We start from the raw sequence: 72,089 nt of genomic DNA, 5'->3' as shown, positions 1-72,089 counted from the left end.
TACTGTATGGTCCACCAGATCGTAGGCAGCCAAGAGGTCAAAGAGGAGTAGCAAGGCTGTTTTCCCTTTGTCCTTAAGTTCATTGATCTGGGTTTTAAGATCTATCAATGCCGCTTCAGTGCCGTGTTTTTGATCTTGAAACCAGCTTGTCTGATTCCCAAGAGCTGATTAGAATCTAAGTATTCCTGTATCTGCAGGTAGGCCACTATGTCTAATATTTAAGTAAGAATGGCACTGTTGTGATAGGCCTGTAATTAGTGGGTATAGAGGAGTCTAGGGATTGTTTTTTGAGAAGCAGAAGGACCCAGGATTATTTTAAGTTGCTGGGGATAGAACCTGATAGAAAAGAGGCATTCATTAGTTTGGTTATGAATGGTGAGAGGTCTCTTGCCACATCTTTGATGATTTGGGCTGGGTATTTGTCTCTCTGACAGTTTGAAGGTTTTAGTGAAAGGATTATTTTTTCAACCTCAAGGATTTAAACTCTTGAGAAACTAAAGCGTTGAGACGCTTTAGTGGTATGCGCAGGGGTACTGGTGGGTATGTCTGAGTTAGGAATATTTGCTTTTTTTACAGCAATCTTATTCTGAAGGAGGGTAATTTTATTTGTTAATGCGTTCTGTATGTTGGAACACCAGAGTTTCTCCTTCGTGTAGTTATTTGTGGGTGGGGATGGGGGCTTACATCTCTTTTAAGATTACAAAAAGTGCCTTAGTACTTGAGTTTGCTTGGAGAATCCCATTGTTATAGGTTTCCTGTTTGGGATGTATTATTTCTTTCTTATATAAGTCTGAGATGTTAATGAGGTTAGTTTTGCTTTCCTCGTTGGGCAGGTGTCTCCAGGTGACTACACATTTTATTTTTTCAGCTCTTAGAGTTTTGAGGTGTGGAGAAAACCAAGAGTTCAAGTGAGCTCTAGGTTTACTTTTCCTCATTTTTAAAGGGGCGATCATGTCTAAAGCTTTGGTCTTAGTAGTATTGTATTCATCTACTAATGTTGCAGGCTCATTAGTGTCTGGAAGAGAGTTAAGGATGGGTATTATGAGTGGTATGAGTTTATCTGCCATAATGTTCTTTTTATTCCTGGTGAGGGTTGGGGGAGCTACTAAGTTGTTCTTAGGGGTGAGAATTTTAACTACAAGAGTGAAGGATAGGAGGTAATGGTCTGTCCAAGGTTAGGGAGTTATGGAGGTGATTGAGGCATTACAATTAAGTTCTGCCACCCAATCTAGCATTCTGCCATTGTTGTGAGTGGGCAGGGTTACTCTTTGGATGAAGCCAAGTTCAGTGAGCATGGTATGATATGATATGGCATTTGTAACGCGCCTATACACAAGTGTTTCAAGGCACGACGAGGCAGGGAGGGGGGAACAGGGGAGACAGAACAGACAAATGATCCTACTAGGCCAGGTGTCATTCAGATCGCGCAAGTGCAGGGGTAAGGGGACGGGAAAAGTGCAGGGGGGAAAGGGAGAGGGGAAGTGCAATACAAAGTGATTAGTAAAATACAAGATAAATAATGAGGGCCAGCTGGTGGCAAGTGCAGGATAAGTGCAGACAAGTGCTGGGAAAGGGGGCTGTAGGGATACAGAGACAGTCCTGCAGTGCAGGGGTTGCCAGGGAGGCAGTGTAGGGGAGAGTGGCTGGGCCAAGGACCGAAATTGGTGAGTGGCCCAGTTACTGATTCAGTACAGTTACAGTGATTTAGCAGGGGAGAGGGGGAGAGAAAGCAGAAGCAAAGAGGAAGGTTTTGAGGTGCTTCCGGAACCGTAGATGGTTCTCCTCAAGTTTCAGGGAGGCAGGAAGGCTGTTCCAGAGGGAGGCCCCTGCTGCGGAGAGAGATCTCCCCCCAACTCGTTGCTTGGAGAAGCGGCTGACCCTAAGGGAGTTGGAGGAGGAAGAGCGAAGGGCTCGAGAAGGAAGATATTTAGGAAGAGAGAGTTGAAGGTATTTCGGCCCAAGGCCCCAGAAGGCCTTGTGGACAATTCAGAGGGTTTTGAACTTAATCCTCGCAGCCACAGGGAGCCAGTGTAGCGATTTCAGTCCAGGAGAGATACGGTCCATGGGCTTGAGGCCAAGGACAAGTCTCGCAGTCCTGTTCTGGATGAGTTGCAGAGGGCGGAGAGTAGAGGCAGGCAGATTTAGATAAAGGCTGTTACAGTAGTCCAGCTTCGAGAGAACCAGGGCTCTGGAGACAGTGAGCTTCTGGGGGAAGGAGAGGAAAGGAAGGATACCTCTGAGGAGGTGCAGCTGGTAGTGTGACTTCTTAGAAACGTCAGAAATGTGAGAAGAGAAGGAGAGTGTGGAGTCGAAGATGACTTCGAGGTTTTTCGCCTTGCAGGTAGGAGCAGGAAGAGGGCCAAGAGAGGCCGGCCAGAGAGCCGCAGGGAAGGAGGGAGTGGGTCTGCCGATGAGTAGAATCTCAGTCTTACTGGCATTAAGGCAGAGGTCGTTGGCGGCACACCATTCCGGGATAGCAGAAAGACAGAGGGAAGGAGAAGAGAAGGCCGAGGGTAGCCTGAAAATGAGCTCGGTATCGTCTGCATAGCACTGAAAGTTGGGGCAGAGAGCAGCGATGCGGTGGGCTAGAAGTGCCAGATACTGGTTGAACAGCCAGGGAGAGAGGTTAGAACCCTGGGGGACACCACATGTAGAGAAAAAGATGTCAGAGAGGAAATACCCCAGTTGGACCTGGGAGGGTCGATTTGAGAGGAAAGAGGTCAGCCAAGCCAGAGCCTGACCAGTGATACCCAGGTTATCACGGAGACGGTTGAGCAGGAGGGTATGGTTGACAGTGTCAAAAGCAGAAGAGAGATCAAGCAAAATGAGAACACATGGAATGTTAGAGTCAAGGTTCGAGAGTAGATCCTCACGGATGTTCAGGAGAGCAGTTTCCGTGCTTCTGGCGGCTCTGAAGCCAGACTGATGGTCATGAAGGCTACCAACAGATTCAGCATGGAGATTAAGCTGGGAGATGGCCAGTTTCTCCAGGAGCTTGCCCAGGAAGGGAGTGATAGAGATTGGACGATAGTTAGCTGGGCAGGAAGGGTCGGAAGAGGGTTTCTTAAGAAGAGGTGCACAAGGGAGTGCTTGAGAGGGGATGGGAAGACTCCAGAGGCGAAGGAGTGGTTGCAGAAGTCAGCAAGGGCAGGAGCCAAGGAGTTGATGTGGTCCTTGACAGTTTTGGAGGAACAGGGGTGGACCTGTTTTGACGAGACTTTCATAGATCGGACTTGTCTTGAAACCTCATCAGCAGAAAAAAGGGGAAAGGCAGAGAAGGAGAGAGGAGGGGTGGCTGCAGAAGGGCCAGAGGATGGGCAGGGAATAGAGGGGGGGAGGTGATAGGAGGAGAGTGAGGATAGGATGTCCTGAGTTTTTTAAATGAAGTGGCAGGCCAGAGCCGTACAGAGGGCCTGTGAGGGGACAGGAGAGGTAGATACTGCAGCAGGATTGGCCAGCTCCTTGCAGATTTTAAAGAGTTCGGCTGAATTGTTAGATGCCGCAGTGATGCAGGCTTGGATAAGGGCTCTCTTCTTGGTGAGAACGGAGAGCCGGTATTGCCTTTGGAGCAGGCGACAGGCCAGTTTGTCAGAGGATGAACATGAAGCACGCCATTTCCTCTCTGCCACCCTGTACTTGCGTTTCAGGGTGACGAGATCCGAGTCATACCAGGAGTTGCATTTGGCTTTGGGCTTCAGGCGGATTCTCATGACAGGGGCAAGGATATCCAGAGTAACAGATATAGCAGAGTGGAGAGAGGAGAGGGCTGTGTCAGGATGGGAGTCAGCTGAGGGGGGTAGAGGGGGCGAGAAGGTGGCAGCGAAAGCCTCAACTGACACACGCTTCATGGGTCGGATGACCGAGAAGGAAGGTGGCAGTGATGAGGGTGGCTTTGCCTGTGGGGTAGGGAGGGTGAGGTGGGAAGAAAGGAGAAAGTGATCACTCCAGGAGAGAGGAGTGGAGAGAGGGACAGAGAGGGGAAGGTCAGAAGAGATCAAGGCATCTAGAGTGTGCCCTGCAGAATGGGTCGGCCCAGACGGGAGAATAGAGAGTGAGAGAGAGTCGCAGAGTTCGCGAAAGAGTCCAGAGGGGGACAGGAGTCATCCAGGTGGATGTTGAAGTCTCCAAGAATGAGGAGTTGAGTGGTTGAGGACAGGAGTGAGGAGGAGAGGTCCGCCCACTCGGAGAGGAAGGGGGAAATTTGACCAGGTGGCCGATAGATAGTAGCCACGGTGAGGGAATGGCTAGGAGAGAGAGAGAGAGTCGGCAGACCAGACATTCAAAAGAGGAGTAGGTCTGCGAGGGAATAGCCGTGGCAGGAATCCACTCAGGAAAGATAAGGGCCACACCCCCCAGCACGGGTGGGCCTGGGCACGGAGAGGATCTTGTAGCCGTCAGGTAGGAGTGTGTCAAAGCTGGTGACAGAGCTGGCCGTGAACCATGTCTCAGTGAGACCGAGTACGTCAAGGTCCAGTTCCTCAAGAAGGTGTCAGATATCAGAGGAATGTTTGATGGCAGAGCGAGAGTTAAGAGTGGCAATGTGGAGAAGATTGCCATCTTTAAAGGACTTCCGGGGAGGGGTACAGATCAGAGGTACGCCCTGTGGAGGTGAAGAAGGCACAAGGGAGGGGGCAGGGAGGGAGGGTAGAGGCAAGGTAGCCGAGGACATAGGAGGAGGGACAGCAGGGGAGGAAAGGAAGTTGATGAGGCGCAGGAAGCGTCTATCAAAGAGGTGAAGGTTGGCCTGAGGGCCTTGGACCAAGACTGTCCCATTAGCGTAGACATTAATGATGGCTTAGAGGAGTGGAAGGAGGCCAAGAGGACATCCCAACGGGTGCCACCATTAATGGGACAAGAGGAGAAAGGAGAGAGCACAGACACCATATGAAGGGTCCATAGGTCAGGTGAAGGCACGAATAAGAGGATGTCAGTGAGAGTTTCCTTAGATGAGGCACTGGTGTAGGTGTCAGCGATAGGGAGGCCTGGGTTGGAGACCAAGATGTCCTTTTTAAACAGATTTAATGAGGAGAGCAGGATAGTCAATGGAGAAGCAGTTAGAGAAGATAGGAGAGATAGAGAGCACCATGAGATAGGAGGGGGGGAGGACAGGACAAGAGCAAGCAGACAGGAAGAGAGTGACAAGCCCTAGTTTACCACAAATTCAGGACACAGTGAACACAGTAATGCATAACAGGTACCAGTGGAGAGGCCACCTAAGTTTGAGAATCCTGCGAGGGGAGAGAACGACCCTGGTTTACCACAAATTCAGGACACAGTGAACACAGTAATGCATAACAGGTACCAGTGGAGAGGCCACCTAAGTTTGAGAATCCTGCGAGGAGAGAGAAAGACCCTGGTTTACCACAAATTCAGGACACAGTGAACACAGTAATGCATAACAGGTACCAGTGGAGAGGCCACCTAAGTTTGAGAATCCTGCGAGGGAGAGAAAGACCCTGGTTTACCACAAATTCAGGACACAGTGAACACAGTAATGCAAAACAGGTACCCAGTGGAGAGGCACCATGTGAATGAGGTGAACAGATGTAGGTGCGGCGTGCCGAGGGAGCAGGTGGTGCTAACAAGGTGGACCAGCGCCAAGCGTCCCCTGCGGACACCTGCAGACACAGTGGGAGCCGCAGATGTAGGAGCCGCCCTTTGCCTGAGGGGCCCTTAGCCGTGGGGGCTGCCGGGCAGTGGGGCTGCCCAGGAGGGTCAGTAGATAAGGGGGGGTGGGCGGACAGGGCGGCGGGCTGGTGGAGGGCACCAGGAAGAGGCTGCAAGGGGAGGCGGGAGGGAGAGAAACACAAACCACGCGCTCGGAGCGCAAACAAAAGTAAAACAAATTTAACACTCAATTTCTCACTTGTGGCCCAGATGGAAACGGCAGGAATTCAATCCTGCAGCTGGGCTGCCCGGCGAGCTGCTCTCGACCCCAGGAGCTACGCAAAGAGGCGAGCGGGGGAGAGCAGCCGTCGGGTAGTCCAGAGGGACACTCGTAGGAGCCAATCAGAGGGGGGGGGGCGGGCAGGGAGGCGGGCTGGAGGAGGGCACCAGGAAGAGGCTGCAAGGGGAGGGGGGAGAGAGAGAAACACAAACCACGCGCTCGGAGCGCGAACAAAAGTAAAACAAATTTAACACTCAATTTCTCACTTGTGGCACAGATGGAACCGGCAGGAATTCAATCCTGTAGCTGGGCTGCCCGTCGAGCTGCTCTCGACCCCAGGAGCTACGCAAAGGAGCTATGGTGGAAATAGCTGTGGCTTGCTGGTCATTAGGGTCAATGAAGCCCAGGTTAAGATCTCCCAATAATAGTATTTAAGATGTAATTTTCATGTTATCCGATAATATTATGGAAATGTCCTTCTCAAATGTGCGGATGGGGCCGGGAGGTCTATAGATCAGATGGATAGTGAGCGTTTGGGAATCTGAGATGGGAATTTTAGCAGTAAGTGATTTACATGATTTTATGTCTAATGCATGGGCTAATCTTATTGCTAGGTTGGATTTTGCTATAATAGCTATTCCTCCACCTCTGGAGTTGATCCTAACTGCTCTGAGTATAGTGTAATTGTCTGGGACTGCCATCATTAGGGTGGGGCCAGCAGCTGCATGGAGCCAAGACTCTGTTATGGTTAGAAAGTCATCATTTCCGGCCCCTATTAGGTTGGCTATCTCAATAGCATGTGCTACAAGGATATAGCATTAATTAATGCGCCTTTGATATCTGGGATGACAGGGGGTTCAAGGGTTTGCATTGGCTTGCTACTTTGGCAGGTAACGCAGTAGGGGGTACGCTCCTAGGTTGTTTTTTATGGGGTAACCATCAGTCTGTGGCGATGGTGAGGTGGTAGAGTTATTAATTATTGCCTTGGTGTTTTGTCTATTAGATAGGCATTCTCTCAAGGGACGTAGGTTGGTGGTGGGTCTGGTCGGGGGATCGTGGAGTCTGGCCAGTCTTGAGCGGAGCCTGATGTTAGTAGGTGAGTGAGGTATGGGAGATGGGTTTTGCTTGAGTCAGAGTTTAGATTGTGGTATGTATGTTGGCGTTAGTCTGGACGGCAAAGTAGTGTTGGACAGGTTTAATGTCTATCGTTGTCCCTATAGGGTGTCTAATACGTGTGCTGTGTTGAGCATTGATGTTCCTCTGGGTGGGAAGGTAGTGGGTATGGTTCCCATTGTGGGTATACTAGAGCTACCCACAGTTGAGAGGTGGAGTGGGGTCCTTGTGTCCTACCACACTGGTCAATTGTCCTAGTGCCAGTAGGGCAGACAGTAAGAGTAGGAGTAGACAAGTGGTGTCGTACGTAGTGCTATTAGACGTATTTGCAGTGCAACTAGGCCGGTGAGCATAATAGTAGGCTGTTTCAAATGTAGAAAGTTGTCTGAGTACACCAGTAGGCTATAGTACGCAAGCAGGTGGGTAGGGCAGTAGGCTAGACAGTGTACAATTAGGCCAGGCAAAAACAGGATATAATTAGGATGATGAATGCAACAATAGGCTAGTTCAGGTCAACCGTAGGCTAGTAGGTTCAGCAATAGGCTACCAATAGGATGCAAATGGTGATAGGCAGGGTATAATTAAGCTGCTAAATGCAACAGTGAGCTAGTTCAGGTACAAACAGTAGGCTAGTAGGTGCAGAAATGGGCTACCAATAGGATGCAACTAGACTAATGAGCGTCACAGTAGGCAAGTTCAGATACAAATAGTAGGCTAGTGAATACAACATTAGGAGCATGCGCGCATCACAGTAAAGTCAGGTACAAACAGTAGGCTAATAGGTGCAGCAATGGGCTACCAATAGGATGCAACTGGACTGATGAGCGCCACAGTAGGTTGGTTCAGATACAAATAGTAGGCTAGTGAATACAACATTAGGAGCGGGGGCGCATCACAGTAAAGTCGTTTGGCATTACACAATGGGTTATGGTATAGAGGCGTACCACAGCTACCACATCACCAAATGAGCATGAGGACAATGGGCAATGTTTGCATGGGCAATGTTATATAGAATGCATAACAGTACGTACATATAGGGCGGAGTGACATAGCATAGAACAATAAATGTGCTGGGCGGAATGAATTTAGGAAGCTGGCGTCGGGCATTAATGTCACAGCGTCCCGGTGAGCACAGTAACCCTGTGTACAGGTGTGTGGACACAGGATGCTAGTTTAGCTGAGTACCCTGTGGCAGGAGCTCACGGGCTCCTGGGGGGTATAGGTAGTCGCACAAGGGTCTTAAGGGTGCTCCTCCAGTCTGCCAGGGTGCCGTTTATGAGGCTTTACCAGAAATCACTGTGGCGGCTGGAGGGGAAAGTCCTTACCTATTCCACGAAAAAGCTATGTGAGCGCAAAACGAAAAAGAAGAGGACAGCTGTCATGATTCCATGAGAACAGATCACTTGAGAGACTGCCCAGTTCACCATATTTAGGAGAGGACTACCAGACAAAATCAAGGAGGAGCTGGCCCACATCCCTCTGGTCCTTCAAATAGAATTCCATCAACATGAACGACGCAAAGAAAGGAGAAGTCAAAGTGCCTCATAATGAGTTGGGCAGTATCCCAGCAGTATTATTGCAGGGATACCGCCTGGGCAAATAGCGTTACTGCCACACGGTCCGGCACTATTAGCGCTGGATGAAGGGTTGGGCGGTAATAGGTTTTCCCCATTCCCCATCGGTCCCATTGAACCCAATGGGGTATTTTTGCGCAATTAGCGCACGCTAATAGAGCTGCACTAATTGCACCCAAAAATGGGTGTTAAGTTGGCACCTTTACCCCCAGTTCATAGCTGGGGGTAAATGCTGCCAGACTCATGATTGGGTGGTAATAGCATTACCACTGCATTTGAGGGCTACCGGCCAACTTGTGATGAGGCCCAAAGAGGGGGATCTTCTACCCCGAAACCAGTAACACACCCAATTCCCAAGGACATTCCTTCGGCTGAAGAACCAATTCTGGTAGGTTCAGCCATAGGCTCGCTAACCACAGTCGAAAGACAGCATAAGAGGGACATGGGTTTGTGTATGTACTTTGGTTCCCATGGGCATCTGCATCGAGACTGTACAGTCCTTCCTAGGAAGCCGGGAAACTCAAAACCCGGTCATATAAAGGATACTTGATTGGGGTGGTGCTAAAGATTCCCAAATGACTGACTCACAAGACCCAGGAGAGGCAGAAGATCAGTTGATGGTTTTGAAGGGACAACTACAAGGTGAATCCGGTTTCTCCATTGAGACATTGGCTCTCATCGACGGCATAGCCGGTGGAATTTCCATGTATGTGCAATGGGCAGAAAAGCATTGCATCAAACTAGAAGACCGATCCATAAACCAACTGGTGGAAGGTGCAGATGGCTGACCTTTAAGTTCCAGACGCATAACCAAGAGAACCATGAAGGTCCATATGCACATCATGAATCACAGAGAAGGAATCACCTTTGACATCATTCGTTCTGAGCATTTTCCGCTCATCCTGGTTATCCCCTGGTTGCACCGACATAATCCTGAGATCAATTGGAAGGAAAACCTGGTAACATTCTCATCAGGGTTCTGTAAGGACCACTGTTATCTTGATAACACTCCCTCGTTGGCCAGATTGGTGCAGACAAAGGGTCCACCTGACCCCCCCTTCAGCTATCTAGGAAGTGTCACTTGTTCCTACCAGGTACCAAAAATGATTTCAGGGTTTCCAAGATGACCTACCCAAAGAGTTGCCCTCACATCCACCAGAAGACTGCTTCATCGACATTCTTCCCAGTGCCATTATCCCTTTCGGTTGGATGTGTACTGTCACAAGTTTCTCCCCTTCTCACCTGTTTTTCCTTTCTTGTGACGCTCTTGGACCTAGGTTCCTTTTTCCTTACTTACCGGGACTTGTATAAACCTGGACGTGGTTCTTCGGAGTCCAGCGTGAGGTTGCAGCCTTCCAAACGGAAGCGTTCAGTATCAGGGCGAAGAACCATGGTGCCGACGAGTCGGCACGAAGGAGTCGGGCTCCGAGTCCGAGCACGAAGAATTTCCAGGAGTAGTCCATGAAAAAAGTTAAGGGAAAGGGTAAAAATGAATACCAGGAAGGAAGGAAGAAAATAGGGTAACAAGGAGAGCGCGAATCGAACTTCGCAACGCACATCTAGCTACACCAAGCAGTAGCATTGAGACACGCGGCCCCTCAGAGGCGTGGCCTTTTTCTAGGAAGCTGAACGTAGTAAGAGAAGGCTGGCGTGCAGCGCCGGCCATGTTGGTAGAACCGCGGAGTTAACACTGCGGTGCATCATGGACCAAAAAGGGCGGGCTTGGCGGATCATGACATGACATGTACTCCCTCTCTATCCCTGAAATGAAGGCTTTGCAACAGTTTCTTGATAACAACCTTACCAACGGTCTCAAAAGGAAATCCAGGTCGTCCGCAGATGCTTCTTTATTTTTTATTCCTAAAAAAGATACTAGTGAATCAAGACCTTGGGCCTCATTACACGGTAGGCGGTGAGCCATGGCGCTATTAGCGCCATGGCTCATGCCGGTAAAATACCGACACCGCCTTGGCGGAAAGGGGATTTACCGTCCCATTCCAAGGTTGGAGGGGCGGTAAATCCCCCTTCTGCCATTGCCCTTCCCCATTCCCATTTCTGCCCCATAGGGCTCTATGGGAATGGGGAAGGCGCTAATTACGGCACCACAATTTTGCGGTGCCGTAATTAGCTCCGAGGTCCCTTAGCGGGTTGGATTTTAACGCCTGCAAAAAGCAGGCGTTAAATCCCCCAACCCGCAAAGGGACCGCGTAGTAAGGCGGTAGGGATTTACCGGTACCGGTATTTTACCGGTACCGGTAAATCCCTACCACCATCCATGTAATGAGGCCCCTTGTATTGATTATTGACGCCTAAACGGAGTGAACATAAAAGACTGGTATCCCATGCCATTGATAAAAGACATCTTGCAAACAGTCTAGGGAGCTACACTATTCTCAAAACTCGATCTAAGAGGGGGTTACGATCTGCTCCGAGTGAAAGAAGGTGACCAGTGGAAGATGGCATTCCATACTCCTTTTGGGCTATTCGAATACCAAGTTATGTCCTTCCGTTTGGTGAATGCTCTTGCCATATTTCAATTCTTTATGGACCGTTTGTTTTGCAATGTCTTGTGCCGGCATGTAATCATATATCTGGACGACATTCTCGTCTATTCTCACAATCTGAAGGAATACACTCAGGGAAGGCTTTTGTTCTGCACCAGTCCACCTACAACCTGTTCAGACAAGTCCATTTATTGTAGAGACTGATGCCTCACATGGAGCAATTGGCGCAGTACTCAATCAGGAAGGAAATGACCAAGAGGAACAACATTCAAACTTTGACACCAAGTGAACAAAATTCTTTGGTTATCGAGAAAGAGTTACTAGCCATACGTACGGCTTGCAATGAGTGGAGACATCTTCTGCTAGGTACTGAACATTCTTTTGAAGTCCGCACAGACCATAAGAACCTCCAATTCCTACAACAGCATTAATGTAACAATAGCAGACATACCCGATGGGCCTACTTCTTTTCCCAATATGATTTCCACATTACCTTTTTACCGGGAAGCCAAAATGTAGTGGTGGATGCCGTGTCCTGCCATACTATGGCTGAAGAAGAAGACGGTTCAGAGAAGAAGTAAAATATCCTCCAAAACAAGCAAGTCATCCATCTTATTCAATCCTTTCTTGATCAAGTCAAGTCCAAGTATGACCACTTCCTGGTACATTTGCCGCCATGGGACAAGAACCATCTACACCAAAGAGAAGGATTTCTTTTATATAAGAGCCACTCGGTAGTCCCTTTGGTTGAACTGCAGAGAAAGGTCTTAGCCCTAGGCCATGATACCCCACCCACTGGGCATCGGGGAGTCACGTCCACCTTGGAACACCTTTGCTGCTCTTTCTGGTGGCCCACGATGAACACTGATGTTCATTCCTATGTCTCTTCCTGCCTGGTTTGTGCCAAGAACAAATACAGTTTTCAGAAACCAGTGGGAAAACTCACTCAGTCGCCTGTTCCCATTGGTCCATGGACACGCCTCTCTAGTGATTTTTTAGTGGACTTACCACCTTTAAAAGGTCATATGGCCATCATGGTCACAGTGGACTCATTTACCAAAACAGTGCATTTCTCACCCTTACCTGGTGTTCCTACTGCCCCAGTAATGGCTACAATCTTTCTCCGTGATATTTTTCAGTTGCATGGGCTACTGCTCTCCATAACCACGGATAGAGGCTCACAATACACCTCACACTTTTGGGCATTGAAAGATCATTGTCCTCTGGATACCACCCACAGACAAAAGGACAGACTGAACGGGTTAACCTCACAATGGAACAATATTTGAGGTGTTATATAGCACACACACAAGTCAATGGGTCCGATATGCTAGAATATGTCTTCATAAGAGCAAGGAGCGATACAAACACTACATGGATAGGCTACGAGGGGAGAATCCTGAGTGGATGAGCGGAGATAGGGTCTGGTTATCCACTAAGTACTTGCCACACTGGATCCACCCATCCAAGTTGTCACCCTGATTTCAGGCACCCTTTGTTATCTCTTTGTGGATCAATCTTGTAGATTACAAATTACAGTTGCCAAAGTCCTGAAAGCAGATAGACCTGGTTTTTCACTCCTCTCTTTTGAAGACCTATCATCTGGATCCCTACAATCAATTTCATCCCAAGAGCACTACCCTGCTATCTGAAGAAAACACCTCTCCGGAACAGTATGAAGTGGATCAATTGTGAGATTCCAGATACAACAGAGGGAGTCTGCAGTACCTTGTGCACTGGAAGGATATACCGCCCAGGAACATACTTGGGAACCAGCCTCACATATTCACACTCTAATCCTTCTTTGTCGATTCCATAGAAACAATCCATGGAACCCAGGGCTAGAATGGAGGAGAGGAGGTCATACTGTCACAACCACTCGTTGGTCTCTATGGCACCACTGGTGGAAGCAGCACTAGCCATAATTTTCCTGCATGTTACTTCCAGTGCCGGTCTAGTTGTTGTTTCCAAGATGGCATCCCACACTGTTCTTATTCACTACGTGGCAAAGGCTTGCCGCGTTGCAACCCTCTAGGACCCATCTCTGTGGGTAAGATGCTGTTTCTTTCCCTGTGGCGCGCTTGCCAGTCCGCCTCGCTTCACTTACAATCCTTCCTTTCTTCCTTCTCTCGTCCTTCTGTCTGGAGATTCTACTGGCCATCCTTCCCTACTTCCAATTTACTTCACGATGGCACTCCTATGATTCCACTACAGATTTCTTTCTGCAACTCCAAATAGCCGTTTTTTTTGCCTTTGAGATTTTTTTTTCTCCCGCTCTTGAGGACGATCCTCCAGTCCGCCAGGGTGCCGTTTCAGAGGCTTACCAGAAATCAGTCTGGAAAGCTGGCGAGGAATGTCCTTACCTATTCCACGAAAAGCTACATGAGCGCAAAAGGAAAAAGAAGAAGACAGCAATAGAGACGCCACAAGAAAAGACCAACCCATGGTCGTCAGTTGAGGAGGAAGGGTCAACAGCTAACGGTCAAGCACTTGAGATCCTGTTTCACCAGAAAGCACTGAAGAAAGACTCAACTGGCAGAACATCACCAGGGACTCCTGTAGATTCTGTAGCACCAAACACGCTGTGCAGCACACTATGGTGACATGGGTATCAAGTATATAATTGGATTCACATAATGTCTGTCATATATTGTTCTTGGTACCATATCTTGATTTAGCTGGCTACCTAATTTAATTTTTTTATTGTGATATAGTCAAAACATTATTATTCGACTTTTCACAACTCCTTATTTATCCAAATTCATCATAAAATCAACATCTGAAATCAAGCACAAACATATAAATGTCACACAATTGATACAAAATTCATACAAAATGAAGTTAAAAAGAAAATGGGCAGACAAACAGAAAAAAACAGATCTTATTAAACAATGCCTTTTCAAAAGTTAATCATAAGGTTACTCTCAGTTATTCATACATTTTCACCAGGTTCCATTGTTTTAATAACTTCACAACTTCACTAGTGAGGAAAACTTCCTGGCCTGATGCCAACCTTTTCCAAAAGCAATCAGTGTCCAACCACCAGTCGTGGGGTGCAAATCTTGCTAACCTTTGTGTTATTTGGTCAAGGGTTCTGGGACAGTTACTCATTAGGTGTCTAAGAGTTTGAATCTCTAGACTATCACATTTCTGGCAAATGGGAGTGGGAGTTTCTACAGTGTCCCTAATATACAGCATTTCCTAGGTAGGTAGCAGATTTAAGCAGAATCAGAGAAATTCCTCTCTAATAGTAGGATCCGGGAATTTCTTCAAGTAGGTTGGTAGTGAGTTTCTAGGTTTGTCTGTAAGGGTAATTGAGGCACATATCTTAGATTTGCTCATGGTTGCAATGGGTCTGATCCAGTCCATCCTTTTAATTTGTTCTTTAACTTTCGAGGGATTTTGAATCAGAGTTTCTTCAAGGTTATTTGATCCTGCTAAGATGTTAACAAAGATCCTTTTCAGATTATTCAAATACACGTTCTTTTGGCCCCGAAGTGTGAGCAAGACTTCTTCGTATCGGTAGAGGGAAGGGGGAACCAGAATCTGCCTGTACAGAGAAATCTGCTTTCATTCTAGATGTGCTCTTAAAGATTGGAAGCCTAGCTCGTACCTCAGTTTTGCATTGGGCATGCAATTGAAGAGATTCAAAACTCTTCACCCTCTAATCTCTCACAATTTATGGATTGTGATTGTGGGTTTGTGTCATAACCAAAGAGAAGGGCTGGTATAATTTTGCCAATGTAGTATTTTACAACTGGCAGAATAGAGAATTTCCAAAATATTTTGTATAGTCTTTTCATTTGCGATCCCAATTGAAGTATAGTTGCATCCAGACAAGCAGTGGCGAGCCCCTTAGTAGGGAAGGATCTAACCACAGATCCCAAATATGTGGTCTTGTTAACTTTCAGTACCACATGGTTATCCAAATACCAATTAAAGACTTTCATTAGTCTCAATGGGGGTTTGAAAATCCTGATTTTGGATTTATTGGATTAATCTTTAGGTCGTTTAATTTGGCATGATTCTGAAATTGCGGAAAGCAGCCTCTGCCAGCCGATCTGGGTGTGATCTAATAACACAATATCATTGGCATAGGCAAGCCAGTTGATCTTTAGACTACCCAGTTTGGGGCTCACCAGAGCCGAATCCAGAATTAATTTGACTAGGTTGGCTAAATAGAGGTTAAGTAGAAACGGGGCTACCAGGCACCCCTGTCTCACACCCCTTCTGGTTACAATCCCCTTTGAGACATTACTCAGTCTGTTCAGTCTGACTTGTAGCTCTGAGTTTCTATGGAGCTCAATCAGAATAGCGAGCAAACTGTCTGACAAATCCCAGTCGCTCAATTTTCCCCAGAGGTGGTCCCTGTTGACGGTATCAAATGCCTGGGACAGGTCAATCCATGCCCCAAACAAAGGTTGACCACCTTTGGCAAACGACTCAGAGCTCAGAGTGTGCAACACCAAGCTGTTCAAGGATATCAAGAGACCTCTGCAAAAACCAATTTCATGTTTTGAGAAAATGCACTGGGCTTTAGCTCAGGTTTCTAGGTCCCTCAAGACTAGGCCAGTGAAAATGTTTCCGTCCGCATCCAGGATGGATATTGAATGGTAAATGGATGGATCTGAATAGTCCCCCTCTTAAAAATGTAAAATAATGATAGCCCTTCTCCATATATTGGGTATTTGCTTTAAGTCAATTATGCCCTTAAACATGGCCACCAGGACCCGAGCCCACAGATCAGGGTTTAATTTTAGGTCAAGCCATTAGGTCCGGGAGATCTAGATCTAGAGCTTTTCATTATGAGTGTTTTTGTTTTTTTTAAACTTTGTTTTATTAGCATTTTTTATAATATAACAAAAGGCCTCATGGCAAATTCAAGAAGATACAAATAGCTGGCCCAACAAAACCTCCCCCCTCCCCTCTCCCTCCCCAAACAGACCCTCCCCCCCTGAAACTTTGACGCAGATGGGTCTCCTTAATTGGGGAGACGCTGCGGGAGTTTTATTTGTCCGGAGCACGAGAAAAAAGTTGAACGTTGACTACGTTTGTGGCTGTACATCGTCCACCATACCCCGGGCCGTGGGCGCCCGATCCCTCCTTCTTTCCTCCTCATGAGTCAATGAACGTCCCATCCCCAGGTCTGCTGTACCCCGAACCAGTTCGCTTGGAATGTGCCCAACTTGTTATTCATCATTGCCGTTAGTTTGTCCATCAGAAACATGTTCTTGACCTTTTTCAACCAGACCTCCTTCGATGGGGTCTCCGGGCTCTTCCATTTTTGTGCCAGGGCCACCCTCCCCGCCCTCAACATGGTTTCCCACATCCTTGGGTATCTGGATATGTCTGTGTCCTCTGGGGGGAGGCCCAGCAACATTGTTAGGTGGTTCTGGGGGAGCAGTTCCTCAGTGATTTCAGCGATCCAGCCCCGTACCTCTGCCCAATATGTCTGGACTTTCGGGCAGTGCCACCACATGTGACCTCTTGTGCCGACCTGATCACACCCCCTTGGACATGCGGGGGACACACCCGTGAACATTTTCGCCAACTTCGCAGGATCGCTGTGCCACCCCTGCAAGATCTTGAAATTGTGTTCCATGTCCGCTGTGAATAAGTTCCCATGGAAAGCTATCGGCGTCCTCAGAGATCTCCTCCCCCGCCAGATCGGTACGGAACCTCCTCTTCTCCCCCAGGTTGACTGTGTTCAATATTCTATACATCCCTGATACCACCCCCTCCCTGGAGGTCGCTGTGTCCATGAGTTTTTCGAAGGGGGTCAACTGTCTTTTCAAATTCTGTCCCCAGGATTGGTCGCACAAAATCCCCTTCAGGCGGAGGTATTCAAAAATGGAGAGGGTCCCCCGCCCCAGGGCTTCTCTCATTTCCTCATAGGGGCGGATATAGTAAGCGCGGAAGTATGTTCATCTTCACCGCCGTCATACGGCCGTACCAGGACAAGATCATTGACCCCCATCTCCTCAGATCCGCAGTGACCATTGCCATTACGGGGTCATAGTTAGCTGGGGCGAGGCTGGAGAGGTCCCGGGTGAGGAGGACGCCCAGGTATCGGATGGAAGCCTTCCCCACTTTTATCCCTCCCAGGCTGGTCAGGGGGTCCAGGGCTGAGTCCCTCGTTCTCATGGGGAGCAGGACTGATTTAGAGTCATTGATCTTGAGCCCCGAGAGGCGACCATATGCAGCCATCAGGGACATGAGGGGGGGAGCGAGGATCCCGGGTCCACCAGGTAGGCCAGGATGTCATCGGCGAACAGGGAGAGTTTAAATTCTACTTCGCCTCTCTGGATCCCCTTGATGTCTGGGTGTGCTCTGACCGCTATGGCCAGGGGTTCCATGGTGAGGACATAGATGAGGGGGGAGAGCGGGCAACCCTGCTGGGTTCCCCGCGAGAGGGGGAAAGGCTCTGACAGCCTGCCATTCACCTGAACCCTGGCCTTTGGAGCCCAATATAGCGCCGCTACCCAACCCATGATGTGTGACCCGAAGCCCATTTTCTGGAGGGTGAGTTCCATGAATCTCCACTCCACCCTGTCGAATGCCTTTTCTGAGTCGAGCGACAAGACGCACGCGTCTAGGTCCGACACCTGGGCGTAGTGGAACAAGTCTATGGTTTTTCGGATATTGTCAGAGCCCTGTCTCCCCCTAATGAACCCCACCTGGTCTCCGTGGACCAGCTTTGGAAGGATCCCCTCCATTCGCCCCCCGATCACCTTGGCCAGGATCTTTACATCGGTGTTCAGCAAAGAAATTGGGCGGTAGGAGGAGCACTCCGAGGGGTCCCTTCCGTCCTTGGGGAGCACCACTATTATCGCCTCCATCATGGAGTCCGGGAGGGGTCCCCCTTCCAACACTGCATTGAATACCCTAACCAAGTAGGGGGATAGGGTTGAGCAGAACCTCTTATAAAAATAGACCGAGTAGCTGTCCTCGCCGGTGGAAGTACCCCCTTTCATCCCTCTGATCACGCGCTCCACCTCCTCCTCTGTCACCGGGCCCTCCAACCCCTCTGCCGTCTCCCTTGATAGAGTTCAAAAACACCTCAATCTCCGCCTCCCTCCCGTTGAATTCGGACAAGTATAATTTCTCATAGTATTGGCGGAAGGCCTCCCCAATGTGGGTTTTGTCGTAACCTATCTCCCCCCCCCTCGCTCCTTACTGCTTTCACTGGTCTGCTTCTCTGTACCTCCCTCAGCTTCCAAGCTAAAATCCTGTCCGCCCTGTCCCCTTTTTCATAATACTTTTGTTTTACCAATTGAAGGCTTCTCTCTGTCTGGTGGAGGAGGAGGTCCCTCAGCTGGAGTCTACAGTCCTCCAGGGCGGCCACCTGGCCTCGGTCCAAGGGGGCCGTGGGGAGCCCCCCCCGGTTGGAGTTGGGCTATTTTCTCCCTCAGTAATCTTTCCTGGGCCTCCCTCTTCCTCTTTTTCTGGGCTCCCATTTTGATCAGGACTCCTCCTAGGGTGGCCTTAAAGGCATCCCATAGGGTATGCACACCTACCTCCCCATTATCGTTAAGGTTAAAGAAATCCATGATGGCCTCAAGAACTTCCTGGGCTAGTACCTCATCCTTTAACAGGGAGTCGTTGCACTTCCACCTCCCCCTACGTTCGCTTAATCCTCCCCTTGCTATCGTGATTCGGACCAGGCCGTGGTCGGACCAGGGAATGGGGTCAACCCTATGGCCTGAGGTAAATGGGTGCAGGAACTCGTCCACCAAGATATAATCTATCCTGGAGAACGATGTGTGGGTGGCTGAGTAATATGTGAAGGGGGGGTGTTCGTTCTGGGGATCGGGATCGTAGCCATCAGTCCCAAGTCTAGATTAACCCCTTGGAAGTTACGCGCCATCGTCTTGTCTGATGCCCTGGAGGGCTGCGGGCCTGTGCGTTTTCTGTCCCGGGTTGGGTCCAGGACCATGTTGAAGTCCCCCCCCCACCACCACCGAACCATGAACAAAGTGCTTGAGTTTGTCCCCTACCTTTTCCCAAAATAGGGTTTGGCCTTCCTTTGGGGCATAGATAACAGCTAGGGTGAGCGGGGCCCCCTGCAGGGACCCCCATAACATCAGGTAGCGGCCCTCTGGGTCTTTCAGCGTGGCCTCATTCTCGAAGCCTGTATTTCTCGATACTAAGATGGCAACCCCTCTCTTTTTGCCTTTATGGGAAGCACTGAAGACCTCCCCTATTCTTCCTCCCCGCATTTTGGGCTCGTTACCCCGCGGCCAATGAGTCTCTTGCACAAAGAGAAAGTCGAGGTTGGCCCTTCTAAATTCCCTGCAGACCAGGGATCTCTTCGTGGGGGTGTTTAAGCCCCGTACATTTAGGGAGCCCACACCCAGGGGGGGCAGACTGTCAGCCATAATCTAAGACTTCCTCTTTCTCAGTTAACGTTCTCGACATGCTCTTCCTGGCGTGCTCCCTTGGTTCGACTTTTCGTCCCCCGACGCCCCCCTCCCCTTCCCTCCGGGTGGGCCAAGAACAAAACCCCAACTGCCCCCCTTCCCTGAACCGTAACTGAACTACCCCAACTTCGTGTCCCCCCTCCCCCTTCCCCGGCGTCCGGCCAAATAGTTCTGCCATCCCTGGCTACTGGCCGAACCACCAGCTTGCCCGCTGCAGCCGGGCATTCTGTGGAAAGCGTGTTTCTGTGAGCCCCCCATCCCTCCTGGCCGTGCCGTCCCCCTCATGGCTCCCCCATACTTGCTGTTCGTAGGGACGCTATTAATGGTGAATCCGCTGGCTTTTCTGTGTATCCCCCATGACTCGGTGGGTTTCCCCAGGTCTCAATCCTCGGGATCGTTCCGCTCCCCCTCCTTGACTGGCAATGGGGTATTCATTTTCCTATATTTCCTTGCGCCAGTTTTTTGTCTCCTGTCTTTCGACGGGCCCGGGCTCCCCGGGGTTTCCCTCTCCGGCCCCGACGGGGCCCTCCTGGGATCTGAGTCCACGACGTAGTCCTGGATGGCTACTCGTATGTCCTCTTCCGTGGTCAGGGTTGACCGCTGGCCCATGTACTCAAAGGTCAAATAGAAGGGGTAGCCCCAGCGGTAGCGGACCCCCTTTTCTTTCAGCAGGAGTGTTAGTGGGCGACACATCCTGCGTTTGGCCAGGGTGTAGGCAGAGAGATCTTGGTAGATTGAAATCTGGGCGTTGTTGTAGGTGATCTCCCGAGCCTTCCTGGCTTCCTCCAACACCTTTGTTTTTTCGTAGTAATAGTGGAACCGGACCAGGATGGAACGGGGACCCCCCGCTCTCCCCCCGGCCCTGTGCACTCTATCGAACGTGGGTTCTGTGGTCATTTCTTCGGCAAAGAGGAGGGTGATGATGTCTCTCACCGCGCGGGTAATGTCTCTCTCCGTTTCCCCGTCCTGTTCCGGTACCCCAAAAATTCTGAGATTGTTCCTCCTTTCCCTATTTTCGAAGTCGTCCATCTGCCTGGACCTTTCCTCCTCCCTTTTCTCCAGGGCTGCTATCCTCAGTCCTAGATCCATCTCTAGGGACGTCGATGATGTCTGGTTGGCCTCCACCTCCAACAGTCTGTCTTCGACCTTGTCCACTCTTTGATCTATTTTTTTGAATTTCTGGGCAATGTCAGATCGCATGTCCCTGATCTCCTGTAATATGGAGGCGAAGCCTCTTTCCATGGCGGACGTGGGGGGACCTGGGGTCTCCGACTGTGCAAGTCCCTTGGGGGGCTTGGGCTTCTCTTGCTGGACGCCATCTCCTGAAAGCGGAATTCCTGTAGGGTTTGCCGCCAGTCCATCGGGCTTCCCCCCCTGGGTCAGCCAGTGGTTCCCCCCCGGGGCTCTCAGATCGGGGGCATGATAGTGGGTGGGGAGGGGGCCCCCGGGCGAGGCACGCCCCTCCCTTACCGTCATGCGCTGCTGCAGGGGGTTTTCACCGGGCGGGCACACGCCCCACCGTCTCCAGGCGGGGGCCACACACCCGGGCCGAAGGGGCCACAGTCGCTTAGGCTGCCGCTGGTCTTAATGGGCCACAGGATACGTGGGCTCCCCCCCTCAATTCACCACACCTCCGTCCCCAAGTGTGGGGGGAAACGATGTCGTCCCCGGGCAGGCACACACCCCACCAAGGTCTGGCGGGGTCCTCGCTCCCGGGGACCGTGCGTAGCTGCCAAGACTCTCCTCGTGGGGGCGGCGGGGCCCTGAGCTCAACCCGGGGGGAGCACCACACTTGCCCGACCGAGGTGTCCGTGTTGCGGATTGATCCGGCCCCCACGATCCGCCCCAGCCTCCGACCGCGGGACCAATTGCTCGATCGGGTCGAGGGATCCGTCGAGAAAGGCAGGAGAAGAGGGAGTCCTCTCCGTGAGCGCGCGGCTTCCCTGGGGCTCTTCTACGCTTCTTCGGCGCCGCGGTCGCCGAGGCTTGGAGCGGCCTCGTCCCCGCCTGACACTGCGGGTCTCGTTCTTGCTGGTCCCGGGGGCCCCGAGCATCGCTCCTTCGCTCGATGGGTGCCCGGGAGGTTCCTCGCGCCCCTCCGTCCTGCTTTGTCCACCTGGGGAGCTTCGGGGGGGCTCAATCCCCTGCTACAGCCCTGCTACGGCGGGAGCAGCACAATCAGGCAGCCATTGCCTGCGCGCCCCCTGGTGGCCTCCCCATTATGAGTGTTTTAATTTAATCTTGTGAGAAATTTAACGACCACAATATATTGTTTGTGATCTTCACCTTATCAGGGCAGGAACCTCATACAGCTTAGAGGAATGGTCAGCACATACGTGCTGCTGCATAACCCCATACTGGCCCAAAGTAGCCGGGTTGTCCGTTGAGCCAGTGATACACCAAAAATATCATGAATTATTTTGGCAAATAGCCCTCAACATTATTTCCCCCTCCAATTGTGCACACATAGGGCGATGTGATCTAGACCAATTTCTAAAGGTGTTTTTTAGGATTTTCACTTCCTTTATATATTCCGTTCCGTCTATGCTCTGAGTTTTAAGGTTTCTTAGTTGCCTCCTCAGATCCCTCTTCTTTTCCCAGGTCTGAATATCAAAGTGGTGGTGGATGTTTAAAGGGCATAGAGACGGATGATGTTTCCAGGGTATGAGGGTCCCATAGGAAGTCCACAAGGGTATTTGGCTTGCAGATCTTCTGTAGTTCTAATTTGGGTATAGAATGGGCCACCTTCCCCAACCGATCTACCAACACCCGTCCACTCTTTATAAACCTTATCACTCTATTCTACTCCTGATTGACTACCAAATCTAGGGGTAAGCATTTGAGCGTCAACTGGGATTTTATTTTTTTAGCAAACACTGTCTCCAGAATATCGTGGTCACTCGGGTGACCGTTGGTGATCGTAAAGCGAAGACAGCTTTCAAACAGAGTTCTAGACGGGAATAGATAGTCGATAGTTGAAAAGCTTTTCTCACTCCTCCAAGTGGGGGCTGTGGGAATGTCCCCTTCAATAGTACCATAGTACGATTGGCCATCACAAGGTCCCACCCCACTAGAAAATTCGTCCTGCACCCCCCATTATCTAATGAGGGCTATCTAATTACTGGGAATTGAAATCCCCCATAACTAAGAATTCATGACAGGGGAACTGACCTCACCAGAGAAGGAAAAGATCTGCCAGAACATTATGAAAAGCTAAGAGGCCAACCCTCTTTGGGTTCCAATAGATATTTGCTACTATCCATTTCAGCTCTCCCCTATCCCTCCCCGATTGAGACTTGACAGACAAAATGCCAGTCTCCATATTTGATAAGAGTTCGGTACAACAGAAAACATAATTTCTACAAGCAACACAGTCTCCCTGAGGGCCGGCCCACTCCCTCTCCCTCTGTCAAAAATTGAGAAACTGTCAAAACCAAAGGGCAATTGTAGCCATGTTTCCTGAAGTGCTATCACATCAGATTTCTTAAAGATATATCCCTTTCTGCTTTCAGTTCCAAAAGATCTGTGACCCGGTGTGTACCAGACTAACAAGTCAATGGACTCTTTTACTAGAGTCGCTTCTCAGGGAAACGCAGTTTAAGGAATATTTGCGAGACAAAATCTGGCACCAGCTCCCAAGCGTTTGAGGCAGATTCAACCTTCTGTGGATAAGAGAATTGTGATTGCCCTGTCAGAATTTGCGGATCCAATCTGTAGATTGGCTTTGGGATCGTTGGTAGGTCCAGAGATACCTCATAGCCCTTCCTTTTCAAGTCTGCACCCACTTTCCATATGGCCTCCAAGCCTAGTCTGGATTTAAGTCCGAGTTCCACCATATCTGTCAATGGTAACTTGGGGAAGCGGATATATTCAATTTCTGATGAGGTGAAAAAATGAAGGTCAGGGATTTCTTTCATTATTGTTAGGATTAAATTCCTGTTCAATGGGCTCCTTCTGGGATTCATCACGTCTGATCTCATGATAAAGACAGCTGGGCACTTCTTTTTTTTTTTTGGAAACTTTATTAACAAAACTATAAAATCACATACATTACAATACACTCCATAAGACATTTAAAGTACTTGAAACCATCAAAACACATTTTTTTTAAAAACAACTAATTACATTGAAGCATATAACCACACATAGCCCCAGCCTAATTCACCACATCCCCAGTCACCTCCCCTCAGCCCCTATTTACATAAGTACAACACCAAGTCTAGTATAGCTGAAGAAATTTACCCCAAATTTTCTCAAATAAAACCAATTTCCCTTCCCTTCTGTAAAGTGTCCTCTCCATAGCCGCCAAGTCATGCATTTCAGTCAACCACGTCTCAATATTCAGAGTCAATACCGACTTCCAGTTCCGCAAAACAATTTTCTTACCGATCATTGCCCCTCGGAACAACCACTTCTTCTGATTCTGAGTAGGATCCTCCAGAGACTCATCACCCCCCAATATCACCATTTTGAAATCCAAAGCAGGTAAACCCTCAATCACCACATCGCACACCCGACCAACCTCACCCCAGAACAATCTCACCAACCTGCAGTCCCACAGCATGTGCTCCAACGTACCTGCCACATGAATACACCTCCAACAATCCGAGCTCTCCGACATCCCCCTACTCACCATTCTCTCCGGTGTCCAAAAAACCCGATTAAGAATCTTTATCTGTCTCGACCTCTCCGTGAGCCCCAAAGAACATAACTTAACATTTTCACACATCCTGTGCCACGAATCCTCAGAAATATCCGAACCAATTCTCCTACCCCACTCCTCTCTCAGCAAGTCATTACCACGAACGGAACCAAAAAATCAGACATGAAGGCCAAGTGGTAGGCCCTGAAATTAGGAACCCCTAAACCACCCTCATTTAATGGCAGTTGGAATTTCCACAACTTTAATTTTGGAGGCTTCTTATCCCACAAAAATTCTTGAAGCATCCTGTCCAAATCCTTCCAAAATGAAGATGGTAACACCAAAGGAAGCATACCCAGAACATAATTAATCCTTGGGGCTGAGATCATTTTCAGGGCGTTCACCTTGCCCCAGAGCGAGAGATTCAATAAACCCCATCTGTCGAGCTCAACCCTCAACCGACTGCATACTGATTTCGTATTTTCCGAGATCAAGTCTCTAACCACGGGAGATAACCACACCCCCAAGTACCAAGGCACTTCTTATTATTTGGCCCCTGCAGTTTTTGTTTTTCCGGTGACCAAGTAGATTTTTCAGAGAACCCCTCTGAACTGGAACAGCGAGCACAGCGCTCTTCACCGTTCTGGGTGTTTCCCCCCCAATCTCATGTCCCCCATGTGAGTAGTTTCCCTGCAAACAGCAGCATTCTCCCCCGCTCCAGAGGGCTTTGGTTTGACATTTCCCAAAGCGGACAATGGGGAATTGGTAGGTAAACTTGCAATTGCTGGGTTTTGATTATTACTTAGACCAGATGGGGGCCCAACCCCATTCCCTTGAAGAGGGTTGCCACGTTGTTTACATCTGAGAAAGATGGGAGCAATCTTTAGGGGTTCCCGTGGAGCCTTGGGTTGGCTCCCCACTGTCGTTTTCATTGGTATTGGGCTGGTCATTTCTTTAGGAGTTTGCAGGGCTATATGAGGCTTTTCCTTTCTTTTGCCATTAGCCAATAATGGGGCTGACACCTTTTTCATTGGGATTTCCACAACATCCAAATTAACATGTTTGATTTTCCTAATGAAGTGATTTGTAACTGAGCTCCTGTTTATCTTATTTTTCTGGTGCTTTGTTTTCTTATTTTCCCCCTGTGCCAGCTTGTGTCTCCAAAGCAGATTCCTTAAGACAATTCTTCCTTTTCTTTTTTGTCTTACCATTAGGTTTGATAGATTTATCACAAGGATCGTTCATCTTCATGGACACCTTTGGACTAGATGAATTGTCACTCAGTAAGGCTGTGGCTGTCTCATCAACCAGTTGAGCCAAGCGCACAAATTCTTCCATGGTTGAGGCTGACAGAGATGTATCGTCTAACGCGATCTATGCCAATTCATGGGTCAGTCTTTGAGAAACACCCGGGGATGTCTCCCTGTGTCCACAGAGGGGCCCACAGCTGGCTTCCACCAGGTGTGAGAATTTAAAAGAGCTAGTTCAGTCTTGAGCCCCTACTATTGCGTTTGTACGAGATCTAGTTTTATGGATTGACTTTTTGTTTCTACTTGGATCTCTGCTAAGGCCTTCCCCACATAGCCATTGAGCGCTGATTTAAGAGCTGCTAGTGATGACTCATTTGTTTCCATGTCTTTGCTAATTTCCAGGAGAATGCCCAAATATTTGTACACTTCTAATTTTAGGGCTTCAAGAGCTCAAAACAAAGTTCAGGGCTGTAAGTGTTGATGCTGTAGATGCTGGCTCTGGGTTATTCTCTGTGGTTTTGAGGATAAAGGCAGACTCATCTTCCCCTCCTTTAGTGGCATCATGTTGTTCGGCCACTGATTTCGAGACTTCCAACAGGACCGATAATGCGTTTAATTCAAAAGAGGAATCAAGGTTTACGTGTGGCACTATAGCTCATTCTCTTTGAGGGCCATGTCCGTCAACTCCAAAAGTTCTATTATGAGGATTTTCCTCGATAAGTTGGTTTAGGGAGTTCCCCGCGACCGTCCCTGCGGGAGTCACCTGGACAGAGCTTTCTTTCGAGGGGAAGAATTCCGCAATGGTGTTCTTTAAAGTGGTAGCCGTCAGTGTATATTCCTGATGGGAAGCCAACACCCCGTTCATAAGTGGATGGGAAGGTGTAGAGGCAATAAGTACCCTCAAATTCATGGTGGTAGGGTTGGTAGACCCAGAGCCCATGGGAACTTGGTTATTCTGCACAAAAGGTTCTTAGGAAGTAAAGGACAGCCCCTACCTTCAGGGTAAGGCTTAAAGATTCATCTTTCCAATACTTTTCCATGTTTCCCCCAAGCGGCTGCGATGTGAAATTTGTGTACATTCATGTCGACCCCTCGAGCTGTACTGCGCAAATTGTAGGAGCGTGACATGGTCTTCAAACGAAGAGCAAGGGCTTATCCTTCTTCGCCCAAAGGCCATTCAATAGGTGCGCAAAAAGGAAAGTCCAGAAAACCCCTTTATGACCAGGTCTGCTTATTTTTTAGCTACCTGTGTTTGTATTCAGAGATCTGTATTCACTTTGTGCAAGTATTCAGCTGAGCCTATCCATAGCTCACTCTAATAGTGGCTGCCAGGATCAAAGAGTGACACCCCACAGGCTCCCGGCAGCACACAGTTGTTATGGGTATATTCTCACAGAAATGGGAGGAGGCTAACCCTCTAAGCACTCGAAACACCACACACAATTTCACCCAGCACCAGGAGCACAGCACAATAGCTGAGTTTTTTTGGGGCAGTTACTGTTACCACTTACCGCAAACTGCCAACTGCACTCCACTTTTCGAACCTCTCCGCGTCTGCTTTGCGGAGTGGAAGTGGTTGTGGCTGATTTCAGGGTGGTGGACCACATCCGCCCACACAGCGCCCCCTTCAAATTTGAAAGGCGTAGGCTCCTTATTCTTGAATGCGCTCTGTTGGATTAGAGCCTTGCACAAAGATGAAACACATATAACTGCATTGTCTTGTCCAGGAAACAAAGGCTAGAACTGGAAACAAAGTAGCCATTGCCAACTTCACTCCACTTTTCAAACCACTTCGTCGTTAGCTGGCTAACCGATGACATGCGCTGGCCTTCAGCATTACAGTGCACCATGTGCAGTTCTTTTGGTATGGTATGTTATTGTTTTTTTATATAACGCCTATACACAGTCAATTGTTTCAAAGCACTCAGGGAGGGTGAGAACATGGAGAAAAAACAACAGTCACTCAGAGCCCTTGAAATTCTGGAACAATAATAGTCTGCAAAAGCAGAGTAAGTGCGTAAAATACATTTAACAGATTGAGATACAGCAAATAGGCCTGATGGTGATTCTGCAGTTTTACCAGTGCAATTAAGGGGTGAAGACAAGGGAGAACAGACAATCTTCAGGCATGGTGCGTACGGATCATGCAAGTACAGATGGTCACAGGGAGGGGGAGATCCAAGTGCACCCGGTCGGTGGAGACTGGGGTAAGTGCAGAGAGAGTCCCTCTCTTGTGCTATTTCTCAAGTGCAGTGAGTGTGGGTGGGGTGTAGGGCCCTGAGGCAGTGCGAAAAGAGGACTGGTGGGAGTGCCAGGGACCTGTGAGACTCTGAGGTACACCAGGTGGCCAGTTAGCAAGAGGTAGGTAGAGGAGGGAGAGAGGGAAAGAGAAGAACTAGATTAGCAGGGTAGAGAGAGACAGAAGGAAGAGGAGAAGAGGAAGTTCTTGAGGAGTTTCTGGAACTTAAGAAGAAAAGGCTCCCTCGCAGAAGGTTGGAGGTAGATGAGCGGAGGGCTTCCGAGGGACAGTATTTAGGTAGGCAGTGTTGTAGGTGGGTAGGTCTCAAGCCCCAGAAAGCCTTGTGAACAATGCAGAGGGTCTTGAACTTGATCCTTGCAGCCACGGGGAGCCAGTGAAGGGATTTCAGTGCCAGAGAGATGTGGTCCCTGGGCTTAATCCCAAGGATAAGTCTTGTGCTTCTGTTCTGGATAAGTTGCAGAGGGTGCAGGGCAGAAGAAGGGAGGTTGAGGAAGAGGCTGTTGCAATAGCCAAGCCTAGAGAGAACCAGGGCTCTGGAGACAGTGAGCCACTGGGGGAAAGTGAGAAAAGGGAGAGTACCTTTGAGGAGGTGTAGCGGATAGACTTTTTGGAATGTCCGTAATGTGAGAGGAGAAGGAGAGAGTGGAGTTAAAAGGGTCTCCTAGGCTTGTGTACTGAAATGCTTGTTGTATGGGGCATTGATCATGAGATATGTATATGCCCACACTAACAACATGGGTAAGACATGGAGGGGCTATGTCAACAAAAGCCATACATCTGTGGCGTACTGCTCACAGTGTGACAAGTTATGATATATGATGTATGTGTGTACAGCCTTATAACTCTGTATGCACTTATATGTACATGTGCATTTTTCAGGATACACATGACTCAAAATGTCCTTGTCTGTCCATATGCAGGTGATGATGCAACGGATGGAGGATCCAAGGAGGAGGATGAAGAGGAGCATGTATGTCAGTCCACCAGTGGAGGCTGTGGTGTCCTTTGCCATGAAAATCCACAGGTGCTGCACGCTATTGTGGGATGTTTTTACCCATGCATCCAAGCCCTACCATAAAACTGTGCAGTACTGGCATGGAAAACATCATGATGGCCAGAACTCCCCAGAGAGTGCACAGGGAAAACATGAAGAATAGGCTGCCACCATTTTTGCCTATGTTGTGAGCACAGGAGGGCACTGCCTAAAACCACCATTGGGCTACACACACAGTAGCCTGAAACCATTGGGAATGGCAATGCTGATTGCCAAAAAGCAACTCAGAACTGTGGGGAATTAATTTTCTTAATCCCAAAAATAGTTGCATTACCAGTTCTCACCACTATCAGAAAGCCGGCGTTTAAAAACCACCAGACTTTTGTGTAAAACTGAACAAATAAAACAAAACCAGACCAAGGAAAGACTTGCTAGGAGGTGGATACAATGTAAAACTATATTCTGAAATGACTTGAAGGAAGTAATTATTTAATGTACATGTAAAAATTGTAAGTTTTGATTTAAACTGGGAACTAAAGTGACATTTAGCTGAAACCTGGCTTAATGAAACTGGATTCTGCCTGACAACTACCCCCGACAGGAGTTGAAACTGGATCAACAGCCACTCTTCCCAGGCCTAGCTGCATCCTGCTGCCCCTTGCCAAAAGGAGTTCACCTCTCTGATTAGATTAGGGGTAGAGCACCTGGGAACTGGAAGGGACAGAACAATGCAACTTCCTTGACTCAGGCAAATGTTATATTGGGGGTGTCGTAAAATAGCTTCCTCTTGGGAGAAACTGGGGGGCAGCTGTGCCTCTGTGAACAAGCTGGCTTGGGGGAAGTGGATAAACCAGTTATTCCACCCTGTGATGTGGGAAACCACACCCCTTTTTGACCAGAGCATAATTTTAAAAAGATAGATAACTCATAGTGCGGACTTGTCAGAATTATATAAGTAATACCATTATTCTTGTGATTTTTCCGTGCACATTTTAAGAGGTGTTAGGACCCTGTGGTGTATTCTGGGGGGTTGCTAGCGGAAAATAGGGTCTTACTCCGAATGTCTGCATGTTAAAAATCTGACACTTCATCAATTAATGTCCATACTCCTTGCGCACATGTGTGTAATTTTGGGTAAATGTCCGATACTGCAAAACCAGTTAAAAAGCGCAAAATGTTGTCATTTTTGAATGCAAGCCCCCAGGAAGATCAGAGGCGGACAAGCATGGACCATAAGGAATATATAATGTGTACATGTAATTTCAACAAATTGTGTATCTGGGAAAGATGTATTTGAATCAAATATAGATTTGTGGGCAAACTGACCAGGGGAGGATCCTCTGACCCATAAACAGACCTCATCATGATGACAATCCATTTCCTTCCCCCAATCATGGGAGAGGGGAGAATTGGGCCAATGACAAGTAGAGAGGGGCAGGCTTAGCTAGGCCCAGGCACACACCCATTTTCAAAACACATAAAAAGAGACTGCTGAGACAGGTAGAGAGATTCAATTCCATTTGCTGCGGAGCATGCTGACCGACGACTTCACATCCAGAGATCCAGACTTCAAATCCATCAATCTCCAGAACCTGTAGCAGAAATTAACTCCAGAATTTGTAGCAGAGAGGCCTGAATCCACCAGCTGAATCCTCTTCAGCAGGCCTCAAAACTAACCAAACTATTCAACAGCCGGGCGAGCTGTTTGAAGTTTTGCTGAGAATTTTTGCAAGAACCTGTAGCAGTACCCAGAAAGCAGTGTTACATCCAGAATCCAGAGAGGCTAGACCAGCAGAGCAGAGCTGACCCAGATCGCTGTGAGCAGAACCGGTGCCTGATTGACCCGCCGAGCAGACAGAACCGCAGCCGGACGTGTCGACCAGATCCGTGACGAGGCCTAGTTCAAATTTATATTGTGAGTACCTAGCAGAACTGTGCAGAACCAATCTCTTAGTTAAAATAATCTAATCCAAACTATTTTAACCTAAGTAGAACTGACTCCTAGAAATCGTGTCATCTGTCATTTTTAAAGCTGCACAACTGTCACCTGTCAATTCTGTAGCTGCAAGCTGTCACCTGTCATTTTGAGTTTACTTTAAATCCAAAAAACTACCTTTATTTAATCGTCCGTATCTCTGGAACCGTTTGGGCTAGGAACGAAATTTAACTTTCATCTGAAAGCTTAGAAGCTAGGCTTTCCAACGAACATAGAACCTACTCCCTATACTTTTCCTGCAATCGCGAGACACGGACTCACGAAATTTACCGCGATTTGCGATTTGGCCCGATTTCTTCATCTGTAGCAATCAGCAGCTTTTTGCTTCTCTTTGCTAAAATTCATTTGCAATCTGCTAATCATTCATAGAGTATTGTTAAAGAGAGCCTGAACTAATATAAAGTAGCCATCACCTACCCTGAACCTCTAGAGGGAATTAAAAGCAATTTTAGCACCTTTTCACTTCCTTGCAAACCACATTAAAGTAATTCGCCTGTGTTTAAAACTCATCCCTGTTTTCCCTAAGCTTGCTGGGAGAACTGGAACTGTGTATTGCATTATAAAGTGTGATTTGTTGGGATTCTTGAAGACTGTGTGCTCTCCTTCCATTTCTGGTATTGCATAGGGGGGGGAGTGAATTGTCAAAATAAAAAGTGATCATATTACCTTTTGCTAAAATCATAACAAGTTATTTCTGTACTGCATTTTATTCCACCTTGCGTTTCCTTGAACCATATAAAGCATTCTTTCCCACCTTGTTCTTCTGTTCCTATTCATAGTTACCTCTTGCTGATTACTGCTCATATTCGCAAGTGTAATATCCATTATCAATTTATTTATAGAAGTGTGATATATATATTGTTTAAATTTTCAAATAAACCTTTTAATTTGCAAAACAAACCTACTTCTTGGCTCAGTGGGGTCAGGGGGATTCTAAGAGGGGGGTGTTATACAAGGGTTGTCATCCAGAGTACTGAACTGGATATAAAAATACATCAATAAGGGTTTTCCTCAGCATCCCAGACTAGGCATTGACTTAGCTGTAGTGTTGATTGAATATCGCTTACAAAAGTGGGGGCTCGGAGCCGGGATATTCTGGGTTAGATTTACCACTTGTGCAGATTAATACAGTGTGCCAACTGACCAGATACACATATCCGGTTAGATCACCACGCTGTTTTACACTGTGAAAGCATCCCTCAAAGGAACGCTCTAAGGAAACGGTCTGTTTTGCAAAATAAAACACAAACTTCTGTAAGTCAGGAAGGAACTCAAATTCCAGAATGACGACCTTGGTAGATATGAAAATAGCCAGCGAGCACTTCTTACATAAGCTATTTGTGAGAGGTGAGTGGACTCATCAGGACCAAACGGTCTGGTTGCAGGCAATCGCGCAACAGGTCACTAAAACAGGGTCAGATATATGGGGAGATCAGGGTCCCCTACATGTGGCCCTGAGTGAACTATATATGGCCCCTAAAGCCAAAGATGAACAAAATAAGATTGCCAGGATAGCGGCATATTTGTATCTATATATGGGAGCCATGCAGGACAAATGTGCTGAAGGCCAAGATCTGGCAAATAGGCAACAGATGGCGTTAGAGAAGGCCCAATCTGATCTGGACTCTTCTGAGCAGAGGCTGCTCAGGAGCCAGGAGTCAGAAAAGGACAGCAGACAGTACATCACTAAAATAAAGGAGGATATGGATGTGCTGCAACAGGAAAAGGCGGACCAGGATACCAGATTTCTGGCCTTGCAGAAGGAGCACCAAGAAGGTTTGGACTCCCTACTGCAGAGCCAGAAAAAGCTGGAGCAACAATTAGATTTCAATAGGGCATGTGCCAAGCAGGTAGTCACCCTGCAAAGCCACCTAGATAGGGAGAAGGCAGAGAGCAATAAACTGATTTTGAAAGACCTGGATACCCAGGCAGAGTTTGACCAGGAGCGCCAGAAAGCTGGTGCCTTCCAAAGGCAAAGGGACGACCTGGCAGCACAGATGCAGGCTCTTAGTCAGGAAAGGGATACCTTAGGCCAGGAAGTCTGCCACTTAAAAAGGAAAATGGAAGAAAATCACCTGGCCCTCCAGGGAGTGGGTGACCTCCAAAAAGAACACCAGAACTTGTTAGAGCACACCAGGAGGGTGGAGGATGCTCTGGCAAGAAAGGAGCAGGCCAGTAGGGATGGGACTGAGGAGGTAACCCTCCTGCAGCAGAGACTGGCCCAGTACTCCAGGACCAATCAGGAGGCACAGAGAGAGAATGACGCTCTCTGCCAGCACAATGATAGGCTCCAGCAACAGGTAGCGATGCAGGAGAGACTGATAGAGTCTAGTAAGGCCTTAACTGAGGAACTGAAAGCGCAGGCTCTTGCTTTGCAACAGGAAGCAGGGGCGGATAGAGATGAGGTTCGCTGGGAAAGAGAAACTTCTGAGCATAACCTCAGGAGCCCTAGTACCAGAGGCCTTCATCTCTCCAAGTCCCTGGACTCTGCCACCCCCATGTCCCCTCGCGCACATGAGCCCAGGGCCACGGGGATGGCAGATTACTATCCAGCTAGAAGTATGGGGCTCATAGGCCAGTACCTCCCAGGAATGGATGGGCGGGCATCCGGGTATGGGCACCCAAGCACAGTGCAATTTAGTGGGGAACCCCAGGAGAGTAGGCCCACTAAGGGCATCCTGAAAACCTCTGCCCAGTTAGGTCAGTGGGGGGGATACCCAGCAAATCCTGGTAGCAAGGAGGGATCTGAAGACTCCTCTGAGCGTCACAGGACACAGGAGACCAGATCCCCACACTCTGCCAGCCATTCCCAGGCTCGCAGAATCCGGGAAAACCTGGAAGATCAGACGGGCACCTCTGGGAGCAGCGCTTCTGAGTCGGAGGATGAATGGACCAGGGTTACCCGAACCAAAAAGGCCAATAAGGCAAAACGGGCCTTGCTTAAGGACCCATTGAAACAAATAAAGGCAATAAGGAGTGTCATCACGCCTTATCATAAGAACGGCAAGTATTCTGTTTGGGAACACTTGGAGCTCTATGAGCAAATGATGGAGACTTTCCATTTGAAGGACAGCCAAAGCTGTATTCAATATGTAAAGTGGACCTTCTCACCAGAATACTCCAGTTTCTTTGCAGGGCTGGAGGATCAAAACCATTCAAGGTGGTCCACATACAGGGCAGCCATCTTGAAACATTTTTCTGTGCACAGAAATCCTCAAGAGGCTCGCAAGGCAGCCTACAATTTGCAATGTGGGGAGGATCAGGCCCCACAAGAGTTTGTGCAAGAATTAAAGCGTGCTTTTGCGCAGACCACCAGAAGGGTGCGCACGGATAGCAGAGAATTTATCAATACGTTTTTCCATGCCTTACCCAAATACATAATGACCCAGCTCGTGAGAGATTTTCATGAGAAAAGATCTTTAGACTGGGTCATTGAACAGGCTACCCGGATCTATGAGGTGCAGAAGCCTATCGAAAATAAAAAAAATGTGCCGAAAAACACCAAAACCAACAGCACCCCTGCTGCTGCTGCCAAGGTGGCAGAGGTAAAGGTTGCCCCCGTTTTAGATTTGGAGATGGAGGGGCCTAAAAATCTGCCTGCACCAAATAATTCACAGCCCAGAAGGCCCTCGGGCCAGTCACAGACAGGGAGTCGAGGAGGTAGTCCCACAAATGGGGTCCCCCGCTCCCCTGACTATGTAAGTCCCCGCTACAAGGGAAACCGACCAATCCTGGGTTATGTGTGGACTCCTCCAGCCCAAGGGGGGGAATCAGCCAAGCACCTGACCCGGGGAACTTCCCTCCTAACTTCCCCCAGGAGGGCAGAAATTCACCAAATCCTGGGCAGAACTTTTTCCCCAGGTATCCACCCAATTTCCAGCCCCAAAATCATCCATCCTTCTTTCCCCAAGTCCCTGAGCCCAGACAACCTAATCCGGGAGAGGGGAGGCCAAGGGTGGAGGGGTACCAAAATCTTCCCAACCAGGGGTACTACCAGAGAAGGGATAGCTACCCTTCCCGGGATCAGCCCAGGGGAGAAAATAGAGCCCCGTATCAGCCTGAGCGGGTTGCACAACTTGAGCGCCAGGTCCAAAATATGGCGCGGGATCTGGGTCACATACTGAGGGCTCAACAGAACCCTCAGATGAGCATGCCACCGCAGAATGCCCTAAACTCTGGACCTGGTGCTCCAGAACAATGACAGGGGCAGCACCCCGATAACCCACCGGTTCCCAGGAAGAAGGCACATGTGGAAGGGGTGTGTAAAGCCTTGGAGGAAGCTTCCTTCCCAACTTGTAAACAGCCCCTGGAAAACCAGGAACCAGAAACAAAATCTCCTACCCCTGAAAGTCTGCCACCCAAGGAGCAGAGAGGAGGTAGGAGAAACAAAGGACCCAAACAGACCCACTTTGTGGAGGAGGTACAGGTCTTCCAATTTGAGGGAGATGGATCCTCAGAAGATCCTGGGAAAAGGATCTTCTCCTTCAGAGATGGGGGAACTCCTCCCAAGGAAAAATGGGTCCCGAGGGATTCCATTCCAGACTGGGGAGATGTGGAGACTGAGCTACCGCCGCCCATCATCTCATCCCAGAACCGACAATACCAAAATCCCAAGGGTCAAACCCATCCTGATGACTGCCTCCAAAAAGGGCGGGGCGGCCCAGAACCGGAACCAGGGGAACCCACAATGGCTCTGATCTCCAGTTGCCAACTTTTTCTTTCAGATTCCCAAGGCTCTCCACAGAATTCTGCCCAAATCTCTTCGCTAGCAATGTCCAAAACCAGAAAGTTAGCCCACCAGTTGTCCAAAAATGTGCATTATCTGTGCCCCCTTGAGGAGAAGGAAGGAAGATACTATGCCCCGGTACAAGTACAGGGGCAGGGTACAATTTTGGCACTGGTGGACACTGGATCCCAAGCTACCCTTCTGTCCAATAGGGCCTTTGAGGAGCTAAATGCAGGAAGGGGGGAGAATTAGCGAATTCCTCTCACCTCTCTTCCTGGACAACTGCAGAACTTTGACGGGAAGGAAATTCCTGTTGAGGGGACTGCAGACTTGGACATTAAAATTGGGCGACACAAGGTGAAACACCCGGTCATAGTAGTAACTCCAGAGGGCACCCCTTGTTTACTTGGGAATGACCTACTGAGAAGGTTGTCACCCCTAGTAGATTGTGTAAACAAGGTCCTCTGGACCCAGACTAGCCGACCAATAAAATTAAAACAGAGTGTCAACCATGTTAGTTTAAATGGAACCTGCCACATGGTTGAACAAAAATCTGACCAAGTAGAATTTCACTTCCAGAACAACCAAATTCCAGACGTGACAGTAATAGCAGTAGGACAACAGACTGGTGATGAGGGGTCCTCTCTATTTCTGAAAATCAACCTTCCTTCCAGTTTAAGGTGGTATTCCACACTGGAAGGAAACAACCTGAAATTCTTTACTAATCCACAATCAGAAACTCCCACTCCTATAGTCCAGAAAGATGTGTAATCAGCTCTGAGCCTGGCTGATATTCAGCAAATTGGAGAGCAGTTGTTCATCCCTGTTCAGTTAAATGATGGGAAGGACTCTGTTCTCGCTCGAGTGTGTGTGAACCACGGTAAGAGCTTCATCAGCGAAGCCATGTTCCGCCAACTCCCAAAAGATCCAGCCATTCCCACATTTAAACTGATAGACAAATGGGAAATGGACCTGGAAGCACCTAATTCCAAACATCTCCTGCCAAGCAGGTGTATGGTCAGAATCTCCATTGGCAACAAGAGCATAGTCCATAATTGTTGGGTCGTGCGAGACGTCACTGCCGCCTTTTACTTAGGCAGTGACATTCTCAATCGCTTTGCCATTAGTTTGGACCTAATAAACTTCAAAGCTTGGTCCCGATTAGCGGATAATCCCATGGGCTTTGATGATTCAGAAAAAGCATTTAGGTCAGCTCAATTGCTACCTTATGCAGTTGAAATTCAGATTAAAGAGGAAGTCACCATCCCAGAAAGGACCCGACAATTCTCCCTGGAAGTGAAAGTTAAAAGAGGACAAAAATTGAAAAACCCTGATGCTTATATTCATCTAAATGCTTCTCTCCAACAGCAAGGGTTAGGGGTAAACCCAACACCATTAGTCAACATAGAACATGACACCATTCCAATAGAGGTGGATAACAGCGACTTAAAGAGTATTACTCTAGCCGCTTGCACCATTATTGGAATGGTGGTTGATGACCAACATTTTTCCATTGATCTAGGAAATGAACTGTTAGGGCCAATCCCCAAGGACTGTTTTGACAGTGACAGTGAGGACAATACAACACCAGACAGGATTTTCACCCGGCATGGGGGGAACTTCCTGGTGTACACTTCTTGCCCTTATGGTAAGGAAGATGTGACTTGTGACTTCAGGAGGGATGAGGTGATTTTCCAGGTCCATGAGGGCTGCCTTTCCCACCTGAAGCCTCCAGTCCAAATCAGCACTCTGACCAGGGACTTCTCCACCCAGCTGGAGGAGGCCGCTGAGATAGCCAAACCAGAAGTCTTTCCCGACTTCAGGCAGATGGTGGAAGAGAGGGTCAACCTAGCTGACGCCTGCGTGACTCTGGAACACAAGCAAAAGTTGAAACAAGTTTTCTTGGATTTCCATGATCTCTTTGCGGTAGACTCATATGACTGTGGTCGCACCGACATCCACACCACAACAATTCCCACGGACCCTGCAATGACTCCAGTGTTTGTGAAGCAATATCGCTTGCCTCTCGCATCCATGGAGTCCCTTACTGAAATAATTAAGAACCTTGAGTCCCGGGGAATAATCCGTCCAGTCCACAGCACTTTCAATAATCTGGTGCTGGGAATATTGAAGCCAAACGGCCAGTGGAGACTCTGCGCTGACCTTAGGGAGCTCAACAAACGGGTCCATACTTCCCGATGGCCTCTGCCCTACATTGACCAAGGGCTGGCCCAGATCCAGGGGTCACAGGTATTCACAGCAATAGACCTGACCAATGGATACTGGACCGTGCCTGTCAGTAGGGAGGACCAATACAAACTGGATTTTACCTTTGGGGGCCAGCAGTACACATGGACCCGGACTCCCTTCGGATACCTCAACTCCGGCAATGAATTCAACATTTTCCTACATAAGGCCATGGCCGATCTGGGTGCAAGGGGTAACCTGGCTTATGTAGATGATGTCCTCATCAAAAGTTCATCTGTGAAAGAACACATAGCGGCGATCCGTTATGTTCTGACGCAGTTGAGGACCGCCGGAGCAAAACTTTCCTTCCAGAAAGCACAGTGGTGTAGAACCCGTGTTAATTTCTTGGGGCATGAGATTACTCCTCAGGGTCTCTGTCCCCAGGAACAGAAAGTGGAAGCACTTCAGAAACTGAAAGACCCCACAACTCTGCGGGAACTAAGGAGCCTCCTTGGACTGACTAATTACAGCAGAAAGTTCATTGAGGGCTACGCAGAGATCACTAGACCCCTGATTCATCTCCTGAAGGGGGGGGTCAAGTGGGAATGGGGTCCAGAACAATCTGAGGCAGTAAGACAACTCAAAAGAAGCCTCTCACAAGTGCCTTGCCTAGCTTACCCTGTCAGAAACAAGGAGTTCTTCCTGGAGACAGGGTTCTCTAATACGTGCTTGACGGCAGTATTATACCAAAAGCATGACAAGGTCAATAAAGTAATCTCCTATGCGAGCAAAACTTTATCCTCTTTGGAGGAAAAATTCAACGATTGTGAGAAGGCACTCCTGGCAACGGTGTGGGCATTGAAGAATTACCGCCCGTTTATCCAGGGGGAACACATCATAGTGGAGACTCCACACCAGCCTCTGCAATATCTCCAAAGTGACAGAATCCGGGCCGAAAATGTGAGTAATTCCCGAATTACTTCCTGGATTCTGTCAATGCAAGGCTTTCCTGTGGAGGTCAGATATGGCCAAAACAAGAAGAGTCCCCTCGCGCAAGGTCTGGCTGACTTTCATGATTGTGCCAGAGAAAACTGTCTCGAGGACGAAAGTCTAAAAATCAAGGACAACATGGAGGCATACCTTAATTCCCCACACAAAGTCTTTGAAGAAGACAAGTGTGAGGGAATGCCCACTGTCTATGTGGATGGATGCTCGTACCATGTTAACAACCACGGGGAGAAAGAACTGGTGGCCGGCGTAGGGAATACCTGGGTGAAGGAGTTTCCAGAACCCTCCGCTGGATACAAAATTGGTCCCCGAAGTAGTCAGGTGGCAGAGTTGATGGCAGTGCATCAGGCCTCACTGCTGTCCAACATCAACTCCACGAACTGGTCATAATCACCGATTCGGATTATGTACGGAACGTGTTCGTGGAGCACCTGGTTAATTGGAAAACCAGAGGCATGTTATGTGCTAATAACAAACCCCTGAAACATGGGAAGTTAATCCAAAACATTGATGATCTGGTCACATCGAATGGGATGACCATCTACTGGAAAAAGATCAAGGGTCATTCCAAAGTAGAGGGACCAGACAAAACTGGAAATGACTTAGCTGATCAGTTGGCCAAAACCGAGGCCATCCAAGTGGATCTAATAGAAATAGAGACCCTTTTGGGGGAAATCCAGGTCACTGCTATCACTAGGTCCCAGACGAATGCTCACAATGATCTTTCAACTGCACAATGGAGTAAGGAGACCCCTGATGCTGATTTGATTACAGCTCAGAGGGGGGATCCAATAATTGGTAAGTTTTACCAACACATTGAGGACCCTGAGAACTTTCCCGTGACGGATACCAATTACATTGGGAAAGAGGACCTAAGAGTGTTGATGAAATGTCCAAAAAGGTTCCGAATCCAAGACGGTTTGTTGGTAAGGAAATCCCAAGCTGGCCATGATCAGTGGGTGGTCCCTACCTCATTCCGAAGCCTGATGTTAAGTCACGCCCATGACGCAGCCACCGCCGGTCATAGGGGGTTTCACACAACACTGGAAATCTTAAGAGAGGTTGCATACTAGCCACACATGGGGCAGGACCTCGACCAATACTTGAAGGGGTGTCTTGTGTGTGCACAATTTCAGCCATCATCCCTCACACACCGTGCGCCTCTCCAAAAGAGGGGGATGACACTGCCATGGCCAGATTTGCAAATCGACTTTGTAGGCCCTGTAATTCGCTCGTCTAGAGGAAGCAAGTACATGTTGACCGTTACATGCTTGTTTACCAAGTGGGTGGAATGTCTCCCGGCCCCAAATTGCAAGGCAGAAACAGCAGCTGCCCTGATGATTAACCACATCTTTTCCCGTTTTGGTCTACCTCAAAGGATTGAGTCAGACAGAGGTAGCCACTTCACCAGTGAAGTAATGACAAAGATGTGGGAGATACTGGGGGTCAAAAGAAAGCTACATATTGCTTACCGGCCAGCTTCTTCTGGGGCAGTAGAGAGATACAACCGAACCATTGTGAGCATCTTAAAAAAGTTTGTGGCAGATTCTGGGCCAAGTTGGGATATCCGACTACCTCTGGTCCTAATGGCCATCAGATCTACCCCTTCATTTGCAAACAAAATGTCACCATTTGAGTTGATGACTGGATGCAAGATGGTGTTTCCCCAGCATTTGCTCTACAGAACCCAAGAGCAAACGTTGATAAATGCCTCCACAACTCATGAGTATGTGGAGAATAGCTCAGCGGAATCTAGAAAGATCAGCCGAGAGCATGAAGACCCACTATGATTCAAAAACTACCCGAAAGGAATATAAGGTGGGTGATCGGGTCTATCTATACAATTTCCAAAGGAACCAGGCCAAACAGCGAAAATTCTTGCCTACATGGAAGGGACCGTTTGAAATTATAGACAAGATCTCCCCTGTTGCCTATAAAATCTGCAGTCTGGCGGAAGGGGAAGACAAGTGGTTACATATAAATCAGCTAAAGTGTTGCCATCCCAGGCACACTCTGCAACTGGAGGAATCCACTGGAATCTCAGAGGGGGCCGCTCCAGAGTAATTCAGTTCCAACCCTAAAATATTCCACATATAGCATATAAAATTCTGTGATTCTTGTATATATATATATGTTCTTGTCTCCTAATTTAAAAAAGAAAATGTATATGTTCATATCTTGAGGGGGGGCTTGTGGGATGTTTTTACCCATGCATCCAAGCCCTACCATAAAACTCTGCAGTACTGGCATGGAAAACATCATGATGGCCAGAACTCCCCAGAGAGTGCACAGGGAAAACATGAAGAATAGGCTGCCACCCATTTTTGCCTATGTTGTGAGCACAGGAGGGCACTGCCTAAAACCACCATTGGGCTACACACACAGCAGCCTGAAACCATTGGGAATGGCAATGCTGATTGCCAAAAACCAACGCAGAACTGTGGTGAATTCATTTTCTTAATCCCAAAAATGGCTGCATTACCAGTACTCACCACTATCAGAAAGCTGGCGCTTTAAAACCACCAGACTTTTGTGTAAAACTGAACAAATGAAACAAAACCAGACCAAGGAAAGACTTGATAAGAGGTGGATACAATGTAAAACTATATTCTGAAATGACTTGAAGGAAGTAATTATTTAATGTACATGTAAAAATTGTAAGTTTTGATTTAAACTGGGAACTAAAGTGACATTTAGCTGAAACCTGGCTTAATGAAACTGGGTCCTGCCTGACAACTACCCCCGACAGGAGTTGAAACTGGATCAACAGCCACTCTTCCAGGCCTAGCTGCATCCTGCTGCCCCTTGCCAAAAGGAGTTCACCTCTCTGATTAGATTAGGGGTGGAGCACCTGGGAACTGGAAGGGACAGAACAATGCAACTTCCTTGACTCAGGCAAATGTTATATTGGGGGCGTCGTAAAATAGCTTCCTCTTGGGAGAAACTGGGGGGCAGCTGTGCCTCTGTGAACAAGCTGGCTTGGGGGAAGTGGATAAACCAGTTATTCCACCCTGTGATGTTGGAAGCCACACCCCTTTTTGACCAGAGCATAATTTTAAAAAGATAGATAACTCATAGTGCGGACTTGTCAGAATTATATAAGTAATACCATTATTCTTGTGATTTTTCCGTGCACATTTTAAGAGGTGTTAGGACCCTGTGGTGTATTCTGGGGGGTTGCTAGCGGAATATAGGGTCTTACTCCAAATGTCTGCATGTTAAAAATCTGACACTTCATCAATTAATGTCCATACTCCGTGCGCACATGTGTGTAATTTTGGGTAAATGTCCGATATTGCAAAACCAGTTAAAAAGCGCAAAATGTTGTCATTTTTGCATGCAAGCCCCCAGGAAGATCAGAGGCGGACAAGCATGGACCATAAGGAATATATAATGTGTACATGTAACTTCAACAAATTGTGTATCTGGGAAAGATGTATTTGAATCAAATATAGATTTGTGGGCAAACTGACCAGGGGAGGATCCTCTGACCCATAAACAGACCTCATCATGATGACAATCCATTTCCTTGCCCCAATCATGGGAGAGGGGAGAATTGGGCCAATGACAGGTAGAGAGGGGCAGCCTTAGCTAGGCCCAGGCACACACCCATTTTCAAAACACATAAAAAGAGACTGCTGGGACAGGTAGAGAGATTCAATTCCATTTTCTGCGGAGCATGCTGACCGACGACTTCACATCCAGAGATCCAGACTTCAAATCCATCAATCTCCAGAACCTGTAGCAGAAATTAACTCCAGAATTTGTAGCAGAGAGGCCTGAATCCACCAGCTGAATCCTCTTCAGCAGGCCTCAAAACTAACCAAACTATTCAATAGCCGGGCGAGCTGTTTGAAGTTTTGCCAAGAATTTTTGCAAGAACCTGTAGCAGTACCCAGAAAGCAGTGTTACATCCAGAATCCAGAGAGGCTAGACCAGCAGAGCAGAGCTGACCCAGATCGCTGTGAGCAGAACCGGTGCCTGATTGACCCGCCGAGCAGACAGAACCGCAGCCGGACGTGTCGACCAGATCCGTGACGAGGCCTAGTTCAAATTTATATTGTGAGTACCTAGCAGAACTGTGCAGAACCAATCTCTTAGTTAAAATAATCTAATCCAAACTATTTTAACCTAAGTAGAACTGCTTCCTAGAAATCATGTCATCTGTCATTTTTAAAGCTGCACAACTGTCACCTGTCAATTCTGCAGCTGCAAGCTGTCACCTGTCATTTTGAGTTTACTTTAAATCCGAAAAACTACCTTTATTTAATCGTCCGTATCTCTGGAACCGTTTGGGCTAGGAACGAAATTGAATAGAATCTAGGCTTTCCAACGAACCTAGAACCGACTTCCTACTCCCTATACTTTTCCCGTAATCGCGAGACACGCACTCGCGAAATTTACCGCGAATTGCGATTTGGCCCGATTTCTTCATCTGTAGAAATCAGCAGCTTTTTGCTTCTCTTTGCTAAAATTCGTTTGCAATCTGCTAATCATTCATAGAGTATTGTTAAAGTGAGCCTGAACTAATATAAAGTAGCCATCACCTACCCTGAACCTCTAGAGGGAATTAAAAGTAATTTTAGCACCTTTTCACTTCCTTGCAAACCACATTAAAGTAATTCGCCTGTGTTTAAAACTCATCCCTGTTTTCCCTAAGCTTGCTGGGAGAACTGGAACTGTGTATTGCATTATAAAGTGTGATTTGTTGGGATTCTTGAAGACTGTGTGCTCTCCTTCCATTTCTGGTATTCCATAGGGGGGGAGTGAATTGTCAAAAGAAAAAGTGATCATATTACCTTTTGCTAAAATCATAACAAGTTATTTCTGTACTGCATTTTATTCCACCTTGCGTTTCCTTGAACCATATAAAGCATTCTTTCCCACCTTGTTCTTCTGTTCCTATTCATAGTTACCTCTTGCTGATTACTGCTCATATTCACAAGTGTAATATCCATTATCAATTTATTTATAGAAGTGTGATATATATATTGTTTAAATTTTCAAATAAACCTTTTAATTTGCAAAACAAACCTACTTCTTGGCTCAGTGGGGTCAGGGGGATTCTAAGAGGGGGGTGTTATACAAAGGTTGTCATCCAGAGTACTGAACTGGATATAAAAATACATCAATAAGGGTTTTCCTCAGCATCAAGACTAGGCATTGACTTAGCTGTAGTGTTGATTGAATATCGCTTACACTATCATCAGTCATGCTCCTGCTTCTCCTGACTCTTCTAACTCTGCAGATTCAGATGCAGAACCAGAAGTGGATGACTCACTGAGGGAGAAGGTGAATGCCCCAATGGGCAGATCGGATGGGGCCATTGAGTCTGTGGGGGTGCACCAGTCTTCAGGAGTCCGGACAGCGGTGAGCCCCACATTGGCAGAGGTTATCTCTACAAGATCTCCCAACCATGAGCTAGTACCAAATTCTGCGGCTGATGACCAACATGAAGACATATTACATCATGTTGCTGATGGCATGGATCGGCTTGCAAAGAACATGTCCATACCAGCGACCTGGGATGCCCAACAGCAGCGACTCTCGTCCAGCCTGGAGAAACTGCATGCTGAGATGCGGTCCTCAAGACTCTCCCACAGACTGGGCATGGAGGCAAACATCAAAGGCTGACTGGCAGATTTAAAGCGTCCGCAGGACTCCCTGCGTGCAGATGCATATAGAGAAGCCCTGAAGTATAAAGATGTTGAAATCTCGAGACTCCAATGGCTGTGTGATGGAGAGCTTGAGGGCTTCACTGCATCATGAACTCTCATCCACAAGGACCCAGCTCCACAAAGAGATGGATACCAAGAGGCAGACACTGTTCCAGCAACTTAAAGTGCCACGAGTGAGAGCACATACAGACTATGTGGCTATTAGGGAAGAACATTCTTGTGACCTCATCTTCTTTGGTGTACCGGTGCATGCATCTGTGTCACGGCTGGCTCTTATTAATGAAGACCCAGCTTTGGCACTACACGGAGAGGAAGCACTGTCACCCCTGCAACCATCTGCTGATCCACCGCAGGATGGCTGGCCCAGCACACCCACGCCACCACATCCACCTCTGCCGTGATGTCAATGAGGCCATGGAAGGATGTATTTCTTTTATTATTTTGTTGGTGTGCTTTATGTACATAGACACTGACCCTCACGCTCCCTTTATCCAGGGTGGTCATTTTTACCCCCCAGTTCAGGATGGACATTTTCTTTTTTAACCTGACCGGGGTGGTCTGGGTTTTGTATTTTTCACCCCTTGTTCGGGTTGGACACATTCTTCTTATTTTTTTTATGCCCCAGACCAGGATGGATGCATTTACTTTGTATTTTCCCCTTTCTGGGGTGGACTATTTTATTTTTTTCCGATCTTGAGAGATCAGTTTTTGTCCTCTCAAGAAATTAATGAGTGGAATACTGGACATGCAGCCATGCATAGTGGTGTCAACTGCCATGGTTGACTGGATTGTGACAGGCTCACATGTGCAGGTGACTCTTTGAACATGTGTGTAATATGCATGATTTTCTCCTATGGCTGCTGACATGCAATGTCACATGTTGTTACAATGATCCTGATTCACCCAGTGACTGCACTCCATGAGAGGTCACCCTTACACCTCCCTAGTCCCCATGCCCTCTGCCAGCCACTGGCCCTCCATTCACATATGTGGAAGAACAGTTTCCGGTGGAGGTGATGGGGAAATCACATCAGGGCAGCTCTGTCAGCAGGTAAGGTTGAGCACTGTCAATCATGTTGATGTCTGTTTTGGTGTGCACCACTGTCGTTGTGCATGCATTGTCACACATTTGATTTTCAGTGGGTGCTATCATTATGTCACAGTAAATGTCAGTGCAGATGTGTGTTTGTGCACCTGCATGTGTGTATGTCACCTTGAATAAACATGTGTGTGCATTGGCTTTCAGGTTGCACTTCCAAAATGCACAGCCACATCATGGGGATGTGCAGCACTTATCACACTTGTGTCATTGGCTGTGTTTGCCACATTCTACTACTACATTCTCATACACTGCCTCATTTCTCTGTACATCTGGACTCTGCATTACGATAGCTCAGCTCTTGCCTCACTGACAGTTTTGATGTCTATTTACTGCCACCCTTCTCCCCCCCACCTCATGTGTCCTGCAGGGTCCTGTGGACATACTCTCTGTCCACACTACTCGTTGACCTGTTCCAGAGTCCATTCCACACCCTTATTTGCTCACATGACCTTCCCTGCTACAAAAACACATTTTACAGACACATCCGTTCACAAATCAGCAAGACCTTGGCTGCTCCCTTTCATGTCCTTGTTACTGGAACTGCAGATCTGGACATTTGTCTCCATGCACTCCACAGGATGGGTGTGCCACACTTGGTGCATCTAGGTCTGTACTGGTTTCCACATGTCGAGCTCTGACGGACTTTACATGTGTTCACCATTCAAGTCACTTGTTGTTCATTGTTGTTTGCTGTCTGTTTTTTCCTCCAGAACATATTGCATGACTTTTTTTATGTTACTTGTTCTAATCCAGCACTGTGAGTGACTGCATGGTATGTGTGTGAAAATTGTGGGCACATGCATGTGGTACATCGTCTCCTACCCCCAGCTTTTGTACATAGGTTGTCCCTGTAGGTGTTTGCAGTGCACCCTTTGATTCCCAACCCCTTGACGGGAATGTCTATTCCAGGGTGTGTAGTCTGTTGAAGGGTGAGGCAACAGTTGGACATTGATGTCATGTCCATGAACTGTGGTATCCAACAGGGGTGGTTGGTGGGTGGTTCAGAGTCTGGGGTAGTGGTTGAATGGACTTATTTGCATGGATGTTGCGAAAATGGTTTATATGGTGTGTTGTGCATGTTGATTTTGTGATGAGGAGCTTTGGATTGCCCTTTCACAAGTGGCCTTTGTTTCCAAGTCTGCCCTTCTCCCTCACCCCATATTGTCCTTCTTTGCAACCAACATGTGCTATTGTTCAATCAATGTGCCCTCAAGGCTCTCAAACCATGCTGCCTTTTTTCATGTTTTTCTGTCCTTCCCTCTTCTCAAAAAACGCACTTGGGGACTACTGATGGGTGGCTGACCTGGTGGGATACCCTAACATTCCTCACACATGTAACACACAGGTCTGTGGTTGAATTAATTTACATTTGAATGTTGCCCTTTGTGCAACCTAAGCTTTCCCTCCAACTGTTTTATCTCGGCCCTCCTGTGATGTATAGCCCTAGATCACGCTGGTGTGCCGCTTATCTAGGGTTAGGGGACAGATACAAGAGGCTTGCCCTATCGTATTCAGGCAATGGAGTGAAGAATATGCCCTAGGGTGTGCTGGAGGCAATACAGGTGTGTAATCTCTGTTAATTCTCCCTGTTTAGCAACCCCACATTCAATATAAAAAACTCTAATTCAAACTAGTACACAATGAAATACATCAAAAATGTGCAAAGTAACAGCTTAGGTATAGCAATTCTGTGGTATCTCTTTGACAACTGGTACTTAGCCACTTGTTTTCCTCTGAGTGGTAGTGCATAGCCCTTAATACAAGGAAAAACCAGGCCAGGCCTAAAGAAACACCTCAGAATTTCCAACCTCGCAGGGATCTCTCTTCAGGAGTTTTCTCAGTGTCATTCTGACTACAGCCTGATCTGATGTATTAGAGTGACCCCTCACCAGGACAAGTGATAAGTGGAACACGCTCCTTTATAGCATGGCACTCAGGGCAGCTGGCCGTGGAAGTGATGTGGGTGGTGATGGTGTCACTGTGTTGGGTGTTTTACATTGCATTGGCTTGAGGTGAGCTGGTCCAGCTGTAGGGGTGTGGATGTGGCATGGTGGTGGTTGTTGTAGGGGACTGCAGGGTGCAGGGACATTGTGTGCATGGATGTGTTGCATACTGTGACCTTTTGTTGTTTTTCAGGACTGAGGCATTCTGCAAGGGCAGATATTTGCTGATATTCAAGGGAACAGTGCTCTGTGATTCCTGCACGCAACATCTCATCCGTTTTGGCAGGTTTTGAGACCTACAAAGTGGACAAACATGTGATTCCTGCTTAATGCTGGTGCAGGCCCACAAGGGGAAAGATGTGAGGTGAGATGTGCATCTTTCTTGAGGTGAGCTTAGTATTTTCTCAGTTCATATGACTATTGTGATGTAGATGTGTATTATGTTCATGGTTTTTGTCATGGAATGGGGTGGGAAGTCCACCTGTATGTGGTTGTGCAACATGCATAGGAGGGCCATGGCCGTGCTCACATGTCATTGTTTCAGGTTGATTTTTGCACTGTGCCTTCTCGTATGTGTTCTCATGTGTGTTGGTGGGGGACTGCATGCACATTATTTGTTGTGGGGCATGTGTTAGTGATAAGTTATTTTGTTGTATGTGTTGTGTGCAACATGTACAGTTGTTTAAACTTGCTATGACTGTGTCAGTGATAGGTGAGGTTGATTTTATGACTATGGAAACACACATTTAGCCTCTCCCAGATGCACATTCTTAGGGTACTGTTATGGGCACGGTGGATTGGTCCCAATTCATCAATGGATGGCACCAGGGATGTGGCTTCACTCTGTGTGCTCTGCAGGGGCTGGTATTAATGCAAAGTACAATTGCATGAGCTGATTGCATGCAGCCTCTCCCTCTCCCCTGTGTCCAACCAAGGGCATGGGTGGCACCTGTGGCTGAGGGCGATGTCCCTCCTGTGTTTCTACCAGTATGCCATGCTCTGTGGCTACATTGTGCAGGACACAAGCTGCGACTATTATTTTACATACTACCGTATGTCAAGGGAGCGGAAACATGACTTGAGCACCCCAGATTTCCACTCCAGTATGCCCGTGTTGGTTATATGTGCTGCATTGTACCTTACCTCAGCTGCAGGGTTTGTGAATGATGCGAGCAGGAATGGTGATAGTGGGCAGGCACTGTCCACTGCAAATGTGTAGATGCTTGTTATTGGCTTTGATTGTCATGGTCAGTGGTTCACTCTGTCATGTGACTGCATGCATGTTCATGACGGTTGCTACTCACCTAGGAGCCAGCTGTTTCTGAAGGGCCCAGTAGAGTGGTGACCGGTGGTAGATGTAACTATCATGTGTGCTTCCAGGAAAATTGGCGTTGACTTGCATGATGGCTCCTTTGGAATAGCAGATGACCTGCACATTGATAGAATGCCAATGCTGTAAATGTGCTCTGTCATTCAGGGGTCGGGGGCGTAGTGCTACATGTGTGCAATCAATGGCTCTGAGTACACATGGGAAGTGTGATACTGCATAGAATTCATGACATACCCTAAACCTTTCCTGCAATATGCGTGGCATGTATATGTGCCTAGGCAGGCACACACGTGATGTTATGCAGCCCAAACCTGGTGTAGACACTGGGATTGCGTGGCCTGACATATGCCCCCTACAACGGCATGCTGGAAGGATGCTGTGGCTATGAAATGCAGATCTGTCAGCACCTTCTCCAGGGGAGTGAATGCAGGAGCAGATGGCGGGTGATGCAAGGTCTTCCTCTCACTTCCTGACCAGGTCTAGGATGACATGGGGGGGGGCTGTACCTTGCATACACCTGGTCGTCTGGCATCTCAAACAGTGTGATGTGTGTTGAGCAAATCTGGGGCCTCCGCATCCACCTCCTCCTTCTGTGTCCATGTACGATAGCTACCAGTATTCCTGCATTCATTGTTGCCGACCAACGGAATGTTGTGCTTTGCAGACTTTATACGCATTGTTTCCTTTGCGTGTTGTACGTTGCGTGTACTATCATGTGGTGGTGAGATCACAAGGTTTGTGTGTGACTTTTCCCGATGTGATGTTGCACAGTGAAATCCTTCAAATTCGGTTATGTTTGTGCTTGGATGGGTGTGTGGTTTCTGTGCGTGCCCCGTCCCTCAACACACTCAAGTTATTCCTTGTTCTTCGTCATTTTGCAAGGGGAATGGGGAATATGCTTGTTCCACCCCTTATTTATTTCATTGCAGAGGCCCACCCCACACTTTGCATGCAGTGTTGTGCACAGCGCTCCACTGCACGCAATGACCTGATGGGCCTGCGCAAAACCACATAAATACAGTCCGTTCCATGAACCGCTGAATTGAGTTTTGCATGCTCATTAGTGCACAGTCACTTGTCAGTGGGCAAACAATGCTATAAATCAGCACATAACAGTTTCTATCAAATACTGACACATTGGTTGTATCATTGTTCAACCATCTTACAAAAGCATGTTATGAGAATGTTTAGGCTTACGACCACCAATATGTACTGATGGAGAATTAAGTAGGCATGTGGAAGACATCAGAGAAACGGAGGCAATATGATTGAGAGAAGGGGGTGTATAAAAGAGGCAAAGGAGATTATATAATGTTTGGGCATATTCCTGGCTAACGATGTGCGTGGTGCCTCCTTTTAGTTGCCTTAAATCAATGACAGAGGGGTAGGAGAGAAGGGGACATGAAAGAGAGGGAGCAGTGAAGAAGTAAACTGGATTTGAGGTAGAGGGAAGGACGCATTACGTCATGCTAGTTGCATTAAAACCATGTTGTGTTGCCTTTCAGCTGCCCAAAGTACTGAGGGGAAACAGGAGTGGGATGCAGAGGGGGCAAGAAGTCAGCTGGCGGGAATGCTAGCTACTTTATTAGGTTGTCCAGTAGCGCTGCAATGAGCCTTTGTTGGAGAACGTGCATTTTATAATTTGAAGATTTGACGTCCAACACATCTGAAAAACCATCACCATTACGGAAGATCTTAACAATGTTAATGTTCATACGTCCGTCCTGAACTAAGTGCGGAAATTGACAAAAGATGTTCCCACTCACGAAACGTCAACTGCAAACGCCCCAAATATAAAAAGCTGTTATGTGAGGCAACGCTATGGCGAATGGGGGTTGGGGGGCATGTTGAAAAGAACATTCAGGTAAAACAGATGCTTTCTCAGTATGTGCATGCGTTATTACGGTGTATTAAGGTGTAGTTGAATTTAACACACCACAAACAAAGCCAACTGACTCCGATATCCGAAGACGATCCAATCAATGGCTCGTTCCACTGCTAACAATTTATCTCTACAGGAAAGCGCTAGTCAACAGGAGTTAAATAAGAGAAACAGCCATCTGGCAGGTCTCTTTGTGGTTGTTTTTAGTACCTGATAACAGCTTGCTGACTTTAATTATGATTGTTGAACTGGAGGTTGTCTTTTCTTGCTTGGAAGAAATGAGTTACTGTGTCAGAGCGTGTAAGATATTCACAGTCATGTCCCGGCACCAAGCTTCGCGACCTTCTGCGTTGAAGTAGCTTTTCTGACTGACCCTGGGAAGGATCATTTGCACATAGATATTCTGCCGCCTTTGTGTTGCAGCTGAGTCGGGTCTTTATCACAGTAGTTTGTTAGGAGATAAACTCCATAATTATTTTTTTAAAGTTTGTGCACGTGTGTATTATTTTTAAAGACATTGTTTGTAAGAGAATCTTTGAATTGTTATTTTAGATATTTTGTTCATGGAACTATCTACCAGGGAGTGTCCAGTTCTGACAAGTACATTAGAGTTTAGATAATATCAGCAACCCTGCCATGTTACTACAATTCAGGAGCGGCAAATCTCACCAGGTGTGGCGGTTTTCTTTTGGAATCCCTTGGAAAACATGCCTACCTCCAAACATGATATAAGCATGTCTATGTTTAACCAAATGCTCGTCCTTCCATCATTGATGACAAAAGCTCTTCGTTACTTGGAGATCGCCCTCCATCAATCCCACCCAAAAATATATAAGCATTAGTTTGACCATTAGTTTGACTTATTTATTCAACGTTTTAATGTATGCAATATGTAATAAGGATATTTTAAGCAAGTTTCACGATCATGAGTGACATTTTTAGTCAAGGCCACAATCATGTCTTTTTAAGTTGTGTCCTATCTCAACGCGGTGATACTCATTGCATCGATTTCAGAAGCTCCCAGGTAGCTGCTCTCTTACCAACGGGCAGTAGATCAAAGGTTTATATAGAAGAAATCATTCTCCCTTTGCATGTGTTCCTTCCTGAGTGCACGCCCCTTGAGCTACGATAATGCTCTTGGGCCACCAATCCTGGTGAACATGTGCAAGTGTCTACATCTTCTGCATGCATTCTAACATGCTGTCAGTGGTGCAAACAAACACATACAAACTCAAGAAAGAGGCAGAATAAAGGCTGAACAAGTACCTTCCTTGACTGTATCCTTTTAATTATTTTCAGTTCTTAGGTGCAGTTGGAATAGGACAACAAGCAGAATTTGTATTCTTCTTTTTCAGTGCGTTTAGGAGTAGAGGCACTGCTCTCCTTGCTATCCCTATTAGAAAGGCAGAACACCAGCTTGTTTGTTTGTTTGTTTAGTATTTATTATGCGCACCGGACCCTGGGGTATAAGGGCACCAGCAGCATCTAGGGGTAGATGGACATATGGGCAGTAGAATTCTTACTAAGGGACTGGCGTAGCTGAGAAGTAGGTTTGGTGGTAACTTTACATCCGCAATTTATCACACTGATGGGACTTATAAGAGGTGCCCTTCTTTTTACTAGCTGTAGTGCAAAGGGAAGTCTGTTTCAGTGCAGCCACTGCTTTGAGGTTGTATGCCACAATGGCGTATCCACCCACATCCTCAGCACCAGAGATGTGGGAAGTACCATCCCGGGCATTTCAGTGGTTAAGGACCAGTTTCCAGAAAGTTCAGACCCTCTGTCCCCCGCACTACTTAGCATTTATCGGGTTGCCCTCTGTGTCATCTTAAGCTCCTTTATTGTACTATATCCATATAATCATATACAGGTGATACCCAGATCCAAGGTGACAGGTGAAGAGCGTGACTTTCAGCCCCTCCAGCAATAGGTTGGGCACCTTTTTGACTTAGACAGGCCAAAACGGTAATACTTCAGTTTGCAGGACATGCACATTATTCTGGCCTTATCCTGGACTCGATATTCTGAGCTGATAAACCTTTCAAATGGTTGCCACCTAAACCTATTTTTGAATCTCGGGAAATACATTATAATATGGGTAGCAGATAGAGTAATGAGCATTGTCAGTGTTAGACTTGTGTGGTGGAGCCCTCGAGGACCGGTCTTGGAGGTCCTTGTTATAAAAGGTAAAAGTTGACATCCATGAATCAATGGTGTTTTCTTACAGCTACAGACACAATAGCTTTAAGAAATATGCAAGGGTAGATGCTGGGCAGAATTATATAGGACTATGGAGGCCTGGGAAGGCTTACTCATGATGGAATAATCCAGGGATGTTTTGTGAAGTATGTCTTCGAGCCACGTGGAAGCTTGCAGAGCAACCTTAATTGAAGCATAAGGTGTCCTGTTACAAATTGTTTTTGTCATCTTTAGGAAACAAAGGCAGGTGGTGTGCAAAAGAAAGGTGAGGTAATGTAGAGATTTGAGTTAGATTTAAAGTAGTGAAATATTGGACAGTTTGTACTTTTTCATTGAGTATATTCATTTGTTAGATATAAGTAGGTTTTTGAAATAATAATGAACCCAAATGATGTCTTCCTTTCTGCGTATTGGTTCTGTAAAGGCTCACTCCCCGACTTACACATGCATATCCAAAAAATATAAGACACCCCAATGGGGAATGAGACTAAGAGAACAGGTTGCAAGGTTTAGTTGCTTTATGTAAAGTTGGCATCCAGAGAACTCATCTGCCTCGAGAGCGCTCTGGCAAACACTACAATTACATGACAATAGAAAGTAAAACAGCATCATAGATGATGCAACTAACATAGGGTACTAGACCAGCACAGGATTGGATAGACAGTATAGATACATATATCAGAATAGGCGCCGCCTCGTCCGGATTGGTTGCCCAATTGGAGTGAGGGTGAACATCGCGTGGTCCGGCTGCCAGTGTCCCTATTAGAAAGGCAGAACACCAGCAGCATCTAGGGGTAGCTGGACATATGGGCAGTAGAATTCTTACTAAGGGACTGGCGTAGCTCAGAAGTAGGTTTGGTGGTAATTTCAAGGGCATAGCCACCCAATCTCCATAGTGCCACAACTTTACATCCGCAATTTATCGTTGAGACATGGCGGACACTAACTAAGCTAGCATGAAAAACTACCACTGGAAACACAATAAGCAATAATCATAAGTATACCTTTGAGTAAATCTTACAAACCTATAAATTGCATGCAAATAATTATACCATTATTCATTAGGACCTATATGGAGTATCTGGCTTAGGGGTCTTGGTTAGTGTGATAACCTTAGTCATAGGGCGGGAGTGTGCGCATCAAAGAGATTGTGGGACACACTGACATTTGTTAGGTCTAGGGTACAATATATGGTGACAGAGGTCTGGTTTTAGTAGGGGGCACTCTGGGGAGGGCTGCACAGCAGGTTCATACTTCTGGTACATCAAGAGAATACCTTAGGAGGGCACAGGGTTTTAGTGGTAGTAATTTTCCAACAGCGGGGTAAGAGGGCACTGGCGGGTTTGTGTAGATGGAAGAGCTACAAGGCAGGATTCAGGTCGGTTCACACACATGACAGTGAACTCAGAGGAAGAGTGAGATGCTACATTTGTATATTTGTTTCAATTATCTCCGGTGCATCCGTGAGAAAGGGCTTTCAGACAGAGTGAGAAAAGGTGGGGGCCATGAGCGCAGTGTGCGCAGCACCGCAGAGGGGAGAGAAGCCTTATCGTATTATCGAAGTGAGGCCTAGTCGAATGATGGAGTCGAGGGCACACAAAATGGACGCCAAGTGTCCCCCGCAATAGTCCCGTTTGGTGCTAATGTTAGCCTACGGGCAATGGAGGCGTCCCCCGCTATTGCACAAGCAAGTGGTCCACATTGTGCTGAAGGTGTGAGGGGGGCCCAAACGACCCCTCACTCCCACACATTCCCCCCCTTTCGTTACATCTAAAGTAACAAACTAATCTTTTTTTTTATTATTTTCACTCTGATAATACTCTGCTTCTTGTACTGCCTCATCCCATGCCGGTGTACCTTTGATTGGCATCCAAGCCCTACAAACACTTCTTAGGCTTTGGCCTCTCCTGGCATATTCATAAGGTGTGCATGTCATATATATTCCCCATCCGCATCCAGATCCACCCACACCTCCTTGTACCATTGCAATTTACGTGGCTCTATAATTGTGGTGTGGTATAAGTTATCTACCCTGTCCCCATGTTGGTGATATACAGCTGTCAGGCAACACTTTGGTGGATTTGACTCCCCAGTCTGTATTTGAGCATCTATCATAGTTGCTACCGTTGTCGATTTGCCCATTGTTACCATCATCATTGTTGAACTAGGCATAGATTTTGCAAAACATTGTATGCCCAACTGGCACACACAGAAAAATAGCAAAACGAAAAATGATGACTGGAACAAAACATTTCATCATGATGCTGAACCACGATGGGATCCATTTGAAAATGTTGTCGAACAAGTTGCTCGGCTCTATTTTACCTTCCTTCCGCATTCTCTCCCCCAGCCCGCGTACTGCTGAGATGATGTGGGATAGGGTCCCATTATCCACGTCTTCAGAAAGCACAAATGTACAGCATGCACTCCCGATTTTTTGGCAAACACCGCCATCCATTGCTGTGAGAAGGTCCAGGACGTACCGGTGCTGCATTGTCATTAGGCGCAAGGCGCGAAGTTCCACCTTGATCATATTAAATCCCTCTTCAGTGTCGTTGGCCAGTTGGATCAGTTCCCAGCGGATGATCTGCAGCCATTTGGCATTAATTTGCGCCTGAAGTCCTGGCGTCAGGAGGGAAGCAAAGAAAGTTTCAGCAGAGTTGAAAAGTTTCTATTTGTCAGGAATTTCCGCCAGCAGTTCTGATGATTTGGTTGAGATATAGATGGATGTCCTCTTTTTGCGGGACAGTCTGTCTTGTAGCTCATCTTCAGACAGGATGTCATATATGGTGGGCTCTGTTGTTGTTGGCTGGGGTTCTGCCGATATGTCAGCTGACTCTTTCCCCCTCGGATATGGCTTTCTGGAATCACCATCAGCGCTAAGTGCAGGGTGGCCAGGGCGCAGGTGCCTTTCCACGATGATGGCAGATGCAGGTATGCTTGCTTGCCACACACCCAATACATGTCCATGAGTGCTGCCGTGCTCTTTTTCATATCCGGGATGATGATTGTTTTGTTGCATTGTCCGTTTGAGCCCATTCGTACCTTCCCTTCGCCATGGAAGCAAAGTTCGTGCTCTATTTCCTTTTGAATTTTGATGGGCTTTTCGAGGGCAGTGACCCATGAGAGTTTTGCGATGTGCTGAGACCAGGCTGGAGTGTATGTCTCTTTGATCCATTGAAAGTTCTCTTCAGTAAGTCCTCGCAATGCTTCTGACTTGCATGTAATCCTCTCGTCCTGCCATTTGTTTTCTGTGAACTGTGTCCCTCTGATAACAAAAAATGGTTCTTTGATGCAAATCACTGCTTGCGGCTTACCAGTGCAGGTTCTCTCGTTCTGCAGCATTTCTATTGTAACCTTGTGGGACTGGAAGGTGCTCCGAATCCTACATAGTATGAGATGAATTAAACACTGGGCATCCGACAAGGGCACTTCTTGAGGTATAAGTATTTAGGTGTGCCTGATGCGTGCGGTATGAGTGAGCAAACATAGCAGCTCTCGTTTGTGGCTTGTTTTGCTGTTGCACTCATTGTCTGAGTATCATTTGTTTGATCGATCTGGGTGGCAGAGGTCTTCAATTTCATCTAATCCCAGGCCATGGTATACATCATATCTTTTCCCTCCCCTCCCCTTTTCCGTCTCCTCCTCCCCCTACCCTGTTGTTTATCATTTTCACTCTCTGGTAATTTATGGGAAAGACATCTGCCCATGTTGCATCACTTAATTCACTAGGAGCTTGAGAGTTTAGGGTAATTGGGGTATCGGGGCTAAAGTGCATTACAGTGCTTTGTGAGGTAGGTTCTGTGGTTGCATGTGAATTAATATATGTCAGATCAGGCTCACCGAACCAGGAATAATCACTGTCATACTAATTGGTCTCATTAACAGTGCCTGAACCCATAGCAGCTAGTGGAAAAACAGAGGTTTTGACAGTTGGTTTTTTATACAACGTAGTGAGATTGTCGTTCACAGAGCCATTATGTTTCTAAATTGTTGTGACTCCAGCCCATATGAGGGTTGAGCCTTCCCGTATCAGGTTTACCCCACTCCCCCCTCTTTCATATCCCCAACTATGAAAGAAAATGTCCAGTACAATGCAGCCACAAATAACATCACAGAAAATACTACTGCTGAAAAGGCTAACCCGCACTTATAGTTATACCATTTATTTGTCCTATCATCTACTCTATCACTATCTACATTTGAATCATCGTTAGTGAGGGCCCCCATTCAGTCATATGTACACCTGAAGGGGCGATATAACATTTTTAAGTGCACTGCAAAAACTTGACATTTTTATACATATTCTATCTTCCATCAATACCATATAAATTAAATGTCTTAGAGAGAGAGAGAGAGAGAGAGATACTGTAAACATTTAAATGTATTTCTGTATGCATTTTTCTTTATTGTACAGTTTTCTTTTCTTTCTTACTCCATTACTTAATTTTGTTGCACGTTACACATCTTGCAACTTAACTTCTGGGCTCTCTTGTTGCTCACTCTGAGGGGTTGTACTATCATGTGTTCCTCTCACATCTGAGAGATGCAACCAATATTTCAAACCCTTCACTTTTACTGCAGTTTGTGTGCAATAGATAACCTCATAGGGACCGTGAAACTTTGGGGAGTTCCATCTCCGCATGAAACTTCTCACATATGCATATTCTCCTGGCATTAACTGGCCTGTTGGGCTGTCCTGTGCTGGTGTTGTTGTATCTGTCTCACTGTTCTGTGTAAATGGTGGTGCTATTTGTATGGCTATGCTACGCACTGCTCGTGTCAACTGGGTAATGTATTCCTTAAATTCATCCCCCAGCACTGTGGCAGCTCTGTGAGCATCTGATGCTCTCCTTACTAGTGAGAGTGGCATATGGATGCGCTGTCCTGTCACTATTTTGTGCAGGCTCAAATGGTGGTCCTTACTGGCTGTGTTCTGAGTTGGAACAGTGCTAGGGGCAAGCAATACACCCAGTTCTTCTTAAGTGTGTTATACAACTTGGGCAATTGCTTTTGAACAGGGCGTTGATTTTTCCACAACCCAGTTTGCCTGCAGGTGATAAATCGAACATAATTTGTGTTTTACACCCAACAAAGTTGTCACTTCCTTGAAAAGATCATTTACAAAATGGGTGCCATTGTCTGACCTTATTACATCACATATGCCCCACTTGGAGAAAACCTCTCTCACTAAAAACTTTGCGGCACACTTTGCGTCTGGGTGAGGATGTGGCCCAGCTTCCACCCACCATGAAAATGGACAAACTATTACAATGAGATACCTTCCTCCATTACATCTTTCTCCCATGTCCTTGTAGTCTATGTGGAGCTCTCTAAAAGGCCCCTCAGGACGAGGCAGTGTTCCGCTTAGTGTTCTAAGAGTCATCCATGAGCTGTATGTTTGGCATGTAGTACACTCTACTGTAAATTTGCACAAATGCTCTTGCATATTCGGGACAAACCACTCTTCCTGAATCTCTGCTGCAATGTGTTGTTTAGTTACATGGGTTGGTAAGTGCAGTTGTTGAAATTTTATTTCTAACAATTCTACTGGCATCACTACCTTCCCTGTTATTTCTTGTCACCATATCAAATCTGTTGATGATTGTTTACAACCTCTTTTTGCCTATAATTCTTGCTCCTCTACTGGTGCACGTTTTTTGTAATTCAATTATTTGTGCAATCGGCGTATTGCTGTATCCATCTTCTTGTATGTCTGAACTGGTTGTCTTTACAATACACTCTAAAAGTTGTGGGACATTAAAGTATGCAGCTTCTTTTGCGGCAGTGAGATCGCGTCTGTGCTATTGGTATGTGCTTGGCACTTTACCAATGCTACCACTGATGGTTCTGATAGTGCTTCTATTAGATCATTTAATAGTGCTGCATGTTGTACTGGCGAGCCGTCTGCCCTTCTGAACCCTCTTCTTTGCCATCTAGACAACCCCGAATGCACTGTCGTTGTTGCATTTGCTGAGTCAGAATATATTGTCACAGCACATCCTCTAGCTTTATGTAGTGCTTCAGTTAGCGCTATCAGTTCTGCTGCCTGCGCTGAATAATGTGAGGGGAGGCGTTTCTGCACGATCACTTCATACTCTTCTTCTTCCATCCTTACCACTGCCATCCCTACATGTTTCTAACCTGTCTCACTGTCTATTGATGCTGACCCATCCACAAAATATATTTTCCCCTCCTCCAATGCATTTTCGCTTGCTTTTGGAATGTTATCTTCTTCTCCTTCATATGTGACGCAATCATGTACTTGTATGTCCTCTACCGTGCAAGGCTCAGTAATGAACGTGGCTGGGTTCACTATCTTACATTTTACCACATGATTGTTTGGACTCGATAAAATGATCTCATATGCTGTCACCCTTTGCGTTCCGAGCGTGGTTTTTGACCTTTCTAAAATTGCAAACAGTGAGTGCTCCGCGTACAGTGTCACCGAACAACCCATCACAATGGTGGTGCTCTTTTCTATAGCAAAGGCTGCTGCTGCGAGAGCATGTTCGCACATGAAGTGGACCTGCATTACCAAGTCTATTGTGCTGCTGTAATAGGCCATTGGCTTGTGGCCTAAATATGTCTTTTGAGTTAGAATTGCTGTCATTAATGTAGCATTACAATGTGAGAACTGGTAGAACTCCCGATCATAATCTGGGTTCGCTAAAACTGGTGCATGCGCTATAGGTCTTTTAATTTGAAACACTGGTTCTTCATTTCTTGTGTCCATTTTAGAGGGATATTCTCCTTTTGTGCTTCTTTTAAGGCCGGTAATAGTAGGCACATGTATGCTGCACAGTCAAGTATCCATGCGCGGCTGTAATTGCAAATGCTGAGAAATTTCTGCATGTCTTTCACTGTTTTTGGTATTATCAGGTCGCATATTGCTGCTGCTCTGTCTGGTATAATTATTTTGCCATCTTTCGAAATCAGTGTCCCTAAATAGAGCACTTCGGCTAGGCAATATTGCAGCTTACCTTTGTCTACCTTGTATCCTTTTGTGGCTAATACATTTAGCAATGTTATCAAATCAGCCCTGCACTGCTCTTCACTTTTGCTGCAGATGAGCAAGTCATCCAGGTACTGTATTATTGTGCTCTCTACGTCCACATTACCAAGATCTTCATGCAATATTCTATTGAAAATGCTGGGGCTCTCACAGTACACTTGTGGTAATCTGCAATGCTCATATCTGTTGCCCCCAATGTGAATGCTGTGAGATATTGACAACTCGGGTCAAGTGGCATGGAGAAGACGGCATTCTTCAAGTCTACTCCCGTGAAACAGGTAGCATCCTTAGGTATGCTACATAAAATTGAGGCGGGATTTGGCACTAGAGGTAATTCCTTATGTATGATGTCATTAAGTGGGCATAGGTCCTGGATCATCCTCCAAGCCCCGCCCCTTGCTCTTTTGATCGGGAAAATTGCTGTGTTACATAGAGAATTTGATGGCACTACAATATCTTGTTCAAATAACGTGTTTATTGTTTCTTTTATCCCCTCCTCTGCTTCTCTTGATAGTGGGTACTGTTTTACTCTGGGTGGTATTGCACCTGGTTTCAATTTAATTTTTATTGGTGTGACCTCTTGTAAGAGCCCTACGTCATGGGGGTCTGTAGTCCATAATTCTGGCAGTACCTTTTCCATATCTTCCTCAAATATAGTTGGTGGCACATTAACACTAGCCATGAGAGGGTTGTGTATTTCTCAGTGCTGGATCATGATGTCACAAGGTACACTTATTTCCATTATTAGCTCCTCATCAGTTAAATCACGTAGAGCTATGTTTGGGCTATGCACAGCACTGTTCTCCATTCGCACCCATGTGTGTCCAGTCCTATTACCGCAATACGTTTGCTTGAAACCTGTACCCCTTCAAAATCAATAGGCAAAACCGTGCCAGGTACAACATCCGAATTTACAATTGGGCGGAAGACATAATCAGAAGGCACTTTCCATTCTTTGCTCGTTATTTCAGGTACCACTCTAGAAAGCACCCATATTCCATAAACAAACATGTCCATGTCTATGGGCACCCCCCTTACTGCAATTTAATTAGTCATAGTGCTTATCATCGACATTGCTCTTACTGGGCACACCCCTGGAGTGGAGCACACTATCCCCCGTTCAGTGAATGTTATTGTCATATTCAACTTGCTCAGGAGGTCCCTTCCCAACAAATTTATTGGTGAGTCTTCATGATATAGTAGTGGTGCTCCCACTGTTTTTCCCCCACCGTTATGTCAAGATCTTTTGTGTAAGGAACGTTTAAAATAGCCCCAGAGAACCCTTGCGTTTCCAATTTTTTTCCCGAGAACGGGAACCGGCCTTCCATGATGCAAGATTTTTCAGCTCCCCAGTTCACCATAAAGATGAATTGTTTGTTGCCTATCTCCGCCCCCACCAGTGGTTCCTCTTCTGCACATAGGGTAGTTGATAGGACTGGACACGCAAGCGCTTTCTGTGGGCTGTCCTAATCTGCATATGTCTCTGTTCCGGGAACAGAGAATACACTGTCCCCCACTACTGCTGCACCGCGAAAAGGTGCTGGTGCAAAACTGTTAGTGTTTGCATTTCCTATCGTGTTCTGTCGTGCCATTTGTTGTGGATGCTTCGCTGCTGTGGTTACTGTCTCAGTTGCATTTGCTGTGCTCTCTGCTGTGGTTGGTTATAGTATTGTTCATTCTGCCCACTCCCACCCGTTGGTAACCCGTAGGGACTGCCTGGACGTGGGTGGCCATACTGCTGTTCGTTTCCAATGGGAGGTTGCCCTTGGCAATATCCCATTGGTGGCATTCTGCATTCTCTCGAGAAATGTCCCCACATTTCACAATTCCAACATGATCCTTGGGGCCCTCCCCTCATTCCTTGTCCCCAAATCCTCTATTTCCCATTCCTCCAAACCCTCCTCTCTGTCCCCGGTACCCACCTCATCCTCTTATGGGTCTGCCCTGTCATTGGGGCCCTTGGTACTGCTCCTCTACGTCCCATTGCTCCTGTCTGTTTGCAGACCAAGTTGCTGCCATCCTCACTGGTGTACTTCCTAAACCCTCCTCTCCTTCTCCCTGCCTGTCAGTGGATGTTGCTGAATTCATTGTTGTGACCTTCACTAATTTATTCTGTACTAACTTCGCTTTGTCTGCCAACCTTCTCTGTGCTATCCCCTTTTCTCTTTCTTTGATCCTCCTACAATGGTGTACAATTATGCTCTGAATCTCTGGCCAGCCCTTGGCTTTTATCCCAGTTATTTTAACCAAGGCCTTCTGTACCTCTTTCGGGAGCCCTTTTTTAATTATAAAGTAGAACAGGGTGGTGTATTTATCCCACGTCGTGCCCGTTTCAGATCTCCACAGGTCTTGCAGCCCGAGGATGAATTGCGTAGGCTCTTCCTCCTCTCCCATAGTGCACTGCATTACTAAATGTAAATCTGGAGTATCTGGGAAGGTTTTCCGCAATGCATCCCATACTTGTGCCCTTACGTTGTTAAATGACGACCCATCATGTCGGTCACAGTTCATTGTTATCCCCGGGAAGCCTACCTTCACCCACACTCTTGTCAGCTTGATCACCAACGGCAGACACTAGTAAACTTTTTACACCCCCTATTGCTAATGGTACCCCTGCGGTGTTCTTGTCAAATGTGTGTATCCACTTCCACGCCTCAACCGAAAGTGGAGGGAGGAGTTTCAACAGGTTATTCTTGTCCATCTATGCCCATGGTATGTAATGTGGCCTTCCTGCTCGCTTATGTATCAGAGGCATCTGTAGTTTTGCCTTACCTCCTTTTTTACTTACCGATCCCTTCTTTGTCTTACTTACCAACTTGTTTCCTACTCTTTGTCTCAACCTTCCTTGCCACCTTTGGAGGCTTCCCTCCCCTTGGTCAAATCTAAATGGTAGCTGAGATCCCTCTGCTGCACCATCTTCGTATTCATCTAGATCACTCCATACCTCATCTATCTCTTCTTCTGACTCTCTTCCTCCCTGTTTCTCTTGATTGCCACTCTTGTTCTTGTCCTATCAGTATCGGTGGGGACAGTGTAGATCCTCCCACTACACTCGGCGGAGGTGTCAAATTTGTTGCTGGCGGTACTTCTGCTCCCCCTGGCAACATCTGGCCCCTTTCGCACAAGGCTCTTAGTCGTGTTATTTCCATTTGGGCGTGAGCGAGCTACCTATCTAAATCTCCAGCTAACTGTGCTAAATTCACCGGAGGGGCACTAGTTAGTCCGTATAGCCCTCCTGTTTCATAGGGTGGCGGGGCTGTGGCACCGGCTGCTGCTGGGGTGCTCGGTGCTGGCGTATATCGCGGCTCACTGTATCCCACAGCAGGCTTTGTCAGTAGCGGGTAAAGCCTAGTAAGGTCATTCTCTCCTGTTTTTACTGTACCTTCCTCCCCTGTTTCTCCCTCTCCCCCCTCCGGGCTCTGTTTTTCTAGGGATGTCTCCTTACTTACCTTACCGTTGGGGGCTGTCTCTTCAAACATTCTGCACAAGTCTAATACTTCCCGCCTATTTTGCAATTGATTTCCCCTATATTTGGCTAGCAAAAGAGTTGCTGCAAGATCTAACAGTCTTTTCTCAAAGGACCCTCCCTCCGGCCATATTGGGGACACCCCTTCTCCTCTTATTTCTGTTAACCATTGCTCGTGATATTTCTGTTTTTTTTCACTATACAAAGGGAGAAGCTGGCAAAAATGTGCTAACGGTGTATTCCCCACCCATGACACCTTACTGGTATTCTTACAGGTATTCGCTCTTTTTCTGAGTATACTTACACTATGCAATATATCAGATAAACACCCTCTTGTGGCACCTTTACCTAACCTTATTTCATTGTCATCATAATCACAAATATTAATGACCTTTTTTACTTACACCTTTTGGCACGAATTACAAAATGTTACTAACACTTTTCATCAAACCTTGAGAACACACAGACACACATGTACTTAGCGACAGACCAACACAATGTACTTCAACAACATTGAACATGTAACATGTACTATATTTTGTTTTAGATTACCCCTTTTCTTTGCTCCAGTCCCTTACCCCTTACTCTTATCTTCTCATTCACTCCCCACTTATGAGCCCCCTTAGGCTACCTCTTTGAAGAATTCTGCTCACATGGAAAAAGAATATTCTAAATTACTACTCCGAGCCTACTACCTATATGAGACTCCTACTTTTTTCTCTTTTATTTCCACTTATTCCCTACACTTGTCGAGACAATGCTGTGCAGCTCTGCCTTCTACCCCCTTCAGAGCTAGGATCCTGTATTCCTCTTTTTCTCTTTTTTTTCCACAACAACTTAATGGCCATATAAAGGATAGATAAGAAAAAAGCCTCACAGTTTCACTCACACAAGCCCTAACCCCGCTTTCCAGTTGTTCCTTTCCCACAGTTTTGTTACCCTTATCTTTTTGAACCTTTATTTCTCAATTTTCTCCCTTTCCCCTGAGAGTCTTGCAACCGGTACTCACGTGTTCAACAGGGTGGTCCGAGAGCCTCCGTTCATGGTCTATCCACAATCGGGTCCGCACCCCAACCAAGCCATGACCGTCTTGGTGAGCAGATAGTTGGGTATTTGCAAAGATGACGGGGACCCTTGGAACCTTTTGTTTTGTGCGCACACTGGTCAACCGCGGAGGCAATCGTTTTGCTGGGGGTCACCTGTCCCAATCACGTCACGGGGGTCACCAAATGTAAAGGCTCACTCCCCGACTTACACTTGCATATCCAAAAAATATAAGACACCCCAATGGGGAATGAGACTAAGAGAACAGGTTGCAAGGTTTAGTTGCTTTATGTAAAGTTGGCATCCAGAGAACTCATCTGCCTCGAGAGCGCTCTGGCAAACACTACAATTACATGACAATATAAAGTAAAACAGCATCATAGATGACACAACAAACATAGGGTACTAGACCATCGCAGGATTGGATAGACAATATAGATAAATATATCAGAATAGGCGCTGCTTCGTCCAGATTGATTGCCCAGTTGGCGAGAGGGTGAACATCACGTGGTCCGGCTGCCAGCGTCCAGGAGGGGTGAGGGTTAGGTCATGGTGAGATATGGCAGACACTAAGCTAGCATGAAAAACTACCACTAGACACACAATAAACAATAATCATTAGTATACTTTTGAGTAAATCTTACAAACCTATAAATTGCATACAAATACGTATACCATTATTCATTAGGACTTATATGGGGTATCAGGCTTAGGGGTCATGGTTGGTGTGATAACCTTAGTCATAGGGCGGGCCTGTGGGCATCAAAGAGATTGTGGGACACACTGACATTTGTTAGGTCTAGGGTGCAATATATGGTGACAGAGGTCTGGTTTTAGTAGGGGGCACTCTGGTGTGGGCTGCACAGCAGGTTCACACTTCTGGTACATCAAGAGAATACCTTAGGAGGGCACAGGGTTATAGTGGCAGTAATTTTCCAACAGCGGCATTAAGAGGGCACTGGCGGGTTTGTGCAGATGGATGCGCAACTAGGCTGGATTCAGGTCAGTTCACACACAGGACAGTGATCTCAGAGGAAGAGTGAAATGCTACATTTGTATATTTGTATCAGTTATCCCCGGCGCATCCGTGAGAAAGGGCTTTCAGACAGAGTGAGAAAAGGTGGGGGCCATGAGCGCAGTGTGCGCGGCACTGCAGAGGGGAGAGAAGCCTTCTCGCATTATCGAAGTGAGGCCTAGTCCAAAGATGGAGTCGAGGGCACACAAAATGGAAGCCAAGTGTCCCCCGCAATGGTACCGTTTGGTGCTAATGTTAGCATACGGGCAATAGAGGTGTCCCCTGCCATTGCACGAGCAAGTGGTCCACATTGTGCTGAAGGTGTGAGGGGGGCCCAAATGACCCCTCACTCCCACACAATTCCCTTAATCTCTGTACCTGACTTTATTCTCTAAATAATGTTCATCACGAAACAATCTCCACTAATGGCCTGACATTGTATTTTAGATTTGCGGAAGCAGACATATTGGTGTGACATAGCGGATGACTCAATGATACCTCTGAACCAAATCAAGCATGCTATAGTGCAGTGCAATCACTAAGCAAAGAGAATGCTAACATGTGGCATCTCTGGCTGTGTGAAGTTTTGAGCACATAATGTGATACCTCAGCAAGTTAAGCATTCACTGCAGACATATGTGCTCATCCTGCTAGACTCAGGTTTAAATCAATCATGGTTGACTAAGAGCTTAATTTCTTCTAAATGAGCACTGTTAACGTGTTTTATTTTAACAGAACCTATTAACACACACGTTAGAAGAAGCAGGAGAAATCCAGAATGAAAAGATGAATGGTAACAATACTGTATGAAGTGAGTGTGATTGTATTATTCTGTCATATCATTCATAGATGATCCCAATCAATCTGATACAAATCTCGTTCCATCTAAATATATAATGTGTGTGTGTGCGCGCACGTGTGTGCATGCACTGTGAAGGAGTTTCTGGCGGTGGGTGCATGGTGTTGAACACTCCATGGCAACCGTGAATGGGAATTGAGCAAGCACAAACAGATCCCAATGTCTTCAAAATGAGGATCTTAAACATGATACAGAATGAATATAGGTGTGGATATTTGACTAGGGTACACTTTTACAAATATGGACCAGTTTTGGAGAATTGCCTTTGTTTAATATCAGATCCACCAACAGGAAACTGAAAGGAGACAATGTCCTTGCTTAGAGGCAGCCAATTGTCAATGTCCTGGTAAGCGGTCGTTTGGAAATAGATTTAGGGTGTATTCTATTTATAGTCTCTCTGTTGTTTGGAGCCCTCTATGCCATAGGTTTTGCACTGTGCGGAATTACCACCACAGTGCAATGATCTACCCTCTGGTGCTTAAATATATTTTCAATGTAAGCAGCTCATACTCAAATTAAAATGTTTGCCTCAATTAAACAATCTCTACAGTTAGAACTTGACAACAACATACCACTGCAAGCAGCTCCCTATTCTGCTGTAACCTTTTGAAATATTAAAACCCTGTTATTGGAAAAACAGTCCCATGATGAACAGCATAATTTGCATGGTGGATGACTGGGACAGAAGAAATAATGTGTGGTTCAGGTAACGATAGGAAACAAGTTGTAACAAGTCATCGGGAAAATTAAACATTCATACACCATTGTACAGCTGGTTCCTACAGCTTAATACTACTCAGACATGCCGTCCAGTATGGGTGTTACAATACATTCATAGAAAACTAGTGTTCAGTAAGTGGGGGGGGTTGTTTTACTGTAACACAATTAAAATCACCTGCTCTGAGGCCCTTTCCCCCCACACCCCTTTTAGATTCCCCTCCCATAGAGCAGGCCCTTCTACAATGTGGTACACACCCTCCCTCAAATCCTTCAAAACTCTCAACCACTGGCTTTCAGGTAAATGGTGGGCTGATCCGTCCCCCCTGAACAAAGCCAACCTAGCCAGGCAGACCAAGGCCTACAAGCCAAAAGATCTTTTTTTGGTTACCAAATCTCCAAAGCCCTCAACCCCAGCAGGGAACTCCACAAGATCATTGCAGAATTCAAGGCCCCTCTTTGCTCCTCCATATCCACCCCTTGCTCCCAGTCAATCTGCAATTCCCTATAAGACCACCTTTATATAGTCACCATTGAAAGAAACCTCACCATCAGCCCAGATTAGCAACATTCCCCTGCTCCCCCTCTCCCACCCCTCCAGTCCTGCTCCCCCTTCATCCCCTCTTCTGCTCCTTCTCCTCCATCTTCGACACAGAATTACTGAAGTTACTCTCAAGTAGTCACCCCTCAGAATCCCCTGGACACCGCTGCTCCCCATCCCTCCTAAAAAGAAATCCTCTCCTCCACTTGCACAGGCAGCATTGCTAGATCAGCAATTCACTTTTCTCTAACATCTTGCATTTTCCCAGCAGCTTTCAAAACCTCCCATATCAAACCTTTACTCAAAAAGCCCACCCTTGACCCCCATCTTGCTATCTTACCACTGCCCAAACTCCAACAACTACTTCAATTCCAAACTCTTAGATCGCATGGCATACTCCCAACTCTCCCTTTACACAGAATTCGATGTCCTTCTCGACACTGCCTAATTTGGCTTCAGACCACTCCATGCAACCAAATTCTCTCTTGTCTATATTTAGGATGACATGAAAAGAACAGTAGACTCAGAAGAATGTGCTTCCCTCATCCTTCTTGAACTCTTGGCAGCATTCACCACAAGCAGCCATGCCACCCTCATAGACAGACTCCACTACATAAGCATCAGGGACTCTGCTTTAAGATGGGTCTACTCTTTCCTCTCTAACTGCTTGCAAATCACCATCCTCCCTCCATTCTCCACCCCCCATCCTGTCTCTCATGGGGTCCCCAGGGAGCATTCCCATAATCACCATAACCCTTCCTCTTCAACCCCTACCCAAGCCCACTGCCCACGATCATCCGCTCCCATAACATTACCTGCTACAACTACACTGACAACACTCAGATCAATGTCAAGATTCCCAACTCCCCGGCCTCCCCGCACATAGACCATGCCTCCTGCCTCATGGATGTTGACCACTCAATGATGGCCAACCACCTCCTCAGCTATCCGGGCAAAACTGAAATCCTGATTTGCAGCAAGGCAGCACTACCCCCCCCCCCCCCAACTCACCCCCTGGCCAACATCCCTATTACCCCCTACCAGAGCTTCCACCTCAGTAAAGAACCTGGGATACACCCTCAGCTCAGACCTTACTCTCTCTTGCCACATCAACGCTGTCTCCTGATCTTGCCACCATCACCTCTGCATTCTCCAGCAAATCATCCCCTACCTCTTCTATCCTGACAGAATCTCTGCAATCCTGGCCATCATCCTCACTTCCTCACTTGGCTAGATTATGCCAACTCCCTGTAGCTAGGTGCCCCTGCCTCCCAGCTCAGAAAGCTCCAACTGATCTAGAATTCAACAGCAAAGCTCCCCCTTGCCCTTTCCCCAAGAGAACGCATTTCCCTTCCACTCAGGGTGCTTCTCTGGCTCCCAATCAGCCAAAGGGCGACTTTCAAAGCCATGTGCATCACCCACTGTGCTGTCAATAAGAACGCCCCCGAATTCCTCCAAAATAAACTCTTTAACTACCAACCCTACAAAACGATCAGATCTGGCTCTGCACACCTGCTGGTGGTTCCCTATAATTTCAACAGACTAGGAGGATAATCTTTCTCTGTTCAAGCACCCACAATCTGGAACCACCTCCCTTTTAACTGCTTTCTCCAAGAGGACCATCCCTCCTTCAGGAAGGCCCTAAAAATATGGATTTTCCCGCATGCAACCTGACTTTCCCCCTCCCGTTCTTTCCCTGAGTCGAGTCTTGTGACCAGAGAAGACATGCACTTGATGGCTCAACCATGCTGCTCCTGGCTGGGTGGCCAGTAGGGGGATGGAGGAGTCTATCAGAGAAAACTCCCATCCACAGCTTGCCCCTTCTCCCATTTGATACCTCATCCAGGAATCATAACCAATTCAACAGCAACGGCCAGGTAAGACATGATGATGCCTTAACTCTCATTGTCAGTGTTGGCATGCAGCAAGGTGACTGTTAAGGTATATACACTCTATTCTTTACAAGTGATTGTCCTAGCACAACCAGTGTACTGACACTATATGATTGCAGAATGCAGCCAGGCACAAACCTAGGTGGATGAAAAATACATCAATTGCTTTGAGGTACCTGTGCAAAGTAGTCATCACTTTCCTAGGTTTTTGGGGATTGGAGTATGCAACACATGCTCAAATCTAGGTGAATGATGAATACAGTCATATTATTGATTCTATCAATGTAAAGTAGCCATCACTTCATTCCAGAGCCTTGCAGAATGCAACCACTATATTACTTCCAGCTAATCTCAGAATGTAGCCATTGCACTGAATTTGGTGAACGCAGAATATCCCTTTATGGAATTTAAGATAATTGTGTAATCTAGCATGGACATTGAACATATGGGAAATTAAGAATGTTGTCTAAGTTTGGAATCTTGAACAATGTGGCATATAGCCATATATTGAATCTAGAAGAATGTTAATGGTAACCTTTACACTGATCCTTAGGAGCATGTACAATTTAGCCCTACATTAAAGCAGGTTGTTTTAGAGTTTAGCCATCAGTCTAATTCTGGGTCACTGCTTAGAACGTAGACCATGCATTTATCCTCTTACTCTACATGCATAGGGAAACTACCTGAAGGCACGGCTGCAGACCCAAACGCATCTGCCATCATACACCACTTAAAGACAATTTGCACAACACCTCTGCCATAGGAATGCAGATATAGTTTACAACAACCTTTTGATATGTCGATGCACACATTCATACTATCCTGCTCTCACATACCCCCTCTAGACCACTTATCTCCACCCATCCAAATGCCAGCTCGACATGAGCAGACAGCAGGGACTTGCCCCCCCTCACATCTTAAGCACTGGCCAATATGCACACACACATACTAGCACCTATTTGAATGTCTTCGCATACCTGAACTCCGGTCCCCCAAGGGCGTTCAACCAACAACGTGTTGTGACCATACTAATATTGAAAAGCACTATACAAATGACACACTACTACTACTTCCAACATGGTTTACAAAATTAGGCCTAGAAACCAGGGGTGCTGGAACCTCCCAAAATAAAACCTTTGAAAAGGTCAGGTTTTTCCAAGTGGAGTTACTCTACCCAGAGGAATTCCATTTGGATTTTCCCAAAGGTCAAATGCCACCTCAAGCCACAATGGTGTAGTTTGGGGACAGCAGAGGCCCTGGGTCATTCCAGTACCGATTATATTTCCTGTAATTGTCACAGATAGCTTCGTACTTCTTTTGGCTGTCAGGTAAGGAGCGGAGAGAACAGGTCCACCAAAAGGCAGTGTTGGGCAAATGTTGGGGTGTTTTTGGTGAATTAGGAGATTAGGAGAGTTTTTTTTTTGTTTTTAGTTGTTTGCAACACTGTTGGTGTTTTGCTTGATTCCTGTCAGATCCCATTGTGTTTGATTGTGTATGCACCCTAGGCCCCCTATCTAATCTGCCCTTTGCACATTTATTCACTTGTAAAAAAAAAAACGTTTTAGTTTGTGTCACCCCCTAAATAAAAAGCACATCTTGCTAACACTTTTCCTTTCATGTGTTTGGCAAGAAGTGTTTGTGAGTCATATCGAGAAGGTTTCCTGTGTAGTGCGCAGTCCCTTCCCTACTGATTGTGTGTTCCAAGGACACTTTTACATCAAATGAATCTTGCAAAAATCACTTATTCGTCTCATTTATTTCACATGGACACTTTGGCATATTATTATTTACTGTCACCAGACATTTGTATTTTAAAGGTATTTCACCTTATTCAACATGTCCATGCATTTGGAAGGATTGCCGGATAGAGAATTTGCAAATCTGGACTACTCCTTAACCTCTGTGTCAGACGTTGAGGTAGTCATCCAGAAGGTTGAGACAGAGTGTGAGAAGTGGGAGATGGTGACTGCGGTGGGGAAGATAGTGAATGAGGAGCACTGTGTGGAGGAGAATATGACTAGAACACCTCAGGAGGTTATTATTCCTGCAGAGTTACATGAGGGTGTACCAGCTGAAGCAGTGCAAGTACCTTCAACTTAGATTGTGCTTCCAGTAGGTGGTAATCGAAGAGCTTCAGAGGTAGTCAGAAAGGTGCATTGGGACATGAGGCTGAGGGGAGAGCAGGAGGTTGAATTGCTACAGGAGAGTGAAGAGCACCAGGCAGAGAAGCCAGGGATGATCTCTCAGCAGTTGGCTTAGGAGGAGAGGATTCAGGTGACTGCATGATTGATTTGATATTAATTTTTTGTATTTGTAACACGCACCAAACAAACTTAATCGTATATTGGCTCAGATGACATCAACGAAGGCAGATGATATAGATCAGGACAGTGCCCCCAGAATACAAAGGGCCATCTACCTAAACAGAAACGTTTTCAGTGCTCTGCAAAATTGCAAGAGAGAGCTCATTGTACTGAGTTGTAGTAGGAGAGAATTCCATAACCTGGGACCAAAGACAGAATCTTCTGTCACTTTAAGACGTGTAAACTGAGTGAGGAATGATCAGGAGATGACTGTCACTAGAGCGTAGTTGTCTCATCTGGTGATATGGCTGAATTAGCTCTCTTAAGTACAGAGGAGCAATGCCATTTATGCATATAAAGATGATGCAGGCTGTCTTAAATTTAATGCGATCAGCAATTGAAAGCCAATGCAGCTCCCAAAGATATGGGGATACATGAGCAGATTTATTTTGTTTGAATATCAGTCTAACAGATGAATTTTGTGCTCCCTGGAGCCGCTGAAGCTGTATGGAGGGAATGTCCAACAATTGACTATTGCAATA

The sequence above is a fragment of the Ambystoma mexicanum genome, chromosome 4p, assembly GCF_040938575.1.
Source record: "Ambystoma mexicanum isolate Mex_15411 chromosome 4p, UKY_AmexF1_1, whole genome shotgun sequence".
NCBI lineage: Eukaryota > Metazoa > Chordata > Amphibia > Caudata > Ambystomatidae > Ambystoma > Ambystoma mexicanum.
The sequence above is the reverse complement of the archived record's forward strand: the minus strand, read 5'-3'. Positions refer to the sequence as shown.